This window comes from Zootoca vivipara, chromosome 9 (genome assembly GCF_963506605.1).
Source record: "Zootoca vivipara chromosome 9, rZooViv1.1, whole genome shotgun sequence".
NCBI lineage: Eukaryota > Metazoa > Chordata > Lepidosauria > Squamata > Lacertidae > Zootoca > Zootoca vivipara.
The window spans coordinates 28716940-28789028 of NC_083284.1; the positions used below are offsets into that span (position 1 = coordinate 28716940).

The following is a 72089-nucleotide window of genomic DNA, read 5'->3' on the forward strand; positions in this document are numbered from 1 at the left end:
CTCAACCGACAATACTGAAAGGATGATAAGATGCAGAAACTGAGAGTCTCCCATAGCATTCATAGCTACTCAGATTCTCCTGCAATTCTGACAATGTCACCAGTCTGTAGCTACTAATTGCACAGGTAAAATACCATACACCGATACATCCAACCAACTCACATTTGCAGACAATGTTCAGTGAGTGGTGAAGGGACAGGGGAAAGCAGCCTTTCCCTCTGTAGTCCCCATCTACTGTAGTCCCATGGTAAGAGTACTGGAATAAAAAGAAATGGTTTTCTAGGCAGCAGAATGGGGGTCATCTCCCTAGCCACATAAATCACTATGTTTTTCTCAGTACAACAGTTTGTTGCAGTGACCCTAGCACACAAGGTGTGCACCTTTTATAAGAGGTACCGCAGCTCTAAAAACACTGTTCCACTTTTAAATGGGCACATAATTCCTGTCATGGCATGTATTGAAACTGCTGGGCAAGGACAAGTGAATTCATCTCAGAGCTGTGATGCAAATCCAGATCTCCAAGTTTAGTGCTCAAACAGGTGTCACAACTCAACAGTTGCTTAGGCAATCTCTGCAGTGAATAAAATTTTAAAGCATGATGTGGAATGATCATAGTGGCTCCATAATATGGCCAGTGAGTAATCCAGTCCTGCAAATTATACCTAGAAATGTGGGAAATACTGATGTCTTGAGGGTGCCTTTTTGGAGAAATCCAGATTTTCCAAGAGAATTCTAGAAGTTGGATCATATGTAATATAGTGGCCCATGGGGAAGATCCTTGTTCAGTTTTAGACACTTTAAAAATGAGGTGCATAATTAGATAAATGGAAATAGTCCACTTTTAATGCATATACAGGAGAAATTACCAGCATTTGAAAATGCAGCAAATGCTCAGTGTTTTGAAGGGCTGTTATTTGAATTAAAGAGTAATGGGGGTGGGAAACTATTACCGGTATGAATAAAAGTTGGGCATAAGGGCATGATGAAGGAAGAGAGATGACAGTATATAATCATTTTAAAAGGCAACAGTATTAAAATGTCTTCCTAAATTAAATTTCCGTTAGGAAATACATTGTAATAACAACTTTGCTAAAAAAAAATATTGGCCTTGTACACTGAATGAGTGCAAAACAAATTACATGTTATTTTGTTGTACTGTTTGATTATTTGGCAAGAATTTCAAGGCAAGAGTACATTTTATATACTGTAAAGTAAAACAGACTTCCTTTAGCAAAGCTGCATAAAAAATATTCCACTACAAGCCAGGCTTTGGAGAAACTGGCTTGTACTCAACTTTTATTCAGAGTAGACCCACTGAAATCAACGGGCATGACATACTTAGGTCAATTAATTTCAGTGTGTCTACCCTGAGATAAGTTAGTTAAATACAACCCTACCCACCACCCTTCTGAGTAATACCCCTCCCCACCCTCTGACTATACATAAGGGTCTGGTGACTTCTGTTTCAGTGTATCTGAAGAAGTGTGCATGCACACGAAAGCTCATACCTATGACAAACTTAGCTGGTCTCTAAGGTGCTACTGGAAGGATTTTTTTTTTTGACTATGTCAGACCAACACGGCTACCTACCTGTAACAAGTAACAAAACAGAGCATTAAACCATTGCACTGCTGTGAAGATCCTTCAATTTTAGGCAAAATCAAACAGTGCAATTTGTTTGCAATTGTCTGTTTCAAATGCATGCAAATAATCCTCAAATACCATTGGTGAGGATGCCATTTTCAAGGTTAACTAAACCATAGCAATTTGCCTTGCAATTAAGGAGATTATTGTTCTTAGATTGGAGAAGAACAGATAGAAAAGAAAAGAGTGAGCTTCCACATCAGTCCCCAGGAAGCATAACAAAGGAACAGGAGAAGGAATTGAAGAAAAGAAGAAAATGCTGCACATCACTTAGTCCAGTAGGGATTAACACCTATACTGTGCTAATTTTTAAGAGGTTGGTGAATAGGCTAGATTAGTTCTTGGCTCAGTGTCAGGCCCAGACTAGTGCCATGAAAAGGCACACACCAAATCTAGACTTAGAGGGCTCATGGTGGTTGGCTCAGTTGGTTACAGAATGGTGCTGATAATGCCAAGGTTGCAGGTTCAATTCCCATATGGAACAGCTGCATATTCCTGCATTGTAGGGGGTTGGACTAGACAGTCCTCAGGGTCTCTTCCAACTCTAGGATTCTATGGTCCCTGCGATCAGCAGCTTGAGCTGACAACTGAAGGAGCCAAAGCCTGAGATGCATTTCTTTGTTGACTATTTACATGAAGTCTTCAGGTTGGCCAGGCCTAGGATATGATGCAAGCATTCTCAAGTATCAAGGATCCAATGAGATGTCCATAATGCTAGTGTCCCAGTGAAGCATGCCCATTGAGTTCAGAGGTAAACAAAACAAGGGGCCTTCTGGAATTCCTTTTGGCAAAGGACTGATCACAGAGTTTTACTTCAATGTTCCCTTCGCTGAATGCTTCTCTTCTGTTCTCCCCCAAGGGGTTGGGTTGCCTCCGGCAGCCTTCATCCTTCTGCTGCTTCATTGTAATCCCTAAGTTTCCTAGTTGCCTGGATGGAGACAGGTTTTCCTTTATAATGCAAAAGCAAAGGGCAGCAAGGAAGTTTTTCTTGAAGTTCTCATTCATAAAGGCATACACAATGGGGTTGCAAATGGAATTGGAAAATCCAATGATCTGAACTATGCCGAAGATCATCTTAATGGTGACATCATCATACTCCCTTTCAAAATTACCTGGAGAGAAGAAAACACCCATTAAGAACTGGCTTTGTGTTGGTAAGCATTGCATGGTAATTTGATGATACAGTACATTAAGTGCTAAGCTGTAAACTTGCCTCAGATGAGGCACAAGTCTGAGGTGAGAATGCCCCCACCTTGGAGATATTCAGATTGGCGCTGAATCCAAGGCAACTTTGGTCTGAGGAAAAATGAGACAGTTCCAAGACTTCAGACCAACCCTCCAAGCCTCAAAAGAGAGGCTTTGGGGACCTTTTGCTAAAAATCCCAATCAGTTCTGAATCATGGAACGTTTGACAATTGAGAACGTCTATAGATGACATGAGTTTGACCAAACTGCGGGAGGCAGTGGAAGACAGGAGTGCCTGGCGTGCTATGGTCCATGGGGTCACGAAGAGTCGGACACAACTAAACAACAACATAGATGACTCTACAATGAAGCCCCATACCATTGCACCCTGGCATTCGCTTAACTTGTATTCTATCAGAGTATATAATGTTTTTCACCTCAAAATCAATAACAATACCAAAAAAAAAACCACCTTCAAACATCTATATTTCACAAGTGAAGCATCATAATTCTTGACAACACTGAACTGCCACGGTTTGTTCATTTACTTCAAGGACAAAGTTTAGCTGAGAGAGTGCACTATAATTCAAGATTGAGGGGGAAAAGAAAGGCTTTCAAGAAGCAATTCAGGTAACTAGAATAAAGGGAGATGGCTGATATAAAAAACCTACAAAGGTGTAGGAAGGAGAGAAAATGAAACACAAAAAAAGCAAAGAGACGCTACCTCAAAATGGTACTGGATAGCTGAATTTTATAAATGGTAAAATGTATTAAGGCATCTTTTTTTAAACCAAAATGGTTCTGATTATGATATATTAATTCTTTCTTTTCAGTGTCCCTGTAGACCTGTGGTTCCCAACGTGGGGCATATGCCCCACAGGGAGGCAATTTGATTTTTAAGTGGGGCAATTCGAAAATGAGTAATTAACAGTTATTAACATTGAGGTCCAGCACCGAGGGCCTTCTGGTGGTTCCCTCACTGCGAGAAGCAAAGCTACAGGGAACCAGGCAGAAAGCCTTCTCGGTAGTGGCACCCGCCCTGTGGAACGTCCTCCCATCAGATGTCAAAGAGATAAATAACTACATTTAGAAGACATTGGAAGGCAGCCCTGTTCAGGGAGGCTTTTAATGTTTAATAGATTATTGTATTTTATTTTTATGTTGGAAGCCGCCCAGGGTGGCTGGGGAAACCCAGCCAGATGGGCGGGATACAAATAAATTGTTGTTGTTGTTGTTGTTGTTGTTGTTGTTGTTGTTGGTTAATGACCTTTTAGGCTTCCTCCATGTGAATAGGAGTTCATTTTTTTGAATAATAAGAATTATATGTCATTGGGGGGCATCAGGATTTTGAGAGATGCTATAGAACTTTAGTGAAATATATATGTGCTGGGTGTTTTATATGGTCATGCCATAAACACTTTTGAGTTTTGTGGGGTTTTATTGGCTACCTTGATCACAAAGCCAACTACAGTACTACAATTTCAAAAGAAAAACCTACTCACTGTATTCTATCATCATGTGCATTACATGAAAAGGAGCCCAGCAGATGGTGAATAAAACCACAACAGTTACCATCATAATGATTGCTCGCTTCTTCTTCCTGAAAGAGGAAAGAGAGCTTGTACTGCAAATTTCTGCACAGATATATAGATGACTCCTGGTGACTTGATAGGGAAGGACCAGAGCTCAGTAGCAAATCACATGTTTTCTCTGTAGAAGGCTCCAGGTTGACATCTCCACCTAAATGTAGGCAGTAGGTGTTGGGGAAGACCTTTGCCTGTAGCTAAGGGTGGAAGGATCTGACACTTTCCGTCCTCTCGGTTTCCCATTTTTCCAACCTTAAATTCAGTTCTCCACCTTTCTGCAGCGATTTGTGATTTTAAAACAACAACATTGAAATTCTTCAGCATTTCTCCTAATATGAACATTTTTTTTGGTATGCAGCTTTGACCTATGGACACAGTTGTGCAAACAAGTTCATAGAATCGGAACTGGAAGGGGTCCTGAGGATCATCTAGTCCAGTGTTTCCCAACCTTGTGCCTCCAGCTGTTTTGGGACTACAATTCCCATCATTCCTGACCACTGGTCTTGCTAGCTAGGGATGATGGGAATTGTAGTCTCAAAACATCTGGAGGCACAAGGTTGGGAAACACTGATCTAGTCAACCCACAGCAATGCAGGAATATGCAGCTGTCCCATATGGGGGGAATTGAACCTGCAACCTCAGCAGTATTAGCACCATGCCCTAACCAAATGAGCTATCCAGTTCATCTGATATAAAGCATTTTTGTTTATTTTCTCACATACTGTATATATGAGTGTGAGAAACCAGCAGATAATGCAATAGAAAAGGGAGTGTGAGCTTTAGAACCACGAAAGCTAATGCAATAATCCCCACACCTGATTCCACCCTTGGTGGAAACTGGATCAACATTGGCACAGGAAGAAAATGCAGCACAGATGCTTCCCAAGCAAAATGAGGTGCACTGAAATGGCTCCCACGTCAGAAATGCTTTGTAAAAAGTGGGGCTAAGTGCTACAGAAGTAATAAAATGATTACCTGTGCTGAGATTTTTATTTTTTTGCCATCAATTTCTAAAAACCCTAAAACCTGTTGTTAGGACTTTCTTTCGTCATTATTCACAGCTGCAGGGTAACTTCATGCAACTGTTGGGGGGGGGAATTACCGTATATACTCGAGTATATGCTGAGTTTTTCAGTCCCCAAAATGGGCTGAAAAAGCCGCCCTCAGCTTATACTCGAGTGAAGCAGCGGCTGCAGAGAAAGGAACAGGACTGGGCATTCGGAGAAAGCTGTGCTGCGCTTCTCCGAATGCCCGTCCTATCCCTGCTCTATGCGATCCTTCCTCTCAGCTTCCCCCCCCCCCCCCGCCGCCGCTGCCTCACAGCTGGGAAAGGACACCCGTCTTATCCCTGCTCTGTGCAAAACAGATCATCTACCCTTGAGCTATGGCCCTTATCAGCATGCCAGTTTATTATATGTAGCCAGTACATAGCTGCCAAGTCTCCCGTTTTTCGTGGGGAAATCCCCGGATTTTAATCCGTTTCCCGCTGTTATCCCGAATAGAAAATAATCCCGGAAATCCCCCAGATTTCCTACCTGCCAGGGACTGAATTCATGGATGAGTCTTGAGTAGACAGGGCTGGGCTTGCCTGGGCGCGCCCGCATGCAGCCCTTTCCTTTCTCCCCTGGGGAAGAAAAGAAAAGGGCAGGGGGTGGTTCCCAAACAAGCACGTGTGCCAGTCCCAGGCTGCATTGATGAGGGAAGGAAAGAGGGCGGCTTTGCTTGAGTGCAGGAAGGAGGCCTGGTCGCAGAGTCCCCGCCTCTCTGCCTTTCTCCTGGCCGGGAAGGAAGGAAGGGGCAGGAACCCGGAGGTTGCTGCTTGCGCCGGCACTGCCGCCTTTCGGTGCAGGTGGGCTGGGTGCTCCATTTGCCAAGCGTGTGTGTGTGTCGGGTTTGCCATGGTGCTGCGTCTGCTGCTGGCGCTGGCGGCAGTGGGGTGCCCGTGGGTGACCTGGTCCCTGGTGTGGTACACGGCCTAGGAGGCTCCATTTCGGGTGCCGCTCTGCCCATGTCTGGGCACCGGAAATCGGGCAGTGCCGGCACCGGAAATTGCTTCTATGTCCAGACATGCATACCGGTAGAAGCGACTTCCGGTGCCGCGCCACTGCTGATCCCACATTTTTCAGCGGGAGACTTGGCAGCTTTTATGTGGGAAACTATGCCATGTTCATGGCATAAAATGGTACAGTCCAGCAACAGAGCCAATCTGCTTGGGATTACTCCCTTTCAGCTAAGATTGTACACAATCTCTTTTTAAAAAACGCTATGGCCAGAGCAAAGCCTTAGTTTGTTCACTGATATGGCATCTCACTAGGCACTGCTGCAGTGCAACTTCCATTTATTTTAAGGGGTTTGGGCAGAAAGCTCATGATATCCAAAGTGACATGGAGGCTGGGCAACTAAAAGCCCTGGCAGACTATATCCATAAGCAACTGTAAAGCCCAAAGTGCTGTGCAAAGGCAGAATCCATCAAACTTTAAAAGGCTACCACTGGCAGACAGAACACTTGAAGGGTCAAGCTGAGAACACAGCATTGTAGTTTTCCTTTTGAGTCTTCCCACATTGTATATAAATAGCTTTACTGAGGACACAGGTTTTAATTACAAAACTTATCTCTCTCATGCAAAGAAACAAATGTTATGTTGACCCATAAAAGATCAGCAAATAGTATTTTATTTTAAGGTTGCTATAGAATGCAATTATTTTGAGTACCATATGCCAAGTAGAAGATACATATTCCTCCTCATGCTATTTGGGATAAAGGAATAATGCAGGCCTTAACAAATGGAAAGCTGTCCAAAGTGCACCTTCCGATATTTGATCATAAGAATGGCCAAGATATTTCACCTCTCAGTCACACAATATGGATGCAGCAGGAAAAATGATATTAGTAATTGTGCAATCCATGCAACAGAGGACATTGAAACCCTCTGGCTTCTGAAACTGAGGGGGAGTGTGGAGGCTATTAATTTGCAATCGGTGTGCAAAATATTCCTCATATAGGTTCTGAAGTAACCAGCTCACCTAATTGTAACACATAACGAAGCTGAACCAGTTTATCATGCACTAAAATGAAGTTTGAAAGTGCAACATTAAATTAAGTATTGGAGAGAATGTGGCCTTCTCCAACAACAAAAAGATGCCCCATAGTGTTTCAGATGCAGATACAGGAACAGTTGCAGTATTTTAAAAGAATAATCCATTTGTGATGATGACAATGTCTATGCTGATAACCTCACACCAGCTACAGCTGAAGCTCTTTTTGGAGATACAGATGATGAGGAATCCAGTTTTGAATGATTTTAACTGTTGTGATTTAACTTGGTTGCTGATTGAGCTAAGGTTTTTGTTTACTGTTTTTCTTTGAAATAAATATTCAAAAACATTTAACCTACTGACGCCTCAATTACCGGTAATGTAATTTTATTGGTATTTTTTTTTATTTTTGAAATTTACCAGTAGCTGCTGCATTTCCCACCCTCGGCTTATACTCGAGTCAATAAGTTTTCCCAGGTTTTTTGAGGTAAAATTAGGTACCTCAGCTTAAATTCGGGTCAGCTTATACTCGAAAATCTACAGTAATGGAGAAGGACTGGAGCTGCCCTTGTTGTTTGCTTAAAATATTTTAAAATCGCCTTTCCTCCAAAGGCGCTTGGGATTTTGAAGAACAAACATACAGACTTCAACATCATTAAAAATGCATCATGATATAAATAAGCACAAATAGTAAAATCATAATGCTGAGATTAATAATTAACAACTCATTAAAACACATTCAAATACTGCTGATGAGGACTGAACTTTGGTGGCAAAGTTGCTAGGTTTATCTTTTGATCTCAACATCAGGATCTTCTTTCTGAATGGGGTAAAAAGGTAACATACCTCCCCCACCATCTGAAGATGATATAATCCAGGTGTGTATTTAAAATAGAAAGGGGATACAGAGTGGGAGAGATGAGCCAAAGGTTTCTGATCCTTCATAACAAACATTTGTTTGTAACATGTAATTTGGGCCTGAATTATAACTTGTCTGATAGATAACTTCTGCCTACAGGTGATCATTGACACTCTCAAAAAAATTCAAGAAAAATTGAGAGCCAAGGGTTTCCTCAGGGTCGTGTCTAGGCCTGGGCTGGGTGGCGCAAGGCACCAGGGCGCCTGGCCACCAGGGGCGTGGAAGGGGCACCGAACGGCTGGTATCTGGGAGCAGCTGCTGCCGGCACCCCCACCCCACCCCCACGGTGACAGTAGTGCGCGGCCATTGAGCTTCCTCCATGAAGCAGAATCAGTGAGACTCCTGCCTAGAGTGGCACCATGAGCCTGCTACCACTCTAGGCAAGAGTCTTGCTGATTCTGCTTCATGGAGGAAGCTCAATGGCCGCGCGCCACCGCCGCATCCCAGAGCAGCTGCTGGAAGGAGGCGCCAAGGAGGGGCCGGTCCAGGGCGGGAGGCCAAGCAGCCCCCTCTGCGGGAGGTGGGCTCTGTGCCCAGGCCAGCCCCCTGCAAGGTGGTGTGCGCCATCCAGGCTCCGCCATCCTCCATCTCCACCCCTCAGCCGCGCGCTACTGCTGCCGTGGGGGGGGGATTCTTGCACCATGGCGCTGGATACCCTTAAGACATTACTGGGTTTCCTTTATAGATGCCAATAAAATAAAGTTACGTACATTTGGAGTTAAATACTGAATGCTAAAGACCGACTATACAAACCTTGCTATTTTGGACATCTCATTCCCATGAATAGTTTGCAGAACAGAAGCATCTCCAACTCTTTTCTTAATCCAGAGCTCATAAGCAATCTTGCTGTAGAGGAAGAGCATCAGTATCATTGGGAGCAGGAAGAGAATGACCAAAATGAAAGTAGCATATATCTTCTGGTGGACAGGACTGGCCCATTCTTCCAGGCAGCAAACGTACACTTTTTCGTAGAGGAAGTCATATTTATTCTGAAACAAATGAAGTTGAAGTCACACTCAGTACAGAAAAGAGAACTTACTCCTAGCTTATTGGCAAGGAAAGGAAAATGTGCATACTTTTTAATCAAATATGAGCAGAGGTTTAAGTGATGGCTGTGCAAAACCTGTATGGATTCGCTTGCCCTGACTCAGGGGTGGGCACTGGGTGATTTAGGCTAGCACTTTAGGATATCAAGCAGAGAGGTCTTTCCCAATCTTATTTACGGAAGACTCTGAGCTTAGTGTGAAGGACAGTGTGTGGTGTCCTGTAAGAGTATTTAGGCCAGGAATTAACTGGGAGGCTGAGGCTGAGCCAGGAGAAGTAGAAGCTGTGAGGATACAGTCTACTTAGGACTCATTCCAGTCAGGAGGGGAGAGATTCTTCTATAAAAAGAGAAGACTCCCAAACCAATTAAGAGGGGTGTGGAGATCCCTTGGGTCTGTTACTTGGGAGTACCTCAGGAGTAAGGTTGTCTAACAGGTGTGTAACTGACAGGAAGTACCACCTTGTTGCTGCAACAGCTGTGCAACAACTGAGAAAGAACTGAAGTGAAATAACATTATAATCTGAAGTATCCTATGTTTTACCCACTTTGTGCCACAAACTTCCTTTGTTAAATAAGATCTCTCTTGTTTATTTGATCAAATCCTGCCTGAGACTCCAAATTATTAAGTTTTTCCTCACACATGTCCCACACAAGATAATCTGGGGTAGTTTGTAGGAATTGGTGGAACTGGTGTTCTGTGAAGTGGGTGCATTATATTTATGTAAGGGCAGGCCGAATGGCCCCAGGGGGGAAAGTTCTGTTGCGCCGTTGCAGCCTGTACTGGTCTTTGTACATGTTTCTACAGCACATAATATTCATCTCCTGAAGGGTAGCCTTATTCATGCTGAAACTCAATGCAAAACTGACCTATAAAGATATAATTGCACAATGCAACAGACCATACCTCCAGACGCTGTACGTGCCACATGGGTGACCCAACAATAGCTGCCAACAGCCAGACTATGCCTGAAATAAATAAATATAATAATAATAATAATAATAATAATAATAATAATAATAATAATAATAATTGCTGGTTTTTAAGAGAAAAAACAGGGAATTTTGTTTTTGTTTTTGTTTCTAAACCACTGAGCCTCTTGGGCTTGCTAATTGGAAGGTCAGCTGTTTGAATCTGCACAATAGAATGAGCTCCTGCTGCTCTGTCCCAGCTCCTGCCAACCTAGCAGTTCGAAAGCACGCCAGTGCAAGTACAGTAGATAAATATGCCATGTGGTTTAGTCATGCTGGCTACATGACATGGAAAGCTGTCTGTGGACAAAAGTCGGCTCCCTCGGCCTGAAAGTGAGATGAGTGCCGCACCCCATAGTCACCTTTGACTGGACTTAACCATCCAGAGGTCCTTTACCTTTACCTTATATGGAATTTTACATGTACAAATCACAAAATGGACAAATACTGGGAAGGGAGAAGTTTGAAAGTGAATTCAGTGCCATCTCCAGGTTTGCCAGGGGGCTTAGGCGAGATGCACTCAGTAGGCGCCTTCTCTGATTAGACTTGCCACCTCTGCCCTTTCAGCTGCCTTCTTTTTCTGGAGGGGAGGGCACTTCTCCATCTTCTCGTGGTTGTCACCAACCACATGCTCAGACAAGGGTTGTGAACAAGCCACATTTGCAAAAAGGAGAGCAGGGCCTGGAGCTGTGGAGTTCAGCATACGGCTCCTGCAGAGGTGTGGGCATCAGCAGCTAGCCAACAATGCAATCCCTGAGTGAATCTGGGACCCGCCCCAGTCAGCGAGTCTTGAGACAGAGTCACATTCATTTTTGGTCTGAAAGATATCGGCCCACAAAGCATGCATATGGGCATCTAGGGTAAATCTCGTGTGTTGGATGCAACGGAGTCTCTCGAGGCATTCTGCCAACTATCTTGTTTCAAAGGATGCCTGTGAGTGCTTTTTCAATAATTCTGCACATATGGAAGTCAAGTCATGAGGGTTTCAGGAAGGAAGAAGTCCTTGTACAGCTCATGCACAAACAAAATGGATATTTTAATGCATCAACAAAACATTTTTGTCCTCCTACGGGTTTATCACCACCAACAGACAGAGCAGCAGAGAGAGAGGCAGGGAGGGGGAGCGAGAGGGAGAGAAAGCAATTTTACGTTGGGAATCAAATGGGACTAGGTCGTTTTTACAGTGAACATTAGCTGAAGAGGCTGCAAAATTGTAGCTTGTCCAAAGAGGGGTTTTTTTTGGTGTGTGTTTTTTGCACTGGGCCTGTTTATAAAATATTACTAGAGCTTTAGCAGGGTCCATTTGAAGGTGCATTTCCTCCCATTAGTCTGTCTACCCATTACAGGCTGTTCCATGTTCCTTTTCCTTCAGAGCATTACCTGGGTAGGACACACGGCAGGACCTTCTCAACAGTAGTGCCATGTTATGGAAGGCCCTTCTATAAGAAAGCCCAGTTGGCTCCCTCTCTCTTGTCTTTCAGTCAAGCAACGAACCCATTTGTTTATGCATTTCACCATTCTCATTGTGTTATTATTGCTCCAGTTTCTTCTTGGGTTTTTTATCAACTTGATTTTTTAAGATTGTGGTCTTTTTGTATCTTGTATGCTAAAATTATTGTAGGCTACCTTAAAAGACCCAGGTGGCGCTGTGGTTAAACCACTGAGCCTAGGGCTTGCTGATCAGAAGGTCGGCGGTTCGAATCCCTGTGACGGGGTGAGCTCCCGTTGCTCGGTCCCAGCTCCTGCCAACCTAGCAGTTCGAAAGCACGTCAAAATGCAAGTAGATAAATAGGAACCACTACAGCGGGAAGGTAAACGGCGTTTCCATGTGCTGCTCTGGTTTGCCAGAAGCGGCTTTGTCATGCTGGCCACATGACCTGGAAGCTATACGCCGGCTCCCTCGGCCAATAATGCGAGATGAGCGCGCAACCCCAGAGTCGGTCACGACTGGACCTAATGGTCAGGGGTCCCTTTACCTTTACCTTTACTTTAAAAGAACAGTTATTGAAAGGCAGGGTAGACCATATACAAATATATTAAACAACTAGTTCCATTTGATTCTGTATGTATGTTTGGAGTGAGGGAGGGGTTTTAATCTGTATGCATACCGTACAAAGTGGATTTTTCTTTTATATTCTTTAAAAAACTAATCTTCTCTGATAGCAACTGCATCCCCCTAAAGCAGAGGTGGGTAATCTGGGGCCCTCCAGATGTTGTTGAACTGCAACTCAAATCAGTTGCAACCAGCATGGCCAAAGGTCAGGTCCAACATCTGGAGATCCCCAGGTTCCTCACCACTGCTCTATAGCAGACATATCAAAAGTGAGAAATCACTAGCAACATGCTATGTCGTGCAATACCAAAGTTGCCCAGGACCTTACCAAGCATTGTGTATGCTCTTCGGTTAGTGTACTGCCATTTCATCTTAAGAGGGTGGACGATCCCATTATGCCTTTCTACCGCAATGCAGGTCATTGTAAGAATCTCAGTAACTATTGCAGTGGATTGAACAAAAGGCACCATCTTGCAAGCAAAAGCACCTAATAAAGGATTGAAACAAACAAAGCAAGTCATCAACAGGGTCTCATTATCTATACTATACCACAGAACAAAAGACGTCAATGGAGGCAACATACATATTTTCATTCAGTGCCTTGTGCCCAGAAGGATATTTTGTAACCCGAAGTGAAATGTTATTATCCAGAATCACATATTCCACCTAAACATTAGGAAGAACTTCCTGACAGTAAGAGCTGTTCAGCAGTGGAATTTGCTACCAAGGAGTGTGGTGGAGTCTCCTTCTCTGGAGGTCTTTAAGCAGAGGCTTGACAGGCATATGTCAAGAATGCTTTGATGGTGTTTCCTGCTTGGCAGGGGGTTGGACTGGATGGCCCTTGTGGTCTCTTCCAACTCTATGATTCTATGACATATAATATGCTGTTGAATTGCAATTTCAGGAGACTATGAACTAGGGAGGGCTATTGCACTCATGACCTGCTATAGGCATCACATAGGTATATGGTTGGCCAAAGTGGAAATAGAAAGCTGGACCATGTAGACCTCTGGTTTTATCTAGCATGCTTTTTCTTATGAGCTTATAAACCTTATTGTCTTCCTGTTGACTTCCTGCTTGTTTATTCTTGAAGCGGGTAATGTTTTAGCAACGCAACATGGATTGTGAGTGGAACCAATTCCTAAATCTTGAACTCTGGTGATGATGATAACCTTGCCCCACTTTTAGTCATATGCCTCTGCAACTTGGAACTGTCTTCAATGAGATTTGCTATCAGGGATAGTACCTGTAGCACCGCACTCCAAAAATTATTACACCATGGTCCAAACACCTAGCCAAAGAAAAATTACTTTAACTTTTCCCTAAACTGGCTGTGGGGAACCCATGGCCCTGCAGATTTTGTTGAACTCTGCCCTCCATTAGCCTCAGTCAGTATGACCAATGGTCAGGGATGACTTGGCTGGAATGATGGGTGTCTGGAGTTCAGGATATGGAGAGCCATTGCTTTCTCATCCTGTATTAAATATTGCTATGGTTGTGGCAGACAAACTGTCACTTGGGAGTTCCATAGGCAGGGGGCCACTACCAAGAATGCCCTATATTGCGGCATCACCCATCCAGCCCAGCCTCTGTTATGGGCAGAACCTCAGAATGCACAGGCTGGTTGGTAGTGGGGAAGATATGAGTTAGGGCAGAGAGCAGAGTGGTGTCCAAAATTCAGTTCCTTTTTCAGGCTGCCTCTGAATTCATCTGTGTTGAATTAGGAACAGGGAATCAGGAATCAACTTGGAATGGAAGAGGTTGAACTCAAATGTAGCTGAAGGACCTAGAAGGAAGAGGAAGAAGGTCTCACTCTGTCTTTATGGAATGATAGTTGGGCTATTTGTGGTTAACTACAAAACTTTGTGTATAGCTGTCCTTCAGAAGCACTTCCAGTCCTATTTTGAGAGCCATTTCTATTTTAGTCTTGATGGTTGAAAATGGAAATACTCTTTAAAAACACCATTTAAATGTCATCCACCAAAGCTTTAATTACCTTCCAGAATGCTGGCTCTTCAGTTCTTTTGAAAGCCTTGCTAAATTCCATGAAATATAGTTAGAGTACATGAATTAAATACATAAAGCCTTGCCAACTTTATATATTACTCAGAAGAAATGCTGAAAGCTTTAATGCTGTAGCTTTCAGTCAAAGCATGTTGAATTCATTTTACTGGGTAGAACATGCTCTTCATTGTGCTAAAGTTAAACATTTACCAGCAACACCTCTAAGTTTAATTTTTAAAGAGCACATTCTCAGCTTTATTTAGAAAAACATGAAAGTCAAGAAGCTTTAATACAAATAAAAGCAGAAAATTAGGAATAGAATATTTAGCTACATTGTACTAGGTTAAGGTAGTTTTCGGCACACAAGAACTTCAAGGCTACAGTTTTGTTTTTGTGTTTGCATTGAAATCCTAAAGATTTTACAAAGCCACAGCTGTCATTTTTCTGGACCAGGAACCCTCCTTTTAGAAGCCCTACCCCATGAAGCCTCACTGCCTAAAAGAAGCCGGCAGCTACAGAAAAGGGACACCAGCTATTTAACTGGATATATGATGCAGAGAGGAGGGCTTTCATTTCAACTACATAGCCCATATTATAATGCTCTGTCATCCGCTCCAAAATGCTGCTGAGACAACTTCCTTTTTGTGCTTCAACTGCAGGAAGCAAACTGGCTACCGTATAACCAGGCTCCTTGGCCGTTGTCCAAGGTCCTGACAATGCCTTTCCATAAGCTTCCAGTCTAGTCCAGAACTCTGGGCCTGCCATTTTCCATCTTCCCTTTGTGATGGATGTCACAATATTTTCTGAACCACATAATTTGAAAATCAATTTATGAGGTGTGGAATAGATTGTTGTTGTTGTTGTTTAGCCGTTTAGCAGTGTTTGACTCTTCGTGACCCCCTGGACCAGAGCACGCCAGGCACTCCTGTCTTCCACTGCCTCCCGTGGAATAGATACAAGCGTTTATTAGAACAGAAAACACCTAGGTGGCTCTCACTGCTAGAAGCGACAACTATCAAAAAGTTAAATATGGATGATAAGTGGGTCACCTATGGAAATTTGTTAATAGAAACAGACAATCAACAGAAATTGAAACCTTTTGAGGAGATAAAAGAATTAGTAAATGAATGGTTGCATTATTGTCAAATAAATGAAGTGTTTAGAGAAAATAAAAATAAAAATGGATTTGAATCTATAAGATCTAGATTTGAAATAGATTTATTAAGTAATAAAATAAAAATATTGTCAAAAATGTATACTGTAAGTTATTGTTGGAATGGCATACAAAGGATGAAGAAGTAAAATCTGTAATGATACATTGGGCAAAAGATATTGGGCATAATATAATGTTAGAAGATTGGGTAAGACTGTGGAAAGATGGAATAAATTTTACTGCTTGTAGTTCATGAAAAGAAAATATAATGAAAATGATGGACTTCAGGTCCACACCAGCAAAAATGTATAGAACAAATAATTCATGTTGGAAATGTAAAGAAAAAGAGGGAATTTTTTTAATCATATGTGGTGGGAATGTAAGGAGGTGAAAGCTTTCTGGGAAATGATATATAACAAACTTTTTCAAATGTTGAAATATACATTAATTTAAAAAACATAGAAGCTTTTCTATTAGGTATAGCAGATAGGGAAATACACAAGCAGGATAAAACATTATTTTTATATGCAACAACCACAGCAAGAATATTATTAGCCCAAAGATGGAAGGAAGAAGAGTTACCGATGAAAGAAGAGTGGCAGATGAAGTTATTAGACTTTGCAGAAATGGCGAAACTGACAGGAAAAATCCAGAACCAGCAGGACCAGGCATTTCAGAAAGATTGGAAGAAATTTATGATATATTTGGAAGACAACTGTAAACAGCTAACATCACTAGTAGGGTTATAAGAAGTTCTGTAAGGATGAATGTATCATTTATTGCTAAATACAGTTAATTAGGTAATGTTAAAAGGATATAATTTAATAACAATAAGAAATATAGGAAAATGCAGTATATTGAGTTTAAATTTGAAAACCAGTTGTCAGGAAGGAGGGAAGTCACAGACTCATTGAGCCAAATGTTTTTTGTGCAACATATAATGCCATGCAAGAAAATATTTGTAAAAACCAATAAAAACAATTATTATAAAAAAAGATGGATGTCGCAATAGATCAAGACAACAGCAAAAAAAGAGCATGTGGTGCAAGGAATACACAGTTCCCTTTCTCCCATTTCTACTCTAATGTGACACTCAAATATCTCCCTTGCATTGAGATGTGTGAACTCCAGAGAACGTCTGGATCTCTTCCATACATGCATGGGAAAACCACAGCTCCACTGTATCTCTAGTTGGCAAACCTACCAATGCTCTTTTACTGGACTTTGCTTTCGTTCCTTTTCTGGGTGCCAACAGCATTTTGACAAAACTAGAAAGAAAAAAACTCAAGACGGGGTTCATCACATGCTGAAATTGGACTTCAGGTCCACACAAATTTTGGTGCGCTATTCAGAAATCACATAAACAACCAGAAACATTAACACAAAGGACCGTGGTGATGTTCGGAATGGCCAAATGTGGATTTTCTGGCAAGATCCTAAGGGAGGGTAGGCTCCTTGAAAAACTGTTTGAAAGTTGCTGATCTGGGAGGAGAAGAATCTTCAGCTGCTTGGCTATGCAACCTCACCATTTTGTCAGCGGGGCAGAAGAAAGCAAGTGCAGGGTAGACTTCTGGGTCAAGAGTGAGCAATAACAAATTCCCAAAGGCGGCAGAGTCCAGCTCAGCTGTCTGCCTCCAGACCACTGCCTGCAGGATTGAGCTGAGGAAGTCAAAGGGAGTCAAAGAGAGCCATTGAAGGGGTGGACCTCTGGGTCAGACCTTCAACATCAAGCAGTGGGGGAGGGGGTGCTTTTGCACAAAAAATGGAATGCTAATTGGGATTCCAAGTGTGCCCTGAGTACTGCACTTGGGAGAAAAGAAGGTGAGCAGGATTCCTTTTTGCGTTGTTTTTATCTCAACTATGAAGATTAGCAGCATGGTGCAATGAGGCTCATGAGTCTGTATTTAGGGTTTTCTTCTGCATCTGGACCACATTAGCTTATTTTAAAATTTTAAACTGTAAACCACTCTAGGATTTTTGCATAAGGAAAGTATATAAAAGGGGTCGGCAACCTAAGGCCCATGGGCCACAAGCAGCCCACTGGGGTCATTTGACCGGCCCACAAGCCGCCCCCCAACCGAGCCGCCCACTCGGTGAGTCCCTGCGCACTGCACTAAACTGGCACACCGCGGCGCGGGGACTCGCTTCCGCAGTTCCAGAAAACGTGTCTGCGCAGACGCAGAAAAATGTGGGCACGCGCACTCACGATCCAGCCCACGGAGGGATCTCCACTGGAGTGAACCGGCCCAGGCGAGGTAAACCTTAGCGACCCCTGGTATATAAGGTGAATAAAGTAAATAAACACCACAGTTGAGGATAAGGATGCACAAGGGGAGGAGGGGGATATGGTTTCTTATGATCTAAACAGCAAGTGTTTCACAAGGAAGACAAAAATTAACATCCTAATGTTCCTCTTCATCCTCTTCTTTACAGGTACAGGGGTACCTCGGTTTACAAACACAATTGGTTCCAAAAGTCTGTACTTAACCTGAAGCGTACCTAACCTGAAGCGAACTTTCCCATTGAAAGTAATGGAAAGTGGATTAATCTGTTTCAGACAGGTCCGTGGAGTACTTAAACTGAAAAAACTCAAACCAAGGCGTACTTAAACCGAGGTATGACTGTATTTACATAAATTGTAAATTTTGTTGTATTTTTTTCTTGATTTTTCTGTTTTATCTTTTGCAAACCACTTTGTAAAAAAAAAAACCCTCAATCAAGTGGTGTGCAAATTTTATGGAAAAATAACTGGCTTCATTTTTTCTACTGTGCAGATGTAACAATTCACCACAATTTTTTAAATTAAAAAACCCCCTCTCTCAGCTCTTATCATTAGCACCTGGACTCTACCTTCATGACTCTTCGTTTGGATTCATTACCTCCTTTTCCCATTAAACTAAATAGTGCAAATGAACTGAGTTTCTCTATTGACTTGAACCCATTTCCTTTCTTCAGAACTAAATGAATGTAGAATACAGCAGCATAGAAGCTATTGCCTCTGTTGTGGACTTGGGGGAGAGGGAGATCAGAATTTAAATCACTTGCTGGACATGAAGTTTACTGTGATTAGTCAGTATCCATCAGCCTAATTGATCTCTCAGGGTTGCAATGAGGATTAAATGAAAGTGAAAACCATGTCTTCTGGGGTGAATTCTTTGGAAAAATTGCGAGATAAGAACAAACAAAACAGCTGTAACCCAGGACCACACAAACTGCTCCCCCCCCCCAGTGATGGATCTAAAAGGCATTCTACTGTCAAAGTGACCAGCCAGATGCCCATGGATTTATGAAAGTGGACAAGCAGATGCTCTCCCATCAACTGGCAAACTGTCTCTCACAGTGGAGGGAGAACATTGTGGCTAGCAGCTATTAATAGCCTTGTTGTTGTTTAGTCGTCTTCTTCATGTTTGGCTCTCCGCGACCCCACAAACCGGAGCATGCCTTGGAAACTCTCACTTTCTTCTCAAAGCTTCTCCTTTTTTATGTCCATGGAGTTTTCATGGCAAAATACTGGAGTGGGTTGCCTTATCCGCAATTAATTTGTCTAATCCTCTTTGAAAGCCACTCAAGTTGGTTAAAGCCCTCCAATCTTTCAGTACCCCTAAAGCGGAAGTGCACACATGCTACAGTTTGGCTCAGCATTTCACTGAAATGAAATAAGTAAATTTGGCTAGTTCATACTTGCTCTTATTGTCACTAAAAGAGTTCCCGGGGGCTTCTTCTTCTTCTGCATGCAACTGTCTTTGTGCAGTAGTTATGCAGAAAGTCTGAAGATCCTTTCTTCTAACTCTTTGAATCTGTCAGCATGACAGTAGCAGCACATGGTGGAAAGTGATGCTAAATCTGATAAAATAAGTATCAAAAGATTTTGCGTGCTTCGATCCAGCCACTTTGTAGAATTTTTCTCCTCTGGTGCCTTCCGTGCTTCAGCCAGCTTGAACATTTCAATTTGACATCCCTAAATTATAATATATTGCACATTCAGTGCTTTGCCTCAAGTTTTATAACACTAGGAAGGATGCAGGGTTTTATTAGCATGAAGCAGTCCTTGCTCTTGTCAGGGTCCATATACATAGCTGTCAAGTTTTCCCTTTTCTCGCGAGGAAGCCTATTCAGCATAAGGGAATTTCCCTTTAAAAAGGGGAGAACTTGACAGCTACGGTATGTCCATATATATAGTTGTAATCCTATGCTTACTTAACGGTAAAAGTAAAGGAACCCCTGACCATTAGGTCCAGTCACGAACAACTCTGGGGTTGTGCCGCTCATCTCGCTTTACTGGCCGAGGGAGCCATCGTTTGTCCGCAGACAGCTTCCGGGTCATGTGGCCAGCATGACTAAGCCGCTTCTGGCGAACCAGAGCAGTGCATGGAAATGCCATTTACCTTCCCGCCGGAGTGGTACCTATTTATCTACTTGCACTCTGACATGCTTTCGAACTGCTAGGTTGGCAGGAGCAGGGACCGAGCCACGGGAGCTCACCCCGTCGCGGGGATTCGAACCACCAACCTTCTGATCGGCAAGACCTAGGCTCTGTGGTTTAGACCACAGTGCCACTTACTCAGTGTAAATGCCATTAAGTTCAATGGGTCATACACCAAAGTAAACATGCCTAGGACTGCAGCTGCTCTTCCTCAGGGAGACAATTAGCCTTTACTTCCCCCTCCCCAAAAAAAGTTCAAACTCTACATTCCACAATTTTATCTTTTCTTCTTCTTCATACTCTTAATGGAGCGACATCATTCTTCATCTTTCCGAGGTAATCAATCTGATGCAGTCAGCTTAATTATCAGTTTTTCCTCTAATTCAGCATGATTGAGCTTCTAGGATGCACAAAAAAAAAACCTGACAAGACATGAAAGGCCACTTGGTTGCATACAATTTTGTAGCAGCGGATCCTTTCTTCTAACTCATTCCCTTCGCCCTTCTCTTTCCTCAGACATCTTTATGGGTTTGAAAGTTAGCTTTTTTTTTCATTAGAGAAGGCATTCTGATACCCAAATTACCTAGCAACAGAACTGTGGTCTCTCTATCATCGCAGTTGTTTTGACAAAAATTGTATGCCGGCTCAAAGTACTGGAGTTTCAGCCAAGCATTCAAACTTAAGTACAGCTTTCAAACCGGCAGTGTTTTTCAACAGAAATCATTATGAATTAAAATAACCTCTCAGCAAAAACAAAACAAAAGCTAGCATGACAAGCTTATACTTAAAACACTTTTGGTTTCTTTGCGTGTGGAGACCTTTAAACCAGCCCTAGGAATAAATTCAGACAGGACTCAAATTTTTGGTTTGGTTTTTGGCAGAATTTAGGCCACAACTTTATTGATTACAAATCAAGTGAGTGGTTGCCTAGGCTCTAGCTACCTGCAGCCCTGCAGGCAGCGCTGACCCTGGGCACCAAACACAAGTCATCCTTGGGTGAACACCTGGGACAGAAGCAAGCAGGGGGGTCTGCCAGGCCTCCACCCAGACGAGCCCTGAACTCAGGCTCAGGGCACAACCCCACACGGGAAGACCAACCATGAGTCCATGGATTCCTTCTTAAAGGAATACCCAATGCATAGGGATGGCTAGGGATCCTGCTTCCCCTATCCACCTGAACCAGAGCCTATCCGCAACCTTACAAGTTGTGGCGGTTTGCTACGCAGCAGGCGAAACCCAAATGGCACCAGCCAATCAGCCAAGTGGGGAAAATTCCTGCCGTGCCCTGTCCCAATGACAGGTGACACACGCCGGCATAGCAAAGTCAAGTGCAAGCCCTAAATATAGGGAGAAGGAAGGTGGGCGGGTGTTCCGATGCACTGAGCCCAAAAGAGGAAGCTCAGGGACACGTGCATCAGCTTAAGTAATGGTCCCTCGGTCGCTTTGACTGGCGTCCCTCTAGCCCAATTGCTCCCAAGATCGAGGGACCACCAATAGGGTGTTGTGGCCGCTCCAATGTTCCCACCCACAACACAGGGCCTGATTGCCAGGTCCCACCGCAACACGTGCCCTCTTGTGAGGGAGGACCCGATTTGTCTCTTAATATCTGTTTTCACCCTTGTGTTTGTACAACTCAAAACCCATCATCATTTTCTACAAGGAAAAAAGATCCCTAGCTCGGAGCACTGTACTTTAATGTATTTGATTAAAAGGACTGTTCTATTGCATAATTATGAACATTTTATGATTGAAAGATATGGGCAGAGCAGTACTATACTATACTTACATTAGACAGAATGCTTTAAGGCAGACTGGATTTTTTTTCCTGGTATTTCCCCCCCCCCCAAAACAATAATCACACAAAAAGTCTTATAAAAAGTAAACATAACATTTACTCACTCAGAATACTTGTTGTAGAATAACAGATACAGTAGTTTTGTTCAGGCAGGCTTAAAATGGTAATTCAGTTACAAAGAAATACTTAAGTCTGGCTTAAAATGTAGTCTGAGCATGAAACATATAAAGCATATAAAGGCAGACAAGATGAGGAGGTGACACCTCCAGCTCTGGCATAATTCAGCAGTAGAGCACATGTCTTACATATAAAAGGTTTGATTCCTGGCATTTCCAGGTAGGTCTGGCCCTGACCACTGCACTGTTGTCTATCTCATGAATTTTAATCATCGGTCAAGCTTTGGTCAATCGGCAGGGTAGAAATACTCCAAATAAATAAAAAGCAAGAAGACTATTAATTTTACTTCAGTACAGCTTTAATGATCAACTTTGCCTCCATGTTATGAGCTTCACACAGCTGTCTGGTTAAGCTTTCCTTCACTTTCTCCCTGGACTTGCATTTTAAGAAAATGCATTTGGCCCAACTTTAGGGAAAAACTAAAGACCTATTTAGAATGTGGTCTAAACCTCCCTTTAAATCCATCTCAGCCAAGAAAAGGGAACTCACTCTGAAACTCACCTACAGGTGGTACTTAACACCATGGAAACTGGCGCTGATATGCCCAGGAACCTCACCAAAATATTGGAGTGGCTGCATCTCCACAGGCACGTATGTCCACATGTGTTGGGAATGCCCTAAAATCCAAGCCTTCTGGACAGCAGTCCCACAAGAAATATGCAAAATGACTAAACAGGTATTAGATCTCACCCCAGAACTGGCCCTACTGAACATCTTCCAAGATCATAATGACCACTCACATTATACAGAGCTTATAACCCACCTACTCTTAGCAGCCAGAGGCCTCATAGCCAGACACTGGAGAGACATGTCAGGGGTGAACATGAACCAGTGGTATCACAGAATCATAGAATCATAGCGTTGGAAGAGACCACAAGGGCCATCCAGTCCAACCCCCTGCCAAGCAGGAAACACCATCAAAGCATTCTTGACATATGCCTGTCAAGCCTCTGCTTAAAGACCTCCAAAGAAGGAGACTCCACCACACTCCACACTCAAATCATATGGGAAACAGCACTGCAAAAAATATAAATTTCACCACTACCCCTCCCCCCCTTCTTCCTGACCCTATACTATACTCAACACCAATGTCTCATAACAAATGTAACTGATCTGTAGAAAAGACTGTACAACTTGAGAAAAGAGACAAGGCATCTACTTTTGTAAACCAAGAAAAACTTTAATAATAGTAAAAACGTATAATTCATTAAGCAAACTGCTGTTAAACTTTGCTGAGTTACTCAGTCACCCATCCAGTCTGATGTGTAATGGATGGCATTTACATTTCATTAAATGTAACTGGAGCAAGATTTATTTTATCACCTGACTTGAGAGCAAGCCAAGCCAATTATCCACCTGTAGATGACATATTTTTAAACTCTCCCATTGTAAATATAAGTCAATACATGTAAATGTCAAGTGTTTAACAATGCCGCTCTGTTATAAAATAATGAAGCTAGGCAGAAGGGGAGAACCTCAGACAAATCACCTGAAGATATTTCAATCAAGATTGGTAACTGGTATATAGCAAGTCCCCATCAGAAGTAAATAAAATTGCATTAAAAATACAGAACTCACAGATCAAAACCTGATTATATTTTACTTTTACTTATTATTATGTATAAACCAATTAAAAATACATTATCTAATGCAAAACCTTTCAACACAATGACATAGTCAGCACCATTGCTGACAGGAGCGAGACCCTCAGCATATAGCACTTACAGCAAAAGACCTGCGCTGGTTGCCGATTTGCAACCAGGCCAAGTATACAACTTGGATCCAGTTTACCTGTGAGATCACTTTACCCCATATATGCCCACTCAGCTGCTTCAATCTGTGGAACTGGCATAGTATTATCAACCATTTTTCCTAAGCTTGCATGGAGCTCAGTCTCATCATCAACCTGATGAAGACCATTATCCTCAGTCACAACATTGCCAGCACTCCATGCATCAGAACTGGTGACCACATGCTTGAAGTGGAAGACAGTTTTGTCTACCTGGCCTCCACCATAGCCACCAACCTTTCCAATGATGCTGAACAGGACAAACGTATTGGCAAGGCAGCAACGGCAATGGCAATGGCTCACCTCTCCTAAAGGGTATGGGAGAATGTGATACTAACATCCAATACCAAGATGAAGGTCTACCAGGCTTGTGTGTTGAGCGCGCTGCTTTGTGGAAGTGAGTTGTTGGCAACTTACAATTGCCAGGAGCAACACCTCAACACCTTCCATATGCATTATGTCAGGCAGATTTTGGGTATCAAATGGCATGACAGAGTCTAAAATAAAGACGTGCTCTCCCAAGCCCATATTCCCAGTTTGTACACACTTCTGCTCAGCGGATATCCAAGGATATGCTCTATGGGGAGCTGGCTTCAGTTACTAGGCCTGTTGGCACACAAACACTGCCTTGCAAAGACATCTTCAAACATGGCGTGAAGGCTGGCAACATTAACCCTACTGTATGGAAACTCATTGCAGACAATCACAGTGACTGGAGACAGACAGTCAGGTAATGCATATGCAGCAGTGACCATGGTACACCTGTAGCAACAAAAGTGGACACCTTCATCTGCTCCACTTGCAATAAAGCATGACTCGCCCATATTGGTCTCTACAGCCACAGCAGGTGCTGTAACTCTCTTGACTACACTCCCAAAGATGCACTCTTCCATTCTCTCCTGAAAGACAGACAGATGCCAACGATTATTCTTGCTGTTCATAGAAAACTGCTATGAATTCTTCACAGATGTATTCACCTTGCCTTTATCCTGCTTTTCAGAAATAATAGTTTCCCAAAGCCCCTTGCATCAAACAAAGGCATGAAAAATAAAGACAGGCTGTGCCATCAGGCTCATGAGTAGGGCTGGGTGATATCTGGTGTTCAACCTCATGCTGTGTCACCAGCTAAACATTGTGATACACTGCTCAGAGCAACTAACAGGCAATTGAAATCAGCTATAAAAATACAATTCAACCTTCTCCCCAATAGAATAAACAGAGATAAGCAGCAGTTTATTTCAAAGACAACTTTTATTCTGAACGTCAATTCACTTCTTACAGATGCTTGCTTAAATTGCTTCCAGGTCATCTTAGATATGCATAAACACACCAAAGGCATTTGCTTTTATATGAAGCACTGTGGGGGATTATCTCTTGTTTTGGAGAGTAAAAGGCACAAGCAATCTTTCAGCTACAGTTGCTGAGGATAGTATTTAGTTCTTCAGAAAGGCATCAGCTGTGGAGTTACTGAAAGAAGATGTCTTCAAGCACATGCTGTGTCTATGCACAAAGAGACCAATAAGATTTTTTGATTTTTGATTTTTAAGAAGAAAGTTGCTTTTTTCTCTCCAACATTTTTCACTGCATAGCAATTGAGAAAGTACTGTATTCCATACATGACTATTAAAAAATAGGCTTTGTTCTCGCTCATGGGGTTTTTTTCAGACACAACACCAAACCATGATTTTGTATTACATCCACAAGCACAGTGCTTATATGTGCCCCAATTTCTCTTCTCAATTCTAGTTTAGTGGTTTGAACTGGGTTTGCAATCATGGTTTTGGGCAAATGATGGTTGGCATAAACCATCATTTGCCATTACATCTGAACTAGGCAAGTTACACTTTGCCCCCTAGTTCAAAGTGACAGATTAAATTGGAGCGTTCAAGGGAAGTAATGAGGGAATGATTCTTCACAAAGCACCAAACCATAGTTTGGTGTTACACTTTAACCAAGCCACTGTGAAGGCAAGTTCTGTAAAAATCCCCAGTAGGGGACCCTTAAAGTGAGGGACATCACCTGCTTGTATCTAAATAGGAAGAACAGGTTCGTGCCCCCCCACACACCCTGCTGTACTGCATAACCTGACACTCTTCCCCACCTTTTTTATGCTGGAATGATTTCACTTTAAGTTTGCTGTTGTTGTTGTTTAGTTGTTTAGTCGTGTCCGACTCTTCGTGACCCCATGGACCATAGCACGCCAGACACTCCTGTCTTCCACTGCCTTCTGCAATTTGGTCAAACTCATGTTGGTGGCTTCGAGAACACTGTCCAACCATCTCGTCCTCTGTCGTCCCCTTCTCCTTGTGCCCTCCATCTTTCCCAACATCAGGGTCTTTTCCAGGGAGTCTTCTCTTCTCATGAGGTGGCCAAAGTATTGGAGCCTCAGCTTCAGGATCTGTCCTTCCAGTGAGCACTGAGGGCTGATTTCCTTCAGAATGTATAGGTTTGATCTTCTTGCAGTCCATGGGACTTGACATATTTCAAGAGGTAACAATCCGTACACAAAAAGCCTGAACCCAAGCCTCTTGAGCACAACCCCCACTCCTCAAAACCCAGACATTTGCCTTAAATTGTAAAAATCCACCTGGATGGCCATGTAGCCCCCCCCCCCCCAAAGAGGACATGTCCAGGATTTCCCTGAAGTACAGTCATTCCAGAAGATAAGTCTTGTTATAACCACTGTCTGCACCGGAACTCATTTATCCTAAATGCTTTAAGAAACTTTGTGAATGCATTGCCTTAGAGTAAAAATATATTTAAAACTAGAGGTTTTTCCCAATGTGGTTTTACATTAGGAAAGGTAATGTTAGAAGCATAGTCATCTGTTGAGATATTCAAGCATTACGCCTTATGTTTCATTGTGCTTGCCATTGAAATTTGATTTTACTTCCAAATTGGCCACAAATGCAGCTTTGAACTGGGGCTCCTGTTTCATTCTCTCATCCTTTGCAGCCATGGCTTGAATTGAAAGGCTGCAGCTGCGAAGGAAGAGCTGGAAGGGACTGCGAGGGTCATCTAGTCCAACCCCCTGCAGGAATCTTTTTGCCCAATGTGGGCAAAGAGATAAGAGTCTCATGCACTACCAAAAGAGATATCGCAGGCCCAGAAGATTTCTTCCTTTCCAACTGTAATTCAGCACCTTTTGAATCTGGCACCCTTTCTGTCACCGTCCAGTGACAAGAAAAGGCAACAAACTGAAAAAAAAGATAAATGTGACTAGAAAGGAAGAAGGGTTAACATGTTTAGAGTGTGTTCCCGATTCTTCCTTTTCAATTTAGCCCTACAGTTTTGCCTTTCCTGTGCCTGACATCATATGCAGGGGAGGCCCCTCTTGTGGGGTGTAGCCCTGTGAAGTTTCGGGGTGGGGAACACCCTCAAACCTCTGAAGCCATGGTCCAGTCTTTCTTCTGACACATGCAATAACATCAGTACATTTTCAATTACTGAGAGGCTTCCATCCTTCTTCTCTGCCTAGCCAGTCATTTAAAAACTAGCAGACTTCCACCCCTGCCTCCCAAGTTGAACACAAACCACCATCTCTTGTTTTCTCTTTCAGGAGCCTGGCCTTGAGGCACCAGACATGGACTGTGGCGTGCGCAGAGCTTTGTGACTGCCCTCCTAAGCCACCATGTGGCTTTTTGCTCTTCCCTGTTGGTACACATAATTTCCTCGAACAGCAGGATGCGTGCATCTTTTTGTGACAGGGTGTGTTAGGTTCTTGCTTCACCTTTCTTTATTATTATTTTTAAAAAAACATTTATTTTGTGAGAAAGCAAGGCATTAGTACCAGCCCAGTCAGGTTACTTTCCTCAGTGCAGGCAAAGAGGCAAAAAAAGAAAAATTCTTTCTTTCTTGGCTGCTGAAGGTCTTTCTTTTGTTTTAAAAGGTTGGGGTCCCTCATGCAGCAGCTTGCTTTTCTGTTATAAAGGGCATGAGGTTGGGAGGGGGAGAAATTGTTCATCTACATCAGGGGGTGTTTTGTCCTTGGCTGGGGAAGAGACAGAAAGAGTAATAATTGTGAAGTGGCTTGTATAGTGAAGGGAGCTGGCTTAGAGGTGAGGGATGTGTTTTTCTTTAATTATTCTATTGCTCGTGAGAAATGGGGGCAACAGAACACAGATTTAATTCTGGAGACTGGATATGCTTATAATGTAATGCGGGGAGAGCGCTGGCTAGAGGAGGAGGTGGCTTTTATTTTTAAAGCAGTCTCTGACTTTCACAACAAAGCTTTCAAGCCTATCCCCACTTATCTGGGAGTAAGCTCCATTGAGCTCAATGGCACTTACTTCCGAGTAAACATGATTATTATTATTTAATATATTTCTGTCCCACCTTTCTCCCAAGCTGGGATTCAAGGTGGCATGTATAGGAATGCACTGTAAATGAATTCTTTTTTATAAAAAAAAACCCACACACTCAGAACCACTTTATATAACCCAAACTTAATACTGTATCACACAATTTTCTACTCCTTTTTGGAACTGTGAGTTCCATTTTTTTTGTTTTTATCTAACTGGAATCCACAAATGTTGTAATGTATTTAATTTTCTTTTTCAAAAAAATCCAGATTTGAGCTGTTCTGCAAAATCTCTTGGGCAACGGGAAGAGTGTGCATGGAGCCTCAACTGCACACACTAATTTAAAATTACCGCATTTTTCACGCCATAAGACGCACTTTTTCCCTCTTGAAAAGGAAGCAAAGATGTCTGTGCATCTTATGGAGCGAAGGCACCGGACGGCAGCAGGATCCCTTGGCTGCTGCTGCAGTGGCGGGCAGAGGGATGCCTCTGCCGCCGGAGCCATGGTTCCCGGCTCTCGCTCCACTTGCTTTACAGCGAGCTGGGAGGAGGACTCCCTTCTCCCAGATCGCTGTCAAGCAAGCGGACCGATGAGACCGCTATTCACAACGGTAACTGAAGAATGACAGGAGGAAGCAGGAGGCGGGATGGAAGTTGGCGTGCGGCGGCGGCAGTTGCGTGCGTGTGGGAGGGAAGGTGGACATGGAGGGAGGCGCTCATGCCCCTTTATCTCTCCCGCCTTTCCCCTGGGCTGAAGGCATGGGTAGCCATTTGCTGCTGCTGCCGCCGCCTCCGTGCCTCTTTGTGGGGGCGGAGCCATCCTAACATGCTCCCTTCAGTCTGGATGGGATGTGTCAAACAGGGTAATGGAAGATAATGGGCAGGCTGCAGTGGGTCAGGGCTGGCCTCTCCTGTCCTATGGGAACTAATATTAATATTAATAATAAAAGGACATGTGTCCTGGACACAGTGCAGCAGGCGAGGTAGGGGCATCTCCGGTGAGATGACTTGCCTTCGGTCCTTCTGCTCCTCTTGACTCCTTTGTGAGTGCAAACACATGGCTAACCCAAAGCCGCTCTTTTGTCCTCAGAGCTCAAGGAAGTGGCAGATAACTCAGCAGTGATTCACTTTACTTCCTTTCATGGCTGGGGGTGAAATGAGGCGCAGTCATGTCTCTTCCCTGCCACCCCACCCTGCCCCGCTTTTTTAAGTGGTACTAGGGGGGAAAAAACATTAATGGTTCATCACAGTTTATTATTATTATTATTGCCCCCTTGCGTTTTAGATGAGTTAGCCAGGATTTTTATTGAGTGTCTGTCCTGCTGCTAATGTTGCGCTCATTCCCACGGTTCCTTGGGACTGTGCCATGGCAGATAATCTAGTTTTAAATGGCACTAGGAGATGGAGAGCTCTTCTGATAGCAAACAAAGTTGGGAGAGTGAACAACCCAGTGTGTAAAAGCTTTCCCTCTCCTTCCTTCCTTCTCTCTCTCTTCCCTTCCTCCCTTCCTCTCTCTCTTTCCCTCTCTCACCCCTTCCTTCCTTCCTTCCTTCCTTCTCTCTTCCCTCCCTCCCTCTCCCCCCTCTCTCTTTCACCCCTTCCTTCCTTGTCTCTCTTTCTCTCTCTCTCACCCCTCCCTCCCTCCTTTCTTCTGAGCCATTGAAGGCTTTCTCCATTAAAAGTTGCCATTGGAATTGGGCCCAGCTAGTGCTGTCAAACCAGGATCCTTGCCAGATGCTCAACCCGTCTTGCCCCAGTGAGCAATCTGGCTGCCAGCTTCTGCACTGGCTGAAGTGTCCAAAGCGTCTTTGGAGGCAGCCCTCCGTAGAATGCATGGCAGGATGCGGACCTTGAGGCTGTCCTCAAAGTCTGCTTGCTTTACAGCGAGGCGAGAGAAGGGACGGATGGGAGTCCCTTCCACCCCTCCTCCCAGCTCACTGTAAAGCAAGCAAAGGGAAAGCCGCTTACACGGTCTGCGTGGCTCTCGCTAGAAAAGAAATTTTTTTCTTGTTTGCCTGCTCTAAAAGCTAGATGTGTCTTATGGCCAGGTGCATCTTATGGAGCGAAAAATATGGTCCCAAATTCTTAGCTGGAACTGATGCCTTGGTTTCTCACAAATTCAGAGCCAGCAGAGTTCTTAGGTTAAAAGCTGAATAAAATACAACTCAAAGTCTGTGGAATGGCTGGAAATCTTAACCTAACATAACAAACAGCTAGACTGCCAAAGTGCATTCCAGCTACAAAATGGGCGGTATACATTTTTTTAAATAACAACAACAACAATATAATGGGTGCTACTATTGCTGGTTGTTTTTCCCTCCACACACTGTCTGTGTTAGTAATTGGAACAACAATGGGAGTGTACTAATATACCATCACCTCCAGCATTTGTCTTCCATTAAGCAAGTGATGCCAAATTTGCTTCTAGGCATGCTGTTTTCTGCAGAACCATGATCACCAGTTGTCACTCTAAAGAGCCTTGTTTGCTATCCATACTATATATAGACTCTAGCAGACTTTGCTTGAAAAGTGGTGTAAGACTGAAGATATGTTTGGCAGAACCCTAGGTCTCAGACATACTTTCACAAAGTTGCAAAAGCAAAGGATGATTTTTGAGGGGGAAACTGTGAGAGGAGAAGTGATGCTTAGATTTCCTCAAATGCTTTTCTTCCAGCTGGTGTTCCACGAATATAATTGCAGAGAAGCAAGTGTGTGAACAAGGACACCTTCTGAACCAAGGTTAGACACTTGGATACTAAGCATTTGTACAACTGTACAATTTAAGTGTCCACTATCTATTTGCCCAATGGGCTTAATTAGTTGCATGGGACACAGATTCCCCATTGCTGTCTTAAAGACTAAAATATATTATGACTACACAGGGAGGGGGGAGCTGTAAAGATGGTGTGGGGAACCTGTAGCTGTAAGGTTGATTTTATATGGCCTGTAAATATGATCTCTAGGGGACGCGGGTGGCGCTGTGGGTTAAACCACAGAGCCTAGGGCTTGCTGATCAGAAGGTCGGTGGTTTGAATCCCTGTGACAGGGTGAGCTCCCGTTGCTCAGTCCCAGCACCTGCCAACCTTGCAGTTCAAAAGCACGTCAAAGTGCAAGTACAGTGGTACCTCGGTTTATGAACACAATTGGTTCCGGAAGTCTGTTCATAAACTGAAGCGTTCATAAACTGAAGCGAACTTTCCCATTTAAAGTAATGGAAATTGGATTAATCTGTTCCAGACGGTCTGCGGAGTACTTAAACTGAAGTGTTCATATACTGAAGCGAACTTTCCCATTGAAAGTAATGGAAAGTGGATTAATCCATTCCAGACGGGTCCACGGAGTACTCAACCTGAAGCGTAATTAATCTGAAGCATGGGTGTAATTGGTTCCGGAAGTCTGTTCATAAACTGAAGCGTTCATAAACTGAAATGAACTTTCCTATTGAAAGTAATGGAAAGTGAATTAATCCATTCCAGATGGGTCCGTGGCGTTCGTAAACCGAAAATTCGTAAACCGAGGTGTTCATAAACCAAGGTTCCACTGTAGATAAATAGGTACTGCTACAGCGGGAAGGTAAACGGCGTTTCCGTGTGCTGCTCTGGTTCGCCAGAAGTGGCTTTGTCATGCTGGCCACATGACCTGGAAGCTGTACGCCGGCTCCCTTGGCCAATAATGCAAGATGAGCGCCACAACCCCAGAGTCGGTCACGACTGGACCTAATGGTCAGGGGTCCTTTTTAAATATGATCTCTCCCTTAGGTCTAAACTAGGCATCCCCAAACTTCGGCCCTCCAGATGTTTTGGACTACAATTCCCATCATCCCCGACCACTGGTCCTGTTAGCTAGGGATCATGGGAGTTGTAGGCCAAAACATCTGGAGGGCCGCAGTTTGGGGATGCCTGGTCTAAACAACCATCTAGACTTTACTTCCTTTCTGTAATCTGCCTTATTCCTCACTGTATCTTTAAGACAGATTTTGTACCATTGCCTCTTTAAATCTTTGAGTCTTTATTAGAACACACCCAGTTTCCTTCCTATATATTACAAACACACTTTGGTTATCTAATTTGATCTACATGTACATGTTGACTCTAAGACTACTTGGTAAGAATATATTCTCATTGTTATATTTGCCTAGACATGTTAAAGATCCTTTAAGATAGTGATATAGATATGCTTGTATAATAATTCAATGTTCTTAGAGGGTCTCTAATGAATGTATACTTTAACTTATTCCAGCTGAAGAAGAATTGTCAAAACAGGGCTCTGTCCTGGTATATACACTTCATCTGACGTATAAACTTCTATAAATAAATCCAACTACAGAAGAGACTATTTGAAACTATCATTTGAACTACTATCAGGGATACATTACTACGGTGGCCTGAGTTCTTGCCTTTCTACTATTTCTGTGGGATCTTCAGTCAAGAACTCCAGCTTCTTTACTTATTCATTATGGTCAAATGGTCGGACACTTTCTCCTATGCTACTCAAGATAGAGAACAGATTTTTGGCTCTTTACCGTCTCTCATTAGTGACCCCACACCCAAACCCAACGATTGGAACTGTCTTCTCAATATTTTGAAAAGGAAAAGAAGATACAATTTACATGCCACCATAATGGCAGACTATACGAAGGTACAAAGTGTCCTTAGAGGCTTACGTATCCAAAAAAACACCTACGTACTTTATTTAATATTTATTTATTTTTTTAAATTTATTTTTTTCCTTTTTTTTTTAATTTGCATTTCAAATCATTACAAATTATATCGACACCAACAGAGGAAGACATGAAAAAGAAGAATAAGAAACCTATTATGAATTATAAGCTGTTATAAATCAAGAAATCATATAAAATGGTAAATCATATACATTTGACATATTATAGCAATATAAAAGTAAACTTCAACAAATTAATGACCAACAAAGGAAACTTAAAGAAAAACATAAATAAAAAGAATGAGATTAAAAGGTAACTAAAAGAAGAAAAATAAAGAGTTATATATAAAAAAGATATATATGTGTGTGTGTGTGTGTGTGTGTGTGTGTGTGTATGTATATATATACTTTACAATTTTCTAACCCCCACCATCCCACCCTCCACCCACCACACGTGAAAGTTGTGCTTCCAGCCATCTTTGTTCTGCGCCTTTTGTGTTTTTTTTTTTTCAGTCATCTGTATACCTGAAACATTATTATTTATCTCTTAATAGGTCTTTCGTGCCTGAGTCATCAAATGGCTTCTGCAAATGAGGGTTTTTCCATCATTGTCATTATATAATTTCTGTATTTCTCCCAATCTTTATTTCTGGTTTCCTCATTAATTCCTTTAATTTCAGCATATTTCGTTGCTGAATTGTAGTATGTTAGCAATTTTTTCTGCCAATCATCTTTGGTTGGTACCTTATTGCTTTTCCAATTTAAACCAATCAAATTTCTGGCTGCTGTTGTAGCATACATTACGATGCTTCTATCTTTGGGCCGAATTTCATCATGTAGTATACCCAGGAGGAATAATTCTGGGTTCTTTTTAAATGAGTACTTAAGAATTTTTTTCATTTCTCTATAAATCATATCCCAGTAGGGCTTTATTTCATTACACCTCCACCATATATGGATGTAACTACCTATTTCTGTTTGACATCGCCAGCACTTCTCATCAGCTCCTTTATACATTTTGGATAATTTTTGTGGTGTTAGGTGCCATCTATGTTGCATTTTAATTAAGTTTTCTTTTAAATCGTAGCTTGGCGTGTAATTTATATCCCTGTTCCATAATTTCTCCCAGCTGTCTACCGTGATTGCCTTCCCCAAATCTTGTCCCCAACGGATCATTGAAGCTTTGGTTAATTCTTCTTTTGTTTCCCATTCCAATAATAAGCTGTATAGATTTTTTATATATTTGTTCCTGCCAATTGTTAAAAAATTTTCGAATTGGGAGATATCCTTATTGAATCCTATTTTTTTTATCTATTTGGAGTCTTTGATTTATTTGGAAGTACTGCAACCAGCTGCTTAGGAGATGTTTAAGTTCATTGTAGCTTTTTAATTTTAATTCAGCCCCGACTTCTTCTAATATGTTCTTATAATTTGGCCAATTTGTGCCCATATTACGTCTTTTGACTGCCACTACTTCCAGTGGCGATAACCATTTTGGGGTTTTTGTTTCTAGAATTCTACGATATTGTTTCCAAATTTTATAGATGGATTTCCTGATAATGTTGTTAAAGAATATATTTTGGGGTCTTAGGTTTTCTTGTATTAGATAAAAGTGCCAACCAAATCCGAGTCCTTCGCCTTCTAAATCTAATATTTCATCATTTTTAAGCTCCACCCATTCCTTCATCCAATATAAGGCAGCTGCATTATGATAAAGTTCCAGATCCGGTACGTCCAGGCCACCTCTGCTCTTATGGTCAATTAGCACTTTATATTTTATTCTAGGTTTTCTGCCTCCCCATATAAATTTGGTAATATCTTTTTTCCATTCATTAAAGCATTTGTTTCCGCCTAAGATGGGTAAATTTTGAAAATAATAATTCATCTTGGCTAACACTGCCATTTTGATCAGAGAGATGCGTCCCAATAATGATAATTTTAACTTCGTCCAAATTTCCATTTTCTTTTTAATCCCTTTCCAAATTTTTACATAATTTTCCTGATATAAATCGATGCTTTTTGCAGTTACTTGGATTCCCAAATAATTTATTTTCTTCTTAATTTGTATACCAGTCAATTTTTGTAATTGTTCTTTTTCCTCTAACTCTAGATTTTTTACCATCATATTCGTTTTTTTATAATTTATCTTAAATCCTGCCAATTTGCCATATTCTTCAATTTTTTGTAATGCCTTGGGGACGCTATTAATGGGATCTTCTGTTGTTATAATAACATCGTCGGCGTAGGCTTTAACTTTAAATCTTTTTTGTCCAATTACCACACCTTTAATATCTTCTTCATTTCTTATGCTTTGTAATAGTACTTCCAACACCATTATGTAAAGTAGGGGGGATAGGGGACACCCCTGTCGCGTCCCTCTTTTTATATCAATATTATCCGAGAGATTGCCATTTATTATCAATTTTGCTATTTGGGTTGTATAAATTGCTTCTATTGCCCTCCATAGATTATTGCCTAGTCCTAATTTTATTATTAGTCTCTTCATAAAGAGCCAGGAGACTCTATCAAAAGCTTTTTCAGCATCGATTGATATCACTGCTGCCTTCTTACCTCGGTTATTCTCAAGGCATTCAAAAATGTTTATAATATTCCTAATATTATCTTTTAGCTGCCTACCCTTTATAAATCCCACCTGGTCCGAATGTATAATATCCTTTAATATCAAATTTATTCTGTTGGCCAATATTTTTGCATATATTTTGTAGTCCGAATTTAATAATGAGATTGGTCTATAATTTTTTGGATTTTCTAAATCTGAATTTTGCTTAGGCAGCAGTGATACCAATGCTTCTTTCCATGTTTCTGGCAGTTTCCCGTGCTTCATAATATTATTCATAAGATCTTTTAATGGTTGTAATATTACTTCTTGTAAACATTTATAATATTCCGCTGGTAGGCCGTCCGGGCCAGGAGCTTTCCCCTTTTTTAGTTCCTGTAGCACTATTTTGATTTCATTTTCCGAGATTTCTTGATTTAATAATTTTATTTTCTCTGGTGATATTTGGGGCACTTTATATTTCTCTAAAAATTTCTCAATTTCTGGTATTGTCGGGTCCTCATTTTGATACAATATTCTATAATAATTTTCAAATTGTTTCACAATTTCTTGGGGCTTATCAATAATTTCTCCCTGATTTTTTAATCGGTTCATAAATTTTTGATTTTGTTGCTTCTTTATTTTCCAGGCTAATAATTTCCCTGGCTTGTTTGCCCATTTAAAATTTCTATATTTCCAATATTGGATTTGACGTTCCATTTCTTGGTCTACCATATTTTCATATTTTGTCCTTAATATAATCAGCTCTGGTTATACTCTGGTTTCTCTTCAGATCGTATAAATCTTTCGCCTTTTACTTTATTTAATATTGAAGTTGATCCGTCTAATTAAGTTGAGATGTTTTTTCGGCGATAACACATTCTAACAAACACATCTACGCATTCAGTCCTCCTTCAACCCCCCCCCCCTGTGGATAATGCATGCCTTAATGCATTTTACCAAAGGGTTTTAGAATATATTACAAAGATAGAAAAACATAGACCTCCAAAACTCAAACAGAACATTACAGTGCACGATAGAGAAATAATTTCCAGCTTGGCCAATGACACCAATATTACTATAAAACCTGCTGACAAAGGGGGTGCTATAGTGATTCTCAACACACAAGATTACCTCAATGAAATCAAAAGACAACTAAAGAACACATCATTCTATAAACCACTGAACAAAGACGCATATAATACGCATGGTGTTATCGGAAGGCATCATGTTTAACTACATTGACTCAAAAACTGCTAGCTTTCTTCTCAATCAGTATGCACGCACCCCTATCTTCTATACTTTACCAAAATTCATAAATCATTAGAGACACCTCCAGGAAGACCCATAGTATCAGGCAATGATTCTCTCCTTGAACCTCTTTGCCAATACTGTATATGGAGCAATACCTCCATCCATTTACTAGTATCACTCCTTCCTATGTTCAGGACACCAAGACATTTATAAAATCCGTTGAGAATGTCATCATACCAGAAGCAGCTTGTCTAGTCACACTGGACATGGAGTCCCAATATACCAATGTTCCATTATCTGAGGTTAGACAGATCATAGAAGAATTGTCAAATACCAGACCCATTCAGTAACCCCCAACTCATTTCCTCATGGATATACTGGATATTATATTCAACCACAATTTTTTTTGACACTTGGACCAATTCTACTTGCAAATAAAAGGGGTAGCCATGGGATCGGCCTGCGCACCATCTATCGCAAACATCTACATGATTAACTTTAAAAGAAATTACATTCTGAATGACTTTAACCCTTTTAGACCAAAAATACTTAAATACCTGCATTATGTAGATGACTTATTTATGATTGTAGAGGATCGACAAACAGCCATGGATTTCCTCCAATGGATCAACTTACAAGTTCCACATATTCACCTTTCTGGCCACATAAATCAGGACAGAATTAATTTTTTGGACACCATTGTATTTAGAGACCAACAAAGGCAACTTAAATTATGACCTTTTATAAGCCAACTAACCGCAATTCTCTCTTACATGCATCATTCTTCCATCCACCCCATCTTCTCAGGAATCTCCCTTATGGACAGTACCTGCGCCTTAAAAGGAATTCCTCCTTAGATAAAGATTACAAGAAATCTGCTGAAGCACTTACAGTTTCTCTTTCCCAACGCAGCTATTCCCATAAAGCATTATTCGAAGCACAACGCAGAGCAGAAAAGGTAACCAGACAAAATCTCTTAGCACCTACTTCGAGAAGTCAAGCAGTTAGTTGAATTGTTTCCACGCTGCAGTATACTACTTGCACCCCATCCTTAAAAGCAATCATATACAAACATTGGCACCTAATGTCAAATATTCCTGGATGCCAGAAACCACCACTTTTCGGCTTGAAAAGAACTAAATCTTTTAGAGATTTCCTAATAAAAACAGACATCACTGCATTAACAAAATCAGTTCATGAATCTCCAAAAGGCCATTTTAGATGTGGGGGGTGCACCATCTGCAAATACCCTCTACAAATCAATGAATTTTCCAATGAACAATCTGGGTTTAAATATCAAATCAGACATTTCAGTAATTGCAACACAAAAAACTGCATTTATGCATGGATATGTCCTTGCAGAATGATGTATATTGGTAAATGCTCCAGGCAAGTAAAACTTAGGATCAATGAACACCGATCCAGAATACACAACAAAATCGTGGAAGCACCGCTGGGAGAACACTGCATGCAATACAAACACACAGAAGATGACATGTTGTTTTTTGTTATTTGGAAGTTATCCCCAGATTGTTTCCATCGCAAGAATATTGATAAACTTTTGTTACAATGAGAGACTAAATTCATTCATCTGTTTAACACTATCTCTCCCATAGGTTTAAACAGCCATCAAGACTTTACTTCCTTTCTGTAATCTGCCTTATTCCTCATTGTATCTTTAAAACAGATTTTGTACCACTGCCTCTTTAAATCCTTACATCTTTGAGTCTTTATTAGAACACACCCAGTTTCCTTCCTATATATTACAAAAACACTTTGGTTATCTAATTTGATCTACATGTACACGTTGACTCTAAGACTACTTGGTAATAATATATTATCATTGTTATATTTGCCTAGACATGTTAAAGATTCTTTAAGATAGTGATATAGATATGCTTGTATAATAATTCAATGTTCTTAGAGGGTCTCTAATGAATGTATACTTAACTTATTCCAGCTGAAGAAGAATTGTCAAAACAGGGCCCTGTCCTGGTATCTACACTTCATCTGACGTATAAACTTCTATAAATAAATCCAACTACAGAAGAGACTATTTGAAACTATCATTTGAACTACTATCAGGGATACATTACTACGGTGGCCTGAGTTCTTGCCTTTCTACTATTTCTGTAAATATGATGGCAATGAGAAAGATTGTGCTATACAATCCTGCGTGGTTGTGAAGTCTGCCCACTTTTGGTTCTCGCTTTAGCCACCATCAGTTGTGGTCCCCACTTACTTTTTCTATAGACCAAGAGCCCTTGCTGGGGGAGAAAGAAGAAAATCCACCCCTGATTCAAAGAGGAAAAGATATAGGGGGTGGCAATAAAGGGCAGTGGAATGCAAAAGGTTAAATGGATGCAAAACAAACACACCCAACTCAAATTAAAAGAAAGAAAGAAAGAAAGAAAGAAAGAAAGAAAGAAAGAAAGAAAGAAAGAAAAACAAGCAATCCAGGGACAGAAAGTAGCTCTACAGAAAACACCAGATGGGATTCTGCATGAAATGTCTGCCATTTTAAAGCAAGTGCGCCTCAATTGCCACAACTGTGAACCAGGAAGTTTCAGATAGGAAATAAGTTTGCCCAGACTCTTACGGCACCACTATTTTCATTTGCCTCCAAGCCTTCACTGCTGTGTTGCTAGTCCACTCCCCTGACCTCACTTCCACTTGTTCCTCCTAAAAGCGCATGAAAATTTCAAGGACTCCAAAATGAGCTCGGCTAGTCTTTCTGCTGGTGACAATGACCTTCACTGATTCTAAGCATCATTTCCTTATTCTTGAAATATTAAGGTTGTTTTCTGCTGTCAATCAAAGCTACTTCAGTCTTGTGAAGGCAGCCTGCCTACACTATCCAAGCTGGGTAATGTTGCACAAGTAATCGTCAGTGACAGTAGCAGTAATAGACTGATTCCCTTCTCCATCAGCTTGCTATGTCCCTCCAACCTTCTGACTGAGGGTCTAGTCATATTTTAGTACCGGTAGCATGGAAGTCTGTTTTCCTAATTTGAAAAACATTATATTTCTGAATTTGTATACATTGCCCCTCATTGTGATTTTCAGATACTTTGTACTCATTGCTCTGATCAATTCATAACAAAATAAAAAATAAAAAAATCCTTCCAGTAGCACCTTTATGTCATTGAATCAGAATGGAATCTCAGTAGTACATGAAACCATGTAAAATATATAATGACAGGACAGCAAAGTGCTGGCACCATCAAAATGCCAAAGCTGACTTTATACTATTACACACCACCCCAATCTCCAAGAAGTGAGAGAGTCTAGGAGTGTCTTTGCTTTACCAAGGATTTGGCTTCCTTGTAATGAATGTGTGACTTTATGAATGTGTGGTGTCTTTAGGATACAGTATATAATTTTATTTACACATATATGCAATCTGGGCATTAGGCTGGAGAGTCTCACAGCATTAAGACAGTCCAAAATATCTTGCTTCCCCTCTAAGTTTCCAGGGGAACTCCAAGCCCAGCTTTGGATTCAGCACAAAGCAAGACATGTCTCTGTGTCTCCCAGCTGCTAACTCATACCCACAGCAATTCTGGCTCCAGATGGTTGAGAGGGGTGAGAGAAAGGCCCATCTGTTTTTTTGTATGGCACACAGAAACTTTTTAGGATATGTTAAAATCATGGTACTTAACTAGCCAGCCAAAGCCATTACCTCGACAAAGTAACTGGTTGGCAAGTTCCCCTTACAGTACACATTCTACCCGCACAGATTCAGTACACATTCTACCCACCCATGCTCTGTTGGTGACATTTAGTACTTGCAGCAATTGTAACAATAATCCCAACTTCCTAAATCTCATTAAAGACAACAGCTCTGAACATCTGGGATAGACCTGAGGCTCTGTACATTCTCCAATTTGTCAATCTCATAATAAATGCAAAAGACATAATTATTGTATTTATTAGTGCACAGTATGAAAAAGGCCTGAACGATGATGCTATGCTAGAATTATTATTATTATTTTTAGACTGGAGCTACATGCCTTTTCGGGAGACAGGTTTGGTGTGGCACAGCAGCTAAGACAGCTACAATTAGGAGGTTTAAATCCTACCTCCGCCATGAACTCATTACCAACTCCTCCTCCCATCTGCAGAACTATAGTAATACCTGCATAGAATTGTAGAGTTGGAAGGGACTCCAAGGGTCATCTAGTCCAACCCTCTGCAGTGCAGGAATCTCAACACATGGTCCCCTGCATCCAATTTGAAACCATACCTGACCCAGCTTAGCTTTGCACAGGTATTAGCAATTTTACTGCTGCATCACTATGAATCTGCTTTCTTTTCCTCTGCACTCAATACTTCTAAAGTATTAGGGTTCTGTACCTCCACGAGGACTACAAACTTGTTCTTTTAAAAATAAAGAACCCCAACATTTCCCTTAATTTTAGGGGATCATTGTGATGTGTCGGAATGAAGTGGGGGTGAAACGCCCGTCTTCCTCCTCCCTGGAAGTAGGAGACCAGTCTCCTTCCCTCTAGCTCTGCCACTCACCCCCCAGCCAGTTGCTGGAGATGTTCTGCAGCATGGTGAAGGGGACGCAGAAGAAAGCGATGAGCAGGTCGCTGAGGGCCAGCGAGCAGATGAAGATGTTGGTGACGGTGCGCATGGCTTTGCGGCGGCTGACCACGTAGAGCACCAGGCCGTTGCCGAACAGCGCCAGGGCGAAGATGAGCACGCACGTCAGCACGAAGGCCAGCTTGGCGCGCCGCGGCAGCTCCGGGATGTAGACCAGTGGCTGCAGCCCGTAGAGCGCGATGAACTGCTCGCGGGTCACGTTGTTGTCGCGCAGCAGCTGCGCGAATTGCTCCGGGGTGATGTTCAGAGAGCGCATCTCGGCGACGGGGCGGGTCAGACGGCGATCCTCTGCAGCATGGCCGGACTAAGCGGGCGCTCCTCGCGGTAGGCTTATAAAACCAGGGAATTTTCTTTAAAATTTAAAATCCGGGGGGGGGGGGGCGACACTTCTCAGCCTTGCTCGACGGGGTCCACAGCTAAGGGCTGCAGCAAGATCTGCGCCTCAGCTCGCCTTTTATTCATTGTCCAAACGCCTCCACGAGGATCTGTCCTTCGTCTGGGAAAGGGAGCCGAAACGAAGAGCAAACGGGTGGCGCTTAATAAAAGCGGAGGTTTAAACTCGGGGTGGGTGAGGGTCTGAATCTAGGCTAGGCGAGAAACTTTTGAGAGCAGAGGCGCTGGTCCACCCGACCCGCGTGCCGCAACCTTCGCGTCTAGAATAAGGCGAGCAAAGAGCGAAAAGTCGAGCTTGGAAAAAGCAGCGAAGGGCTCCTATTGGAGGCTTCCTCCGAGCCGCTAGCCAATCGGTGAGCAGAAAGAGCGTCTTCTCGTCCTCCCGCCCTTCAAAGTTTTCAGGAGCGCCGGGGCTCGTCGGGGATTGGCTGGAGCTTGTTCAGGAACCGGAGGAGGGGCGCATCTGACGTTTCCTCGGACGGAGAGGAGTGCTTGGAACGCTGCTACGAGCGGGCGCAGCGAGGCTGCAAAGCCGCGGGAGGACTCACTGACCTCGCGGAGATCGGAGAGCGAGGGGAGCGCTGCGTCCTCAAAATTGAGGCTATGAAGCGGCACAGGGCAAGAGTCTGGAGCCTTGGAGGTCCAGGACGCCACTCTGCCAAATAAGCCGCAGAAGGATCCCCAGGCGCAGGCGGACTTACAGCTTTGCTCCACGCCGAAGTAAATGAAGGATTAGCTGTAATAAATTAACGATGGATCCCTGTGAGACCAGTACTTCTGGAATCTAATATAACCCAACTGTCAAATTGTATGTCTTTCCATGAATTACTTTGATCTGGAGCGGGGGGGGGGGCGGGATTAGAATTTTTATTTTAGTTTAGTTTACCAGGTTTTAAAGCAATTTAAGAAATATTTGCACATCAGTCTGAAACTTCTTTCTACAGTTAGAACTGGATATAGAACAACTGATTGGTTCAAAATTGGGAAAGGAGTACGACAAGGCTGTATATTGTCTCCCTGTTTATTTAACTTATATGCAGAATTCATCATGCGAAAGGCTGGGCTGGCTGAATCCCAAGCAGAAATTAAGTTTGCCAGAAGAAATATCAACAACCTCAGGGCCGTCTCAAGCATGTCGGGCACCCGGGCGCCGTGGTGTGGAGATCGCTCCGGCGCCCTCGCCCCGCGCCACCCAGCCTACAATTAGTGCCGGCCCTGATGCTGATAACACAACCTTGATGGCAGAAAGTGAGGTGGAATTAAAGAACCTTTTAATGAGGGTGAAAGAGGAGAGTGCAAAATATGGTCTGAAGCTCAACATCAAAAAATATAAGATCATGGCCACTGGTCCCATCACCTCCTGGCAAATAGAAGGGGAAGAAATGGAGGCAGTGGGAGATTTTACTTTCTTGGGCTCCTTGATCACTGCAGATGGTGACAACAGTCACGAAATTAAAAGACGCCTGCTTCTTGGGAGAAAAGCAATGACAAACCTAGACAGCATCTTAAAAAGCAGAGACATCACCTTGCCGACAAAGGTCCGTATAGTTAAAGCTATGGTTTTCCCAGTAGTGATGTATGGAAGTGAGAGATGGACCATAAAGAAGGCTGATCGCCAAAGAATTGATGCTTTTGAATTATGGCGCTGGAGGAGACTTGAGAGTCCCATGGACTGCAAGAAGATCAAACCTATCCATTCTGAAGGAAATCAGCCCTGAGTGCTCACTGGAAAGACAAATTCTGAAGCTGAGGCTACAATACTTTGGCCACCTCATGAGAAGAGAAGACTCCCTGGAAAAGACCCTGATGTTGGGAAAGATTGGGGGCACAAGAAGGGGGTGAGAGAGGACGAGATGGTTGGACAGTGTTCTCGAAGCTACCAACATGAGTTTGACCAAACTGCGGGAGGCAGTGGAAGACAGGAGTGCTTGGTGTGCTATCGTCCATGGGGTCACGAAGAGTCGGACACGACTAAACGACTAAACAACAACAACTGCTGCCTAGAAAATAATTTCTTTTCATTCCAGTACTCTTACCATGGGACTACAGTAGATGGGGACTACAGAGGGAAAGGCTGCTATCCCCTGTTTCTTCACCATGGGGTCACAAAGAGTCAGACATGACTAAACGACTAAACAACAACAACTGAAACTTCTTTAGGTTACAGCTTGACTTTAGGGATGCAAAGCTTGGAAGGGAGATCCCCCTGTGCTCAGTGGGGTTTGGTCCCAAAGTGAGTGTACAACTTTAAAGAGAGACAACACCAGGTGTGGGGCACTGGGGCAGCCCTCAGGAAAGTGTTGGGGCCACAAGGTGCCTTGAGAAGGCTGATGACACCCAGCTTTATTTCACCATCTGGTGAGATGGCTGAGGGGAAATAAACTGAGTTTGAATCTTGGCAGGATGGAGCTACTAGGGGTTGCTGGTTCTGGTGCTTGAGAATTGAACAGTTGACTGTCCTGAATGCAGTTGCACTCCATTTCTTTTTTTAAAAAAAAAATACATTTATATACTGCCTTTCGTCCAACAATCCCATAAAAACACAAATTGCCCAACATGGTATTAAAAAGCAATACCCCCAAACTCATTTAAAAGGCTATGGATGGTTCTGTCAGCCAAAGGCCTTGCTGTAGAGCAACATTTTAATCTGGTGCCTAAAGATATGTAACAAAAGTGCCAGGTGAGAATCCCTAAAAAGAGCATTCCACAAATGGAGACACCACAGAAAAGTCCCATTCTCATGTTGCCATCCCATGGACCTCTCATGGAGGGGGGAACACGAATAAGGGCCTCAAATGATGCTTGCAAGGTCCAGGTTAAGGAAAAGGTGGACTTTGAGGTATTGCGGTCCTGAGTCATTTAAGCACTTTGAATTGGGCCCAGAAACTAATTAGCAGGCAGTGCAGTCAGGCCAGGATTAGTGTAGTATGCTCAACTCAAACTGTCTTGTCCCAGTGAAAAAGCAGGTACATAATCTAAGGGCAGTTTTTCAATCCAGCTTTGTCAGCTAGGAGTACCCTTTACCAACTCCTGCTGGTACAATATTGATGGAGTAGGAGAGTTTTGCCACAGTAGTCCAGGCACAGGTAACTTCAATATGTTGGAGTTCAGTATGTATATTGCAGTGGAGTCCATATATCAATAGCCTGCAAAGATTGTAGGCTGAAAGAATAACAAAATTAAGGTTTACTCCCAACTAGGGATGGGAGAGAAATTTAGTTCAGCTCACATTTAAATATGAATTTATCAATTCACACTTTCCAAAATAATATGAGAACTGAAACACGGCCATTATTCAAAATATGCACTTAGCCAAACTAAGTACTTTCCAATCAACCAATGTTTACAAAAATGCATATATTGGGGTGGGAGATGTGTATTAAAATGATTATACTGGCAAAAATAACATACAAAAACTGCATTATATGAGGAGAAATTGCTTGCCAAAAAAATAATAGGAATTTTTTGCATGAAAGTGCTGAAGGGTTTTTATGAGCATTATAAAAAGAAGAAGAAAATCAGAAATTGCTGCAGAAATGTGAAGAACCAGTGATTGTTTTTCAGCTGGAACTCACCAGAATTTAGTTCTGGTACCTCTCAGGTGGGCACCATTGCCATTGTAATAGAACAAGGGAGATGATCAAGATGAGTTCTGGCACTTCTTTTTCTAAAAAAAATAGCACTGAATTTAAGATTGGGGGAAATTAGCAAACTGAAATTGACAGGTCCTTCTATCTCTTCTCCCAACACAGGATTGGATTACTGCAATGCAATCTGTGTGAATCCTCCCTTGTTTTCGGTCTGGAAGCTGTAGTTTGTTCAGAATGCTGCAACACAATTGTTGACAGGGGTGAGTGTGTGTAGAAATGAGCCTCCCTCCACAAAGGAGAAGTTTACATTTGTTTCTCTGCCCACTTTTTCCTTTGGCCCCATCCACCAGTGGCCCTTTGAAGGGGACGTGGTCCTTGAGCTGCAAAAAATAATGCACATATAATGACAGTTCCATCCACAAGCTAGACTCCAGCTTTGTAGCTGTGAAACAACACAAGCCCATCAAATCAGTACATTTCATCCTTGTGCTAAATGAGTTGTGTAAGTCTTCCCTAAGGCCCAAACTGCGCAGCAGTTAATTCCCTTTAATGTTTTATTCATCTTAGCTTTTTATGGAAAGGGTCTCTGTTTCAATCATTGACACCTTCAGGGAGGGCTGAGAAAGACTCCTTTCTGAAACCTTGGAAAGCTTGCTCTTGTCAGTGCAGACAATACTGAGCTAGAAGGACTAATGACCGGACTCAGAGAAGGACTTCTCCCATGCATGAGGAGGTTGTGGATGGTACATGATAACCCTCATCTCCCCTGCCAATGCACAGAGCAGCTATGCTGTCCACATATTCAGATAGCGGGTGAAGTCTCTTCCTTGGTCGTAACACCGACATCTTTGCACCCTGTGTCCTTGAACTGTGGTGATGGTTCTTGCTTGCCTGTGGTGAAAACCTGTATTTTGCAGGACTGGAATGTAACCTACTGTACAAAGTTAAGAGTCACATCAATTGCCTCCCCTACTTTTGTCCCTGGTCCAACCACCACTAGCAGGTGACCCTTGGAAGGTCTTCTGTGAGGACTCCAGGAGGAGCAAGATTTCCCTGTCCCCGTTGTGCAGAAACTAATGTTGGAGTGGCAGATCAGTTCTGAAGCCAAGACAGAGCGCAAGTGAACTGGATAAATGAAAGGCAAGAATTGCTGGAGGTGGTTGAAGTTCAAGAACAGAAGTTAACATTTGTGGGCCTAGATCAAGGAGACCTGGGTTCAAATGCCCATTTAGCATTGAAGCTCACTGGGTGACCTGAAGCCAGTCATTCTCTCTCCGAGTAGCCTACCTCACAGGGCTGTTGGTTGCGAGGGTAGGAGGATTAGGATTTGTGAGCCAATGTGAGAGCTGGGGCCTCTGAGAGGTAGCTACTAATGCAGCACATGGCCGGCCAGCAGGGGCTTGGACTCTGAGCTTTCATAAAGGGTAGGTTTCCTGGAAGGGGAAAAAGGAAGCAAAATGTGAATGCAGCCTTCTAAGTGATTGATGAGATCAGCCTACCTGGCTGCTCACGTCTTTCAGTACTTGTGGCCAATGAAGTTGCAGCTGTGATTGATGCATTCAGATCCTAGGTGATGTTGTTGTTTTTACTCTAATGTGAGTTCCTTGCATGGTTAAGGGTCTGGAGATTTTCCTTTGTAAAGAGTATTTATTGGATTTTTCAATAAAGAAAGAAAGATATACATGGCAATGTGCCATCAACACATTACAACAGTAAGATAAATTAATCACAGCAAGAAAACCCCCCACAGAAAGTGACGACTAAAATAACATGATTTTTAAAAAGGAAATTGAGCATATATATCTTTGTGCAGTCAACTATGGTAAACAAAATATATCACTGAACAAATAATGGGAGTTTATCCATTATGAAGTGTTTCATCACATATCAGTAAGTAATCAGTAAATAATATTAATTGGGATGCATTAGGTAGCAAGGTTGAAATCATAGCAGGCCACAATGAGCCCAAAGTCCATGTATTGTTACCTATGTAAGCTGTCCCTTTTAGGAACAAAGTTTTCTTCTTTTACTTCCACACCTTGCTAGTGTAGAGAGCCTGATTCATTTTAGGGGTTGGGTGTAGGGTAGAAGGGCTTTAACCTTTGTTGTAACCCTGATCCAGATTGGGGGTAGGGGCTGTGCATGAAATTTGCAATATGAGTGTCCCATCACCCACACAACGCAACTTACAGGTGTGAGGACCGAGACAGAATCCTGGGACCACAAGATCTAGATTGGGGAGTCCACACTACACTTAAAACACAACTACACAGCTAATGGTATGTTTGGCCCTCAGACTGCAGCTCTGCTAGCATAACAACACAAGGAACAGCAGGGAGGATTGGAAATGGTTGTTTTATCAGATCTGTGCACACTACAGAAGCTGGCAATGCACTTTCCACCTTTAGATTTCCAAATTGCATTTGTCACTGGATTCAGCATTCTATTCAAGTGAGCTGCAGTTTGCCTGGGTGGGAAATCTATTCTGCAAATGAAGGTTAACCCACCCAGATCTCACAGTAGGGTGGCCAGATGCAAAAAAAGAACAGGATTTCTGCATCTTGAATAATTGTGCTGAAGAAGTGCCTTTATGTTTCCCACTGTGGACTTAGCACAGAAAGGTTGCTTAGAAATATGTGAATAAATAAATATTTTTGGAGGGATATAGCTTGCATAAGAAGCTGCATGTTGTAGGTGTGGGGCATGTAAAAGTGTCATAACCTAAGTCTGAGAAGTTATTCTCAACAATGTGAGTTGCTTGCTTGAGTCATCCCAGATCACAACTGCACTGTCTGCTGGTATCTTTCTGTAGTAAAACTTTTAGTACTCTAGTTTGGATGAAGCTCCCATTGTTCAGTCCCAGCTCCTGCCAACCTAACAGTTCAAAAGCACGCAGCGCATGTAGATAAATAGGCATCGCTCCAGCAGGAAGGTAAACGGCGTTTCCGTGCGCTGCTCTGGTTTCGCCAGAAGCGGCTCAGTCATGCTGGCCATATGACCCGGAAAAATTGTCTGCAGAAGCAGACAAACGCCGGCTCCCTCGGCCAGTAAAGCAAGATGAGTGCCGCAACCCCAGAGTCATTCGCAACTGGAGTTTAATTGTCAGGGGTCCCTTTACCTTTACCTTTACCAAAAGTCAACTTAAATCTTTCTGCTAATTGTAAAGCAGAAAACCACTGGAAGCTAGAACCTTCCACAGTTAACTGTCCCCTTGTTTTAATTTTACAATCTCCTTGACTCCACTCTAACAACTCTTGATAGGTTTTACCATTTCTCTTCGCCTGCTTCCTCTTTTCTGTGAAAAGTTTTTTGTAGTGAAATCCATAAGGAAAGCAAAACATCCATTTCAAACTGTTCCCAAAATGATACTTCAAGCATATTGCTTCCATATCCGCTGCATATTTAAACTTTGTTTTAAAAAATGGCACTTTTGCTTCAAGGCTGAACATTTTCTATGGTTTGCAGTTAGGATTAGGAGGCAAGGTGCTGAATTTTGGATACAACGGAGAGATAAAAGATCTGGATTATTATAAAAGATGCAGGAGGAAATGATTAACAGTAGGACCCACAAAGGGGAGGAGGAAAGTTCAAGAGATTCCTTTTATGTTGGATATGTGACTGTAAAATTTCACTCTGAAAAACCAAATAAATAAAATTCAAAAAAAGGAGGCAAGGTGCTGACTAGTCTTCATTATACTGTCTGTGTTTGTAAATTGTGACTGCATCATCTAATGTTTTGCTTGCTTGCAAAGCTGCAGATGACTTGCAAAGCCATTTAATTTACAACTAGCAGCACTATTTATCTTAACTTGCAAAGGAAACATAGTCATGTTGCTTTAGTATTTTGTAATCATTTTTAAAAACCTTTTTGGGCACATAAGCTGTCCCCTACCTGCATCCCTACAGCTTTAATCTTTACAGCCCAGGTTTTTCAATGGTTGCTTGATTTGCAGGGTACCGTAGCTGTCCATGTCCTGTTGTCACAATTACGCTTAAAAAAACCCAAACCCATTCATACTCAGAATGGTTTATAGTTACAATGAAATTGTTAAATTGTTGCTGCTTTTGAATCTGATCATCCCATAATAACTCTTTTTGCAGTTATTTGTTCCTTTCTAGGCAAAAATAAAGAAGGGCAAGTTATTGATTTCTTCCCACAAATGACCTTATGCCCACACTGTTCCATAAGAAGCAAGCAATTTTATTTCTTTAAAACACAGCCGTTTCCAAGGCAGCTAACAAAAAAGAACTTTTAAAAAAAGCCTTAAACATGAAATTTAACACTAAAACTTAATAGAAAAAAATTAAATGGCATGAAAGGAACACAGCAACCATTATGCCAAAAATGGAAACAATAAATAAAAGCAGAAGACACAACAATTATTTCCTCTCAGGCCAATCATGCACTTTTAATAACTAAAATCAAACACATATGGAGGCATAAATTGTTATCCGTTTCTGATAACTTCCTGGTTAGACTACTATTATGTGTAGTTGCCTTTGAAGACTTTTCAGAAACTGCAGTTACGGTAGTTTAGAATTCAGCTGCTAGATTACAAACTGAGACGGGACATTGCCACTACGCCAACTGCAATGAACCCAACTCTGTTTCTGGACTAAATTTTAAATTGCTGGGTTTATGCATAGGGACATATGGAGACTAGTCTGCTGTTTCTTTTTAAAGTGGATTTGTTGGCCAGAGGGAGATGCCACGAGGTAACTCCTCCCATGGAGATTTTTAGATCAGGGAGAACAAGCGTCCAAGGAAGTAACAACGTGCTGGAGAAAATACATAATGGAAAGAAAAAGACACGCACAGATACACCACCCACTGCCACCTCACAATGAAAATGTAAGGTCAACTTTGCAACTGTCAAAATTATAAACTACCAACCTTTTGGCGGCATTGCTCAAAAGATCTGAAAAGAAGAAGAAGAAGAAGAAGAAGAAGAAATAATGCAGCTTTTAAAGATATAGTCTGCCATCTTGAGTCAAAATGCTGACCAACTGTATCCAGACATAGGCAAAAATCTGCTCCTTGTTCTCATAAACCATCATCAGAGCCAGATTTAAGGGAGCGTGACTGGTTCAGTTGCATTGGATCCAGAGCCTTGTGGGCACTGCAACTATGCTGTAGAAGGGAAGGTGAGATGTGAGGGATGCCAAATTTCAGCATCATGTAGGGTGCCACTGAAATTTGAGACCCCAAGGTCTGCCACTGCCATCATGCAAAATTTGGCAATGATCAGTGCAGTTTTTAATTTCATTTAATTTATTGAATTTATATCCTCACCTCAAAGGAGTGCAGGGCAGCAAACACCTTAATAACTGTTGATATATACTACTAGGGCATGTTGAATTTTTCATCTTTAAAAATCCTGATTTGAGGGGTGTTAAATAGTTGTGGTATGATTAGGTAACTTGAAATATATTTTGGTTATTTGTAAATATTGAGGTCTTGCTTGGTAAATCTCTATGTGAAAAGTTCCTACTTTTAACATTTTTAATTTTTTTTCTGTCATTTATAAACATATATGTTATTCCCCAATTTTCATGAAAACAGATGTTGATAAGTGCCTAAAATTGATTACAAGATACAGTGGAACCTCGCAAGATGAAATTAATTTGTTCTGCAAGTTGCTTTGTATAGCGAAAAGCTCATCTTGCAAAGCGTGGTTTAAAATTTTCCCGGTTTACCCAGTCTACCCATTTAGTTAATGCATTCCTATTTGTCTTGCAAAGCATGGTAATAGGAAACTTTGTCTTGCGAGTCGCCTCACGCAACGCAAAACGCTTTCATCTTGTGAGTTTTTCGTTGCATGAGGCATTCGTCTTGTGGGGTACCACTGTATTGTAGTTATCTTATATATGTATTGTAGTTATCTGTACTATTAATGCTAATATTATACAACAGTATGTGATATCTTTTTTGCTTTCTACCACCAGTCCACCCACTGAGGTCGTTGGGGTTTCAAAGCCAAAATGCTCTGACAAGCAGATTTATCGTCTATCCAAGATAGACAGAATGGGGTGGCATGAGGACATCTAACCAGCCCTAGCAATTGTCTTCTATGTTGCATTGGAGACTGGGGGCTGGGGTCTTGCTTGAATATGTTACAGAGCATCTCTGGTACCAGAACAATTGTGTGGTCATCAAAGGAGCTGGGATCCTCACCCACCAACATCATTTTATTATACTATACAGTACTATACTATACTATACTATACTATACTATATTATATTATATTATAATATACACACACACACACACACTATATTCAGCAGAGAATTGTGTCCCTTTGTTGCTCACTCCCATCCTTTGCAAACAGAATTTTATTCCCATGAAGGAGAAAAGCATGTTTTCTTTGAAGAATAGCTATGATGATAAACACAATAATGAAGTCTATGCAGAGGACTGGATAAACTACTTGGAGGTGTTAAAAATACACTGTAAAGTAGAGCTACCAAAGTTCAGTCAAGTGACGGTCTTTCCTTATTGGATAAATTGGGGGTGCAAAAACAGCATTCTGATAGTGTAGGATTCAGGCTGTTGGACAGGCACCCAATCTTAAGAGAAGGATTGCCACATTTTAAGAAAGACAAGATTTTAGTTCCTTCAATAGTAGCATGGATAATAAGCACTATGGTAACCCTTCTATCACAGTGATGGAAGGATGGAAATACTATATATTCTCCTGCTTCAGAACCATTAAATGAACAGAAGTCTTGACCTGCATGGAATATGGTTTCTCTAAGTCTGACACCATCTTTGTGAGGATCAAGAGCAGGCCTTTAGATTCTACAGGAATCAAATTTTAACAGTGTACACTTCTTTTGAAGAGCATGGTCCAGGGGGCTTCTGCCAGTGGCTCTCCTACTCAGATGTGGGCCCTCAGCAGATACATGATCATGTGATACCAGCCCTTGAAGTTGTTAATTTATTATTCTTTTTTTACTATAATAGGATGTTATATGATAAAGTAATGATATGTTGTTACAGCTGGAAAGAAAATTTCTTTATATTTTCACTTGTATAAAATGATTAAAAACTTTAACGTCGCTTCAAAATGCGAGTTTTTGGCTTTTTTTAGTGTATTTACCAAGCTAAACATCAACAGATCTCAATTTACCAAGCTAAACATCAACCAATCATAAAAATAATTGCAGATTTGCAATGACATATTTTTAGAACCCCTCATTGAGCAAATTCGGGGGGGGGGATTCATCCTTAAATGACACGCCCTAATATACTACTGCAAACACCTTAATAACTGTTGATATATACTACTGTTGTACTGTGTATTTGGGGCCTATGGACCACAATAAAGCCAAGTGTGCGAAAATGATAAACAACAAAAACATCTTTTCCAAACATCTTTAGAACAATTCCAGGCAGATGTAGCAATTGAAGTTCAAGAACTGCTCTTACTGTATTGGACTCATGTAAATGGAATGCTTTGTTTGTCATTTGGATTGGGTTGCATATTTTCAATATTCATTGGTGAAATTGTATATTCATGTGAAATATTTGAATGAATGAATAAACTAAACATCATTGAAAACGCCCTTTATCTCAGGAACTGTTATGCAAAAATGTGGTCAAGATATATTATTAAGAGGTGCCCAAATGCATAGAGAACAGAAAGACAAATTTCCAAAACATATAGTAGATTCTTGATTGTTCTTTGAATGACACATTCAAAACCTCTTTCATGGTGGGGAAGAAGACTTCCAAGAAACTAGAAAAATAGGCTTCAGCCCAACACTAATGACAACTCACAGGTCTTTTTACACAGTAGCGAGTTATATGCGCACAACTGCATGTAAGGATCTCTGCATGCCTTATAAAGAATCGGTGCTTATTTGGGGCAGCTGAAAAATGTGAATTAAGTTTTGAATCCCCGTTCCACATTGGAGAAACACTGAACAGCATGTTGCCTTGATTGAAAAATTCACTGTGGGAGTGCTGATTTCTACAGTCAACCTCTCTCAGGATGCTTTGAAAACATCATCAAGTTCACAAAAAAACCCATTAGTCTATTTACTGGTATTTGGAAGGGTGCCTTTGAAAGAAAAGTACTCACAAAGCAAGAGGACAATAAAAACAAGGAAATTTTCCAAACAAGTGATTTGTTGGTGCCATTTACTTGGGAGAATTCACCTTTTGAAAACATCTTCAGCATTGAATATTAATGGCAAACAATTGGTATATTTGTCTTTCCGTTAGAGTACTGGCAGACATTTTTTGTTGAAGAGCCTCGATCCTTATTAAAAATGTTGTGTTCAATATACAGTCCCAAAATACAGTCAAGCTGAGCACTCTAGAGACAGACGCTGGCAGTGCTTCCAGCAAAATGCTGAACTGTAAAACGGTAAGGCATGAGAACATAAGCCATACTGAATTAGATCAAAAGCCCATCTAGTTCAGGATTCTGGTCTCACACAGTGGCTGACCAGATCATGGAAAGCCCCAACCCTATCCTTTCCTAGTAGGAAAGGAATTGCCTATGAAAGATGTAAATTTGTTTTTATATGCCACAAGTGCGGCCAGAATATTGCTAGCAAAGTATTGGAAGATACAGAAGATACCTACAGTGGAGGAATGGCAAATGAAGATGTTGGACTATATGGAACTTGCTGATCTGACCGGAAGACTACGTGACTAGGGAGAGGAGAAGGTGGAAGAGGAATGGCAGAAATTTAGAATTTATTATAAAAAATATTGTAGAATTGATGTATGAGGAGAATTATAAGCAATTGTGAAGTTGCAGGTTAAGAAATCAAGTGAGATAGAATTGAAAATAGGTTAGAATATTATAATGAGTTGTAAAATTGAGAAAAGGATGTTGTAATTGTAATTAGGTTTGGAAAATAAGATATAGAATTTGCCAAGAATGTTATGCAATGAGCCGTTAGAAGGGGGACTCAGGGAAGTCCCCTACCAAAATGAGAAAAAAATGGAACGTATATGATGTTGTTGTTTTTTCCTTTCCTTTTTTTCCTTTTTGTCTTTTTTTAATATGGATGTTATAACAATGTACAATTATATGGGTGTGATTCTTTTCTTTTTATAAAATTTAATAAAAATTATTTTTTAAAAAAAGAAAGAAAGCCCCAACCCTAAACCTGAGTGCAACACCATTTTTTGCACCTGTTATTGCCCCAAATCGGTATTCAAAAGCAGCATGTAGCCATTGTAGCGTTATTCCCCATGAATTTGTTGAATTCCCTTTGAAAGCCATTTATATTGGTGGCCATCACTACATCTCATGTAAGTGAATTCCATAGTTTAACAGTGTACTGTGTGAAGAAGTTCTTCTTTTTGCCTGTCCTGAATCTCCCAGCCTTCAGCTTCATCAGACGACGGTTGCTATGTATGGCTGTTATGAAACTTTTCAGCTTCCAGTCTTTGTGCAATTATGCACGATGGCTTTTATTCCTGTTCTCATTGGAATTAGCTTTCCCCAAGGCCCACATACTCTTCAAAATGAAGCAGCCTACAAGAAGTCCAAAATTGCTCTCTCAAAATACCGTAAGCTGTAATAAATTCTTCCCACTGTCACCTTCCTTTGTAATTCAAAGACTTTTAAAAGAAAAGCTGTGACAAGTGCAGGCATTTTAAATGAACTGTCTCTATTGCAATGTACATATATTAAATATGTTTAAATAAACTGGGGGGAAACAAGTGCAGTCATGTATTTACACACATCAGAAAATTCTAGGGAGGTGGAGATATCATTAAAGACATTAGTTCCCTAATTTGCAGGGCTGACTAGCTGTTTATTCATGTTAAAAGGTACTTGCATGCTAACCCTATACAGTGTAGAGTATGCACTGAATGCCAGGTTTAGACATTAAAGTTGTGGTGAGCCATCTTAAGACACCCTTCATATATGTGTCTTGCAGAATTTAGGAGCAGTTGGTGGGATTTCATTGTGTATATTTTAACAGTGTTTCCTGGTACAGTGGTACCTCGGGTTACAGACGCTTCAGGTTACAAACTCCACTAACCCAGAAATAGTACCAAGGGCTAAGAACTTTGCTTCAGGATGAGAACATAAATTGCGCAGTGGTGGCGTGGCGGCAGCGGGAGGCCCCATTAGCTCAAGTGGTACCTCAGGTTAAGAACAGTTTTAGGTTGAGAACAGACCTCCAGAATGAATTAAGTTCTTAACGCGAGGTAGCACTGTATTTATTTCTGTTTGAAGTGTATATTTTCTATTTTAACTTGATATAAACTTTTCTGTAAGTTTAAATGGCTATCATTTGGTGGAGAGGGAGTTACCTCTTTTCTAAACAATTAAAGAAACTGAAAATACAAAAGAGTTCTAAATATTATAAACAGCATGAAAGAAATTCAGAAAAATCGCATGCTGAAGTGTTCAAGTTCAAGGTACTCATAAGGCAGAACTTAGATCCTCACACACCACAGGATAATTTCATATTGCATGGTAATTTCAGCTATTGTAACAATCGAAACAGCCCTTTCTAGTTCTAAGCACCTGCATTTATTTCTGATTGCCACATAGCCATTTCCCCCACTCATGTGCCTAGATAATCATAGCATACTAACTCATGTGAATTATTTTCACATTTCCTGCAAAAAAAACCAAAAACTCACATCACCATGTTACAGCTTTATTACCTCCATGGTTTATCAGATCTTAAGAGTTTTTAGATAAAGATTCTTACGTTAGTTAGGATAGAGTAGCATTCTTTGTCCAGTACCATGACCAGTAAAAACACAGCGAACAGGTGTCTTTTGAGTCAGATACAAATGTTCTACCTATGTAGTACTGAAACACCATGCTGAACCGGTGGTTATGTTTGCCTGGTATTTGCAGCTTTGACAACTCCTGATTGACAGTCTGTGCTTGGCTGCTCTTGATTGGCACTGTCTGCCCAAAGCCAATCCCAAAAGCGAAAGGGTAAGCTTCTACCTGTGATTTGAACTACAGGCCCCTCAGAATACCCCTGTGTCTCATTATTTTGATTCCCCAGCCAGCCAGCAGACCCACATCATCTGTTGTCAGGTTCTCAGCTTTTTAATGAACCTTGAAGCCCATTTTGTTTCACTTTATAGTTAAAGGTGCTTGCCTGATGCTTTTAAAGTTTTTAATTATTTTGAATTGATTCACTGCACTTACGGTGCTGGACTATAGGGTGTTTTTAGATCACGGCTTTAAATTTTATAGTACAGATTAATTTATTTTGTCTGTATTTTATGTTTTAACATTGTATGTAAACCACTTTGGAAACTTTAGCCTTAAAATGCTGGGGACAATAACAACAAAAACAAACAACTACAATAACAGCAGTAGTAATTGTAATACTGCAGTGTTCAACATGTAGCCTTCCTTTGAGGTATTAGACTCTGAATGTTACTTTTTAAAAGTTATGTTTTATTTCAAGTGGGAAATGGGAATAATTGGTTCACATTTAAATTCACACATCTATAAATTTTGCGACGCAGTTTTCCAGCCAAGTGACATGTCAGAAATGCATATATTATATGTGTGGCATAACAATGCATCTGTCAGGCGTCAGAAGATCCAAACCCCCACGGTAGGTTGACAGGTATGGATAAGACAAGGGAAAGTTCTTACCAATGTTGTTTATTCAATATTCACAGAGAGAGGCTTAGACATGCTGCCTCTTGGAGTGATGGCATTGCTCCGAGTAAATCTCCACATACCCCTTCTCTCCTCATTTGTCAACAGCACCACCCACCTTACGGTTGCCGCTTAGGGCCATTTGTCTCCAAGCCCTTTGCTCTCCTAATTTCAATGCTCGCCAAGTTTTGGGAGAGGAGGGGTCTGGAATGCTTTCTAGTGATAATGTGTTAGTCAGCTGTTTCAGCTTTGCCTCCTCCTCTCCCATTTCCCCCCAACTTTTCCCATCATCTGCCTCTGAGCTGTTACCTCCCGCAAACCCCTGTTGTAAATCTATACTGTCTTCCTCTTCTCTGGAAGGGTCAGGCTGGGGAGGCTGTTGGGATTCTGGACAGTACAGAGTTAACACTCCAGGAGGAATTCTTATTCACTGGGTGCCTGCCCAGATTATCAGGGCATTCCTCCTTTGTTCTGTGTTAGTTGGTTTCGGTGAAAGAGAGACAGAGAAAAGCACTGCAGCCATGCAGCTTGCTTCTGTAGGATTTTCTGTTCATTTGTACTAAAGAAATCTTTGTTAGATTAAGAAGCACTGGTGTCGAGCTGTTTATTTGAGACACCACTAAGGCACAGACAGCTGCCATTCCTTGCTGTGTTTTGAACTCTGGTCCGACAAGAGAGAAGTGTGGCTGAGCACTGAGGAAGTGTGCAGGATGGCCATAACATCGGACCAGGTCGTAAATCAAGCCAATTACAGTGCCGGGCAGCAGACTCTGTGGGTCAAAGGATTTATGACCCACAAACAAACATACTACAACAGAGGAGGCCTCCACCATTCCTCCTCAGTCCAGTCCCTGGCAGCACTGGCGGAGGAAGAGGATTGTGGGGGGAGCGCACCGCCCCTGACAGCACAATCCCAGTAGGGTACCATTGCAGCTGTGCCTCCGCCCGCGCTGGGCGCCACGCCCCCAGGATGTGCACCAGACCAGCCCCCGCCTGCTCTCTGTCCCCCCGGTGCCGGAGCATGAAGCTCTGCCATTGCCTGGCAGCATCTATTGCTGATTAATGCATCCCTCAAGAAGCAGTGATTGCTACCAACTTGGATGGCTTGAGAAGAGGACTAGACAAGTTCCTGGAGGATACTGCATGAGTGATGTCAGCACACCCTGTGGCATGCGCGCAGCATTTCGGTATGCCCCAGCATGCGTGTGTGACGCCAGCATGCCCATGGCATGCACAAGTGGAATATTGAGGGTGCCTGGCCCCTTCATTTAAAATTTGTGGGTGCTCATGCACCCAGGGCCCCACATAGTTGACACCTCCATCCAGCTCTAAACAGAGTCGCCAGCCACCACCACCCCTACTCCACTGATCATAATATAACAGAACAAGAAAATTAGCCAGTCGCAAACATCCCCAACTATTTCCAGAACTGCTTTTTAAACAGTTTTTATAGACAACAGCCTCTTGGTGCTAAGTGCCCAAAAGAGAGTGGAAATGGTAATTGATTTTAGAAGGCATCCTCCCATCTTGTTGCCAGTCTCCATTCTTAGTAACATGGTTGTAGTGGTAGAGTCCTTTAAGTTCTCGGGCTCCATTATCTCTCAAAAATTGAATTAGTCAGATAACATCAATATTTTTATTAAAAAGGTACACCAGAGATTGTATTTCTTGCGACCACTAAGGAAATTTAATCTGCCCCAAGAATCGCTGGTCCAATTTTATAGAGGTACTATTGAAACTGTTCTCTGTAATTCCATTACTGTCTGGTATGGTACAGCCTCTAAGCTGGATAAGAAGATGCAGTAAGAACTGCAGAGAGGGTAATTGGTGTTAGTTTGCCTCGAATAGAGACACTTTATGCCGCTCGAGTCAGGAAGAGAGCAGAGAGAATTGCTGTAGACCTTTCGCATCCTGGTCATTACCAGTTTGATTTACTCCCATCCGGACGTCGGTACAGGACTCTATATACAAAAATGTATAGGCACAGGAATAGCTTTTTTCCTTGTGCCATCAAATTGTTGAACCTGTAGTTGTGGGCAGAAGGGAGGCCAGTTGGTGGGTGGGGTTTTTTCCGCTGTGCTGTTGTATTGTGAGGGGAATAGAGTTTGTATGAGGTATGTTTTTTCTTTACATTGCAATGTAGTCGAAGCAAAAATTCCAAGTATGGTTGATACCTGGCCAATAAATTATTCTATTCTATTCTATTCTTTGTATCGCTGTTAAGTAGCAAATAAGTGTCAACCTTTGTTTGCCTTTCAGCAATTTTATCTTGCAATTGTACCTGTAACCATCTACAACATGCTCTGAAAATGATCTGCTATAGTTTACCATAATACCTCTTTTGAAACAATCATTTGATTTTCACACCACCTAACACTGACAGCAAATTCATGTTAATTAGCTTTGTATTTTTAACTCTTGTTATTTTTCGAGTAATTATGCTTGCCTGGATTTTTTGGAGACGCTTCTGTGAATAACAAAAACAGTGCAAGACACAGGGCACACAAATCACCTTCGGTTAAAGATGCCTTGTATCCAGAAAAACAGAATCAGCACTGTGAATAACAGAGGAGTTTAAAAGAAATTTTGGAGTTTTTCTGATGTTGGGTACTGCAGACTAATGAACCTTTTATATCAATGGCTGTAGAATACTGACAAGCTGGAACGTGTCCAGAGGAGGGCAACCAAAATGGTCAAAGGCCTGGAAACGATGCCTTATGAGGGATGGCTTAGGGAGCTGGGTATGTTTAGCCTGGAGAAGAGAAGGTTAAGGGGTGATATGATAGCCATGTTCAAATATATAAAAGGATGCCATATAAAGGAGGGAGAAAGGTTGTTTTCTGCTGCTCCAGAGAAGCGGACACGGAGCAATGGATTCAAACTACAAGAAAGAAGATTCCACCTAAACATTAGGAAGAACTTCCTGACAGTAAGAGCTGTTCGGCAGTGGTATTTGCTACCAAGGAGTGTGGTGGAGTCTCATTCTTTGAAGGTCTTCAAGCAGAGGCTTGACAGGCATATGTCAAGAATGCTTTGATGGTGTTTCCTGCTTGGCAGGGGGTTGGACTGGATGGCCCTTGTGGTCTCTTCCAACTCTATGATTCTATGATTCTATGAAATATATCTTTATAGAATGTGGTTGAGAGCTGTGCAGAATTAACAAGCAAACCACTTCGTACAAAAGATAATATCCTTGAAATGTTTGCGCTTAAAGGTTATGTTTCATCCATTTGCTTTCTATGTGCTATTTTCTCCTCAGAAGAATGTTGTATTAAATTCTGTGCTTTGTCTGAATAGATTTCTATGTCTATGGTCCAACACTATGGTCTGTTAGGTGAGTGTGGTTTTGAAATGTTTTAAATAAACATTAGAAGACATACTTTAAATGAATAAATGAAATGTTTTATTTGTTTGGGATACTTGCATTCTTCCTTTGACATCAAACTCTTTCAAGGTGGTTTACGAGAAAACGTAGAAATCCAATTGAAATCTGGGTAAATATTATTTGGAATGTGGCTCTATCCAAACACCTTACTTGCCACAGAAAGGTACTTAAAGGCACTTCAAAGACTTGGCTTCTATTCTTTTACTTTATAAATGAGACAGAAGATACCCTGTTTTCCCCATTTTAAGACGTAGTCATAAAATAAGCCATAGCAGGTTTTTTAAGCATTTGAGAAATATAAGACATACCCCCAAAATAAGCCATACTTCCGTGCCGCGCGGAACAAGACCACCAAGCACCCCAGTCAGCCAGAGGGACACAGCACGCCAGCCACGCCAGAAGGAGGAGGCCTGCCGGGTCGGGTCAGCACCCGGAAGCAGCGGCTGCTGCAGCGGACAACTCTGGAGTTGCGGCGCTCATCTCGTTCTTTAGGCCGAGGGAGCCGGCGTTTGTCCGTAGACAGCTTCTGGATCATGTGGCTAGCATGATTACGCCGCTTCTGGCAAAACCAGAGCAGCACACAGAAATGCTGTTTACCTTCCTGCCGGAGCGGTACCTATTTATCAACTTGCACTTTGATGTGGTTTCGAACTGTTAGGTTGGCAGGAGCAGGGACAGAACAATGGGATCTCATCCCGTCACGGGATTCGAACTGCTGACCTTCTGATCAGCAAGCCCTAGGCTCTGTGGTTTAGACTACAGCACCACCCGTGTCCCTCAGAGAGGTAGTTAGCAGGAGACAAAAAGCCAGAATTTTGACACTGATCTGTTAGTATAAACTGTGACAGGCTGTGAAAGGGGACAGAGACCATGGCAGGTTTCTGTTTTGAAGGCTGCTGAGCCTATGGGAGCAGCAAGAGACCCTCTTGGAGTGCAATACTGCGAACTCTTCCCTCATAGGCTCAGGTTGTAGATATGTGTAAATAAACCAGATATCATAGAGACACCCCGATCTCCAAGTGGTGCGAGATTCCAGGGGGGATCAGGCACACTTAGCAGGGTCTGTGTTTCCTTTGGAAATGGGGCACAACAGAGACTGTGGTGCTTTGCACCCTACAAACGTGTAACAATAAAATGGCATGGGGCCAGCATCTTTTCAGGATTTTTCAGAGCAGTGGGAGTTGACATCCTATCCTCATTTAGCTGGCATAAATCAGTGCAGGCTGCCTTGTCTTCTGATTCTTCCATATACCACATTGTGCTTGTGGATTATGTAGCTAGACAAAGCTAGACCATCAACAAAACACAATGAATATAAAGCTTCCATTCAGGCAGTAGCTGCACAGTGCAAAATAAAAAAGTGTGACTATAGAAACATGAATTTTAATAACTGTACAAGCTGCTATATTTAAAAGAAGCATGGGGACCATGCAATTCTTTGACCACAAGATCAAAGACAGAGCTTAGAATCATAGAATCATAGAGCTGGAAGAGACCACAAGGGCCATCCAGTCCAACCCCCTGCCAAGCAGGAAACACCATCAAAGCATTATTGACATATGCCTGTCAAACCTCTGCTTAAAGACCTCCAAAGAAGGAGACTCCATGCTTGATTTATTCACACAGCTCTCAAATTTGGCAGCACAATGTTACCCAAGATTTCAAGAGCTATGAATGCATTATGGAAATACCAGGAAAAATGTGGTATATTTCAGGATTTCGTGGCCTCTGTGACAGTCTTGGGCTCATCACAAATTACAGGATATCTGGCAGGTCATATGCTTGACTTAGTGAAGAAGTACTGTTTTTACCTTACTCTTGTATAGTGCAAGATCAATGTGGACTATCTCAGCAAAGCACTCTTGATTCTTGTAAGGTTGACTACTGCGTCTTTAATGGAAGCTTCATTCCAGTGACCTGTCATTGATTCCTGTTCCATGACTCTGCAGCAATACTAAATAAAAAAACAAAATAAAAATAACTTCCCAGGGTCTTTCATTAGTAAGAACCTGTTCATTGCTGTAGGAGGCTAATTACTGTTTTCCTTTACGTTTAAAAATAAATTCAGACCCGCACCATTTCACAATTTTAAAAGACCAGAAAGAAAGCAAAGCATGGGGAAACTAAGGGGCACTTTATCAGTAATGATGTGGCCATGTTGAACAAGGAGAAACCAGGGGCAGAAGCCACAAGGAGGAAACTTCTAAGTCACAGGGAGCCTCTCTTTTAAGTGAGACTACGGTAAATGTTATAGAAGGATTTCTGCCATGAGGATAGGTACCGCTGGATAATATAGTGCTGTATTTGGTGCTGTGTAGAAACACCATTTTATTTCCACTTCTAGCTGATTGCTGGAAGCAGTGCCAGCACTGAAGGGTTTAGTGCAGGACTAAAGGGTATTATTATAGAAATATTGAAACACTGGCACACACCGGCAAAGCGGCGCGGCTCCCCCCCCCCCCAGGAAGCAGCCTGGGAGTGCAGGGCAACGGCGCACAGCCTGCCTGCCGCTCCCAAGCCTCCTCCAGCGCCAGCTTGGGTAGCAGGCCGCACCTGCAAATAAGCCTTGAATTTTAAAGGTGCAGCTTATTTGTGGGTGCGTCTTATATTCGGGCCAATACAGTAAATGGAAAATAAAATGATTGATGCCTCATTTGTTTGACATTTTGTGCAGTCAAAGAGGGATTTAAAAGATCATTCCTCATATCTCTACTTGTAGAATTGCTTCTGTTACCTTTAATTTTTGGCATAGACCTTCAGCTACACAGTACAATACAAATACAAATTTTATTATACAGTCATACCTCGGGTTACCAATGCTCCGGGTTGCACGTTTTTGGGTTGTGGACTGCGCTGAACCTGGAAGTACCGGAACGGGTTATTTCCGGGTTTTGGCGCTTGCGCATGCGCAGAAGCACAAAATGATGTCACACGCGTGTGCAGAAGCGCCAAATCACATCACACACGTGCGCAGATGCAGACGCAGATGCAGCTCTTCAGGCTGCAAATGCTGTGGGTTGCGAATGTGTCTCCCGCACGGATCACGTTCGCAACCCGAGGTATGACTGTACCATCACAGAGCTGGCAATACACTAAGCACAATCTCACTCACAGGTCTGAATAAGAAAGAGGTGCTTTCTTTGCATACGTCTTCCAATGACCTTGCCATTTTTCAAGGATGCAATTGAATGTTTGTAGCATATTTGTAGGTAGGAAGGACACCCCACCCACCCCCATCCCAAATTGCCTCTGGGCTCTTTTGTCATTATTGCTACATGCCACTCCAATCTTCATGAGTGATGTGAGATTCCAGAGTCTGTGTTCTGTTTGGGGACAATGAGGCACAGTGGAGTCTTGTGGTGTCTTTATGATATATGGTTTATCAACACACATATACACAACCTGCATTTAAATGGAGAGAGTACAAAATATTCACATCCCAATAAGGTCTTGTTCCTCCTACTGACATAGCCTCAAATTCCAAGACACCCCAAACATCAGTCTGACCCACTCTGCAGCATGAAGCAGACTGCCTGCCTCGTGCTCTGCCCCTCCCTCCTCTCAGACTGTTCCTGTTCACTTACCTCACCACCCCCTGTAACTCTGAAAACTTATCCCTCCAAATTCTGGTATTGTCTTTTGCTAATTATCTGTTCAGGGCAGGGTCTCCCCGCTCTGTGTTTAGTAGAGAGTCTTTTGCCTTGCTGGTGGCTTTCATTGATGGGTTAATGACTGACTATCATCTTCTTTTTTCCTGCCTCTTGGTCCTGTCCATCAAAATGTCACCTCACTCACACAATAATGATGGACAAAGAATTCTGTGCGAACTTGAAATATGCCCTAATTTTTGCTGCGCCTCACACCTGGATTCCACAAAGAGTTGGCCTTCTTTTTTCTGCTTGCACATCACTTTCAGTAACACTTGATTTCTTTTGGGGGCAAGCCACTCAGTAAAAATACATCATAGCTATATAATTTTAACATTTGTTTTGCACTGTTTTGGTTTTCAAAAGCTGCTTACCTACATCCTTTTAGTGATGAAGACATAAGAAGGAGGCAAAGCGTGTTCTTCATAGAATCATTGAACTGTAGAGTTGGAAGGGACCGTGAGGGTCATCTAGTCCAACCCTCTGCAATGAAGGAATCTTTCGCCCACTGTGAGGCTTGAACCCATGACCCTGGGATTAAGAGACTCATGCTCTGCTGACTAAGCTTATAATGAATCTCTTTCCCTCCCCATCCCCATTAGTATCCCAGCTCAATATGTCTGCCAGTGGAACTTCCCTATGCAGTTATAATCCTAGATTATTTACTATATATAATTCCATTCAACACTTCACATGCTCTAAAACATGCAGTCTTCCAGCTGCTACCAGTATACATTTGTTGCCATTCCAGTTGTAGTCCAAAACCTCTGAATGACACCAGGTAATTATTAAAAGCTCATGTGAGTTCTACCATGCAGAAAACAGTACATGGTGGGAAATTACCTTTAAAAAGCCAAAGTGTACACTGTCAAAACTGACAATTGGCTCTGGGGGAATGGTAAACTACAGTGCAGAGGAACAACCACACCACCTAGCGGCCAAAGAAAAACTACTATGATATTTATGTACAGGGTGTGTGGTTTTCCACTGTGCCAACCAGTGGGGGGGGGGTCCAATATTAGACAATGGCATTATGGGTAAACTGAGGAGTGAACAGAGATTTGCACTGTGTGCTGCGGCCAACACAAAACAGGTGAGGACACAGTCAGCCACCAAATTCGAGACAGGTCCAAATTAAATGTCCGTTGACATCCCTACCACACATTCATCAATATTCACCATACACATGCAACTAGGCACATGAAAAACAAAATTAAAAAATTCTTTCCAGTAGCACCTTAGAGACCAACTAAGTTTGTCATTGGTATGAGCTTTCGTGTGCATGCACACTTCTTCAGATACACTGAAACAGAAGTCACCAGATCCTTATGTATAGTCAGAGGGTGGGGAGGGGTATTACCTACCTGTAACTAGGCACATGAAAGGTTGGTTCATGCAGTCAGGAGGTCCAAACTATGGGAAGTAAGCTTATGCACGTATACCAACAGACATGCAGGAATCTTTCACGCTAAGGGCAAACATGTGAATGCCAAGCATAGGTGCCAACTCCCGGAGGCCCTGGGTGCCCAAGCACCCACAAAATTCCCCATGAAGAGGCCAGGCACCCACAAATGTCGGTGCCAGGGCCATGCACGCTGCATGGCACCCATGGCCCCAGGCACCCAATGGTCACAGGGCCAAGTTGGCACTCCTGATGCCAAGGGTGGGGTCAGCAGGCAGGATCTTGCTTCCCCTTCATACATTCAGGATACCAAATGCAGCAATCAAGCCTCTCTGTCTGGTCCTTGAAACTTTTCCCAAGCCTGGGTGAGAAGAAGATGTTGGCCTAGATAGGCCATTGGCCTGATCCAGCAGGCACTTATGTAGACCCTTCACTGGCCCTGCATGACATGCTGAATTCTAATAATGCCTGTTGCCACCTAGTTAGAGGCTAGAGAAGGATGCATTTGTGTAGAAACTAGGGTAACTTTGACACTAGCCATTTTCACCCCTGGAAATGCAGCCCTGAGACTGATAAAGATTCCCCAGTTCATCTTCCTCTCTGTCTGACAAGCATAAAAGGGACCCCAGACCATTAGGTCCAGTCGTGACCGACTCTGGGGTTGAGGCGCTCATCTCGCGATATTGGCCAAGGGAGCCGGCGTACAGCTTCCAGGTCATGTGGCCAGCATGACAAAGCCGCTTCTGGCGAACCAGAGCAGCACACCGAAATGCCGTTTACTTTCCTGCTGTAGCGGTACCTATGTATCTACTTGCACTTTGAAGTCCTTTCGAACTGCTATAATCAGTTTCAAGCAGAGATTTGGAAACCTATTGAAACCTATTGAATAATTCTCTCATTCATTACAGCTCAGCAGGAATCTTACATATTTTAGGAGTGCCAATGCCCTTTGGTATTACTTGTACTGTAGTAGATATCATCATGGCATGCAATGTGTGATGTTAATATGCACACTCAGAAATAAGTTCATATGCAAAACCAATGACCTGAGCTGTGAATTGTTTAAATTCTGCTTATACATCTGACTTTGAATGAAGAGGTGCTACACTGGTGTTTTACAAAGAAATCCTATTCATATTTTCTCAGAAGTAAGCCCCATTGCATTCAATGGGGCTTACTCCCAAGTGAATATAGGATTGCAGCCTTAGGGTGTGATTCTGTTATATTTTCTATTCACGTCTGTTCATCAGGGTACACAATCACATATTGTAGCCATGACTCAGAATACTTATAGTTTTAGAGTCTATCAATAGAAGGATAGAAACGAATCTCCATCAGCCACCAGCCCTTGCAATTCATATAAAGAGCACATCATCAAACATAATGGCACAACTGAACAAATAAAATTGTCAAATTAAAAATTATAGTCTCAGAGAGCACCACAGTGGCCCTTGTTTTAATGGCAGATGCTAAAATTTTTGCTGACTTTGCTGCCACCAGCTTAAACACACTGAGATAATAAAAATTTTCATTAGCACTTCACACAAATCGCTGCTGCTGCTGCTGTCTAAATAGCAATACATGAACTGTACTTTCTACCACAAACCACAGGAACTGGTGTGATGTGTGTGTGTGCATCTTTTCTTTTGGGGGATGTGCTGTGTTGTTTGTCTTTTCCTTTTCATAACATACAATTATCACTCTTTGTGATTAAACAGTGAGCAGTGAGCAAGTTCAGAATAAATCCCTCTGCATTCAATCGGTCTTTGGTTTCATTACAGTGGTACCTTGGTTTACGACGACGATCCGTTCCCGGGAGCCGGTCGCTCCCCGAGTCCGTCTCTCACCGAAGGCACGCTTTTGCGCATGTGCGAAGCACCGATAGAGCGCTTCTGAGCACGTGTGCTGCACAGATTGCTTCTGCACATGCGCGAGCTGCGCAGATCACTTCTGCGCATCCGTGCGCGGGGAACCAGGATGTAAATACTTCCGGGTCCGTGGCGGTCACTCTCTGAGTTCAGCATAAATGGAGGCGGTCGCAAACCGAGGTTCCACTGTATTCTGGTCTCAAGTAAACCAAGAAATGTCATATATATATATATATATCACCTGTTTAGGCCTCCCCACAACTGTCATGACTGAATATGTGGACCAAATAATATGAAAGAGCTTGCGACATGGATGATAGCTGTCCAACAATGGAAAAACATGAAAAACCTACATCTGTCTTTGTTGTATAAGAGCTTATGGACCTTAGCTGTTGTGGGGAAAAATAACACATAAATTATGTGTCTCCAGAAGGATGGATCACTTTTATGTCATCTGGTGTTTCTTATGCTTCAGCTTTGGATGCCTGAAATTCACCATCCATGCCAGTTGGGGAAATATGGATGTCTGGATTTATATTGCTTTGTTACCATTTCTTCGTCTTATTATCTACTGTTTGTTTGCTTGCTTGCTTGTTTTGTATATGCTATGGCACCTTTGGGTTGTTACTAACGGTCATGAAGCTGCAATAATATGACGCTATTGTAACATCATAATATTGCACGCAGTGTACTGTACAATCTATTGTAACAGTGTGGCATAATGATTAGAGTGTTGGACCTGGGAGACCAGGGTTCATATCCCCATTCAGCCATGAAGCTCACTGGGTGACCTTGGGCCAGTCACCTTCTCTTAGCCTAATCCTCCCTCACAGGGTTGTTTGTGGGGATGAAATGGGAAGGAGGAGAACCATGTACACCACCTTGAGATCCTTGGAAAACAAAGGCGGTGTGTAATTGAAATAAGTGACAATAAAAAATATTTAAAAATCGCTCTTGAGTCAAATATGTAAAAAGGCAAGCCATAAAAAACAGTATTTCCTGAATCACTTGCTGATTACAACTGTGATATTTTGCTTTAACTTGCCCTTTCCTCCAGAAAAACAGCTGTCTGGAATCGGCTGCTTGTTATACCTGCACCACCAGCAATGTTGTGCATTTCAAAGCCCTGCTTCCCATTTCCCCAGCAGCTTATCGCATTGCCTGGGAGCGCTGGCTTCCCTGGAGAGTCTCTGTGTGAGCTATAATCACATGACTGGGATATCGCTGGAGAACAGGCGCTGCTCTGACAGCAGGCAGTATTAGGCAAGTCCCTTGCGATGGGCACCCAGTTCACATGATTGCACACCTTCCAGTTAGCTGCACACCATAGCAGACATTTGCTTTATTAAAGAGATAACAAGCAGAAACAGCTCTGAGGCTTGCTTACACTGACTGAACACATAAATCCCAGCCACTCAGTCATAGGAAGAGTGCTGGTTACAGTCAAACTCCTTTAAACCCTTTTCAAGCCACAAATCATCTCGTGTCGGGAAAAGTCTTATCTGATTGATGGCTTAATCACACACCTGTTTCCACAGCTTTCCCCTGGGAAAACCCATAGTTCAGCACTGAATTGGAACAAACAGCAACCAGGTTTTTCTACAGATTCTTGTTTGTTCCGATTTAGCGCTAAATAGCGGGTATTCCATGGACTGCAAGAAGACCCATGGACTGCAAGAAGATCAAACCTATCCATTCTTAAGGAAATCAGCCCTGAGTGCTCACTGGAAGGACAGGTCCTGAAGCTGAGGCTCCAATACTTTGGCCACCTCATGAGAAGAGAAGACTCCCTGGAAAAGACCCTGATGTTGGGAAAGATTGAGGGCACTAGGAGAAGGGGACGGCAGAGGACGAGATGGTTGGAAAGTGTTCTCAAAGCTACGAACATGAGTTTGACCAAACTGCGGGAGGCAGTGCAAGACAGGAGTGCCTGGCGTGCTATGGTCCATGGGGTCACGAAGAGTCGGACACGACTAAACGACTAAACAACAACAAGCAGGTTTTCCCAAGGAAAGTGGTAGGCCAAAGGCAAAACTGTTTGGACTCATGCCTACAAAGCATGGGACAAGCAGAAAACTCCTCCGACCCAAGCTTTCTAGCAACAGGAGAAGCAGAAGTGTGGACGAGCCTTGAGATGCAAATAAGAAAGAAAAATAATTCCTCTTTTCAGGTGCTTTTCTGTTTGAGCCACCCAAACTCTTGGGCTAGGGTATTGTTTAGAAGGGGGTATTGTTGGGCAGGGGCTGTTGCTGTTAATTATATTAAATTTTGTGTCTTTATTTTAGATCTTATTGTGATTTATATAAAAAGTATTTGTTTTTAATTTGTTTTTAGTTTGCTTTTCCCCTGGTTGTGGGACTCAGGGAAAAAGTCCCAAAACCAGGGACCTGCAGCTGAGAACAAATTGAAAGGTTTCTGCCATGTGTGTGTGCATAAACACCCAAAAAGGAAACTTCCGGTACAGTAGCTAGATGGGTCTGTTGCACTAAAGAAAATTACCTGTATGCTTATTTGAGAAAAATGCCACAAACATAGATTTTTGTGTCTACTTTCGAGTAGACCTGGATAGGCTTGGGAATTGTAATCTGAGGTAGCCATGAAGAAAATTCAAGCATGGTGGTCTTGATTCTGGATTAGCTAATTAGGAACGCATTTGTTCTGGGTCCACCCATCATCTCTCTCCATCTGTCACCATACACAAGGCCCCTGACAGATTACCTCAGAGGGAACGCAACCCTTGACAGAATAAAGCTTGGCTACCCCTACATGCACATGAATCTCACATATGCAAATCCCCCTCTCCATTCTTTTTTCCTTCCTCCTCACTCAAATTTAATATTCACTCATCATGTTAAGATTATTTTTCATTCTTTTCAACCATGATTGTCAATCAGTGGGGATTGTTGATTGGGCACAGTAATCGAAAGATGGGTGAATTCATAAATATGATGTCTTTTTTTTTGTCTTTTCTAAGTGAAGTCTTGAAAACATCTATTAAATTCCATTATTGATTATTAAATGGACTGCAATAAATACAGGTTGGTAAGAATGTTTCCGCTTTGTAGAATTATTTTAGATATCAAAGACAATTCTAGGAATTCTAGTCTTATATATGCAGAGGAATTAATTCAGACTATCCTCAAACAAATAATAGATTAGATAAGGCTTCAGACTACTGGCATATTCATATGATTTTGTTCTCATTTCATTACACAAAATAAAATTTCGGCTAAGAGGGTATTCATAAAGGATCATCATTAGTCACACAGTTTGAGAAAATTCATAATCTATTGATACAAAAACCAGCTTGCTCCTGGTGGATTTTTCCCAACACTGGTTAAATAATAAATGCTTTTGGATTTATCCTTCCTTATAACTTCTGGATTCACTGAAACATTTGAAATCTTGTGGTTGTTAACAGAAATAATGTTTTGTTCACAAGGCAGATCAGGTTTGTGATTTCAAGTTTTTAAATTAAGGATAATTTTTGGTGCTGCCATTTTAAAGGCATATTTGTCTAATTACATTTTACATCTTTAAGATATACGCTAATTTTCAGATTATCTTTTCCATCTATGTATCTTGTTGGGTATATATAGCATTGATGTGTCTTGTTGAGTGTATATAGCAAGACACCAGAAACAGTTCTAGACTTCAGTGGGCGTGGGTGGGTGCTTATGCAGAGAGAGAGAGAGAGAGAGAGAGAGAGAGAGAGAGAGAGAGAGAGAGAGAGAGAGAGAGAGAGAGAGAGAGAGAGAGAGAGAGAGAGAGAGAGAGAGAATGAAAGCATCAATCCGCACTTCAGACGTCTGCATATAGGGTGGTTTATAAAGAAGAGGAGGAGGAGGAGGAGGAGGAGGAGGAGGAGGAGGAGGAGGAGGAGGAGGAAGAAGAAGAAGAAGAAGAAGAAGAAGAAGAAGAAGAAGAAGAAGAAGAAGAAGAAGAAGAAGAAGAAGAAGAAGAAGAAGAAGAAGAAGAAGGTGGTAGTGGTTCTGGATCCTGATAGGATGCAGTCAATCACTACTACATTGACAAGCAAAAGAGAAATGTTAAATTCTTACAGCAAAACATTCCAGCTTCAGCGCCATCATCGGTTGCTCTGATAAAAATGATGCTGTTTCCAAGGTGACAGCTGTAGCGCTTGGAGGATGGAATTCCAAAGGTGCTCATTTGCTGAAGCTAAGTGATGCTGGTGCCTCTTTCCATATGAACCTACCCAGACCCTGAGATCATCTTCTGAAGCCCATCTTTGTGTGTCTCCTCCACAATAGGTCCAGAGGGTGGCAAGATGAGAATGGGTCTTTTCTGCAGTGGCTCCCCGTCTGTGGAAGGCTCTCCCCAGGGAGGTTCGCCCGGCGCCTTCATTATACACCAATAAGTGCCAAGCAAAAAAGTTCCTCTTTAACCAGGCCTTTGGTTGATTGACATCCTATGCCTTTTTAAGATGTTTTGCGGGGGTGGTTATTGGGTTGTTTTTGTTTTGATTATGCATTTTGTGGTTTTATATTCTGGTTTTATCCTGTGAACGAACCTAAGACCAATCTAAAAACTATCCTCCAGGTTGAGGCCATGCAGCGTTAGTGTGTTCAGCATGAACATCCAGGCATTCTCTCTTTTGGTTAACACTTGTTGGGTCTGTTGGTATCTCTGTAGCAATTATTTATAAGTCTCCAGCCAGTTATGAGTCTCAGAATGAAGGTGTTTAACAATAGGTTGCTTGCTCCACTTTTCTGTCAGGAAATGTGTACATAGATCAGTTGTAGTTTTACCTCTGCACTGTATTGCATCCCTTTTTAGCATGATATAACTTAGATTGCAGGACCTGCATGTGATGTCCTTGTGGATTAAATATGTTTTACATGTCCTAGTACACAAATATATGAATATAATATGTTTGTGTTTCTTCAGACATATCCATGACTTGTAAGAGAGCTTTTTTTAAAAAAAACGACATTTATATCTCAATGCAGAGTCTTATGAAAGAAAAAAGATGGGAGAGTCAAACTTTCCATTTCTAAAAGGAAAGCTGAACAG

The 72089-nt window shown here is 42.0% G+C and overlaps 1 protein-coding gene across 1 annotated transcript; it reads right to left on the minus strand.

Annotated features, from left to right (window-relative positions):
* Positions 1-2358: 2358 nt before the first annotated feature.
* Positions 2359-41413, minus strand: QRFPR (pyroglutamylated RFamide peptide receptor). The gene is made up of 6 exons (XM_035113291.2): positions 41074-41413; positions 12766-12924; positions 10320-10381; positions 9124-9359; positions 4332-4429; positions 2359-2756 (listed from the first exon to the last, which is right to left on the minus strand). Exons 1-6 carry the CDS (start codon positions 41411-41413, stop codon positions 2359-2361), a joined length of 1293 nt encoding a protein of 430 aa, XP_034969182.2.
* Between the last annotated feature and the right edge of the window lie 30676 nt (positions 41414-72089).

Bases quoted from the DNA above. Each gene is read 5' to 3' on its own strand.
- QRFPR (XM_035113291.2), bottom strand. From the start codon at position 41,413: ATGCGCTCTCTGAACATCACCCCGGAGCAATTCGCGCAGCTGCTGCGC. The intron at 12,925-41,073 runs GTGAGTGGCAGA...ATCCTTTATTAG, and splicing joins CTCCAGCAACTGGCTGGGGG to GTGCTTTTGCTTGCAAGATG. The intron at 9,360-10,319 runs GTATGGTCTGTT...CATTTGTTTCAG, and splicing joins GGCACGTACAGCGTCTGGAG to AATAAATATGACTTCCTCTA.